This window comes from Quercus robur, chromosome 9 (genome assembly GCF_932294415.1).
Source record: "Quercus robur chromosome 9, dhQueRobu3.1, whole genome shotgun sequence".
Lineage (NCBI taxonomy): Eukaryota > Viridiplantae > Streptophyta > Magnoliopsida > Fagales > Fagaceae > Quercus > Quercus robur.
This window is the reverse complement of record NC_065542.1, coordinates 29,978,279-30,050,071: the sequence shown is the minus strand read 5'-3', so window position 1 is coordinate 30,050,071 and position 71,793 is coordinate 29,978,279. Positions and strand designations below refer to the sequence as shown.

Sequence of the window (71,793 nt, the reverse complement as noted above, 5' to 3'; positions counted from 1 at the left end):
CTGTCCAAAAAAAAAAGTCTGTTATAAACAAATATGTTTGGTAATTGTTTTTTTCTCTCTATTTTTTTGGTTTCAAAAATAGTTTTTTGAAAAACTTGTTTGGCAACCGAAAATAAAAAACAAAAACTGTTTTTAAATATCAATTTATAAAGGAAATTGAAAAGTGAAAACAATGAAAAGCTTGTTTTTGGTTTCTAGTTTTTAGAAGTAAATGGAAACACGTAGAAAACAAATTTGAAAACAATGATTAAATGAACAAATTTGTTACTCTGTCGCTAGTGAAAGTTAGAGACTCTAACTTCTCCTAGGCTATAGAATTGTCGTCCCTCTTAGGAGGTGTCTTTGTCCTTTAGGGTAACAAGTTTACACTAAGGTTTGTTGGGTTTTTCTTCTTGGGGTTTAGGGAAACATGTTACTCTACCTCCATGGACGAACTCACAAAACAATGGAAAGGGCTCTCTCTTTCACAAAGGGAAGGACCCAAGTTCAGTATGGTTCCAAAATTGGCTACGATGGAGTATATCATCACAGCCAAATTCCTGACGAAATGAGCTTTGAACATGGACGCCATCGCAACGACCTTCAAACCATTATGGCACTCCAAAAACGGTTTCAGGTTGAAAAATCTCGGAAACCACATAATTCTATTTATTTTTGATAGTAAGGCGGATGTAGAAAATATCCTTTCAAGCGAACCTTGGAGTTTTGATAAAAATCTTATGGTGCTGCAATGGTATGAAACGGATTCTAAAATGGAAGATATGTTTTTTAACCTCACTCATTTTTGTTCAAGTGCATGGTATACCGGTGAGGTTCATGAACAAGAAGGTGGCTAAAGGCCTATACGAGACAGTGGGTCAAGTATGCCACCTACCAAACGCTCCAACAGCGGATGGGGGCTGTTTTATGAGAGTTCGTGTTCTCGTAGATATTTCCCAACCTCTTTGTAGGGGGCGTGTGATTGCTCTCGACGATGATAAGGACTAGTGGGTCTCCTTTAAATACGAACGGCTTCCTAACCTATGTTTCTGGTGTGGTTGCCTGACGGAAAAGCAATACGGGCCTTGGATTAAAGCACCACCTTCCAAAATACGAACGACTTCCTAACCTGTCTCATTCACACTCGGATTTTGTACATCAATTTACTCACGTGGATACGTTTCAGAGAGATATTGACAATATTGACCGAGATTTAAGTAGATTTGACCTACCCTTGGCTGAGAACAAATCTCATGAAATCCTACCACGCCACCAACACCCCCCACTCTTCTCTTTGATATCTCAAATTTGAAGGTGTCCCCACAAAACAAAGTCAACCCCACAACTTGGAAACTTATTCCTAGAACTGGAGGGGATGCAACTCTAGATACGACTGAAATTCTGGAAAAGAAAAGGCCAACTAGCAACCTTACAAACCATGCTCTGTTACCAAATAAGAAAATTGTGGTTACTTAGATTGGTAAGGAAAATGTTCAGATATTGGTGAACCTACTGACAGAAGATCAGCTTGCAGATTTAGTGTGGGCAAAAGATCTCTTTATTGTGTTTATAGCCGAAACATGGACAAACAAAGCTAGGCTAGAACAGGTAAAAAGAAGAATACAATTCAAAAATATGTTTGAGGTTCTGAGAAGAAATAAAGTGGGTGGATTGGCACTTTTTTGGAAGGAAGACTTTAACTTAGACATTGAAACTTTCTCCCCAAATCATATAGACACCATAATTAACAAAAACATACCTGATGAATAAAGATTCACCAGTTTTTACGGTGAACTAGACATGCAAAAAAGACACGAATCTTGGGCCAAGTTGAGGAATCTAAAAAGTAGGGGAACTTCACCATGGTTATGTGCCGGAGACTTTAATGAGATCACTTGCCAATCTGAAAAAATAGGGGGGAGAACTAGGCCACATTCACAGATGCAACTTTTTCAGGATGCCTTGGATGATTGTAGTTTCATGGATTTGGGGTATGTTGGCTTTCCCTACACTTGGCATAAGCATTTTACTGATTATACAATCTTTGAGAGGCTGGACAAAGTGGTAGCCACGAATGATTGGTTCATACTGTTTCCAAGAACCAAATTCCACCACTTAGACGTAACAACCTCTAACCATAAACCCTTGTGGATAACCCCAGAAGGTATGGACTCCAGTTTTCACAAATAGTTTAGATTTGAGCAGATGTGGTTAACAGATAAAATGTGCAATGACATAGTCGAAGTTGTTTGGAAGGAGAGAGTTATGGACTCGTGGGACACTAGAGATAAATAAAATAGACAAGTGTGGGAGGGAGTTGTCATGGTGGAGTAAAAAATATTTTGGTAGTGTCAGACGTGAACTAGAAAAAAAAAAAAAAAAAAAAAAAAAAAAAAAAAAAAAAAAACACAAACAAACAAACAAACAACGACAACATATAGAGAAGGAGGCAGCACAAACTAGAAACTCTACTCATATGAAGTTTTTGGAAAGAGAGGTAAACTAGTTGCTTGATAAGGAGTCCAAGATGTGGGGTCAACGCTTAAGAATCTTGTGGCTTAGAGGCTGCAACCATAATACAACTTTTTTTTCACAGTAAAGCCTCTCAACGGCGTCGATGAAACTATATCACCAAGCTCCATGATGCCACGGGTAACTGGTGTGTTGGGCAAGATCAAGTGAATGACACCATAATCAACTTCTATCAAACTTTATTCACATCTGGAGATTCGAGTGGCCTGGCCAAAGTGATTGATGTTATCCCACATGTGATCACATCTGATATGAACGAGAGGCTTGCTATGGAGTTTACAATTGAAGAGGTGGAAGTGGCACTAAAGCAGATGGCTCCCTTAAAATCCCCAGGCTCTAATGGTATGCCCCCTTTGTTTTACCAAAATTATTGGTCTTTGATTGGGTCTGATGTTACTCTATCCATATTACATTATCTTAACAGTGGAGTGCTGTCACAGTCTTTTTGCCACTCTTTTATCACCCTAATACCCAAGGTTAAGAACCCAGAATATATGACTAAATTTAGGTCAATAAGCTTGAGTAATGTGCTTTACAAAATTTTCTTAATGTTCTGGCCAATGGATTGAAAACTATTATGCCACAACTCATTTTGGAACACCAAAGTGTTTTTATGTCTGACCGTTTGATTTCAGATAATATTTTGGTGGCTTTCGAAACCTTGCACTACATGAGAATTCACAATAAGGGTAAGATAGGTTTTATGGCTTTGAAGTTAGATATGAGTAAGACATACGACAGGGTGGAATGGTCTTTTATGGAGAAAGTCTTGGTGAAGATGGGTTTTCAAGATAGATGGGTGAAACTGATGATGGTATGCATTACCACGGCTTCATATTCAGTATTGATAAATGAAGAACGACAGGGTGGAATGGTCTTTTATGGAGAAAGTCTTGGTGAAGATGGGTTTTCAAGATAGATGGGTGAAACTGATGATGGTATGCATTACCACGGCTTCATATTTAGTATTGATAAATGAAGAACCTCATGGTCAAATCACCCCATCTAGTGGACTTCGACAAGGAGACCCATTCTCCCCATACATTTTCCTCATGTGCACTGAGGTGCTGCACAGACTAATAAATAAAGCAGCAAACAATGGAGAAATCCGAGGCATGTCAATTTTTCACAATGGACCTAAACTAACTCATTTACTTTTTGCAGATGGTAGTTTAATCTTTCGCAAGGCAAAGGAAAGTGAATGCCAAACCTTGTTGAATATCCTTGCTAAATATGAGCATGCCTCCAATCAACAAATCAATAGAGCTAAAACCACACTTTTTTTTTGAAAATCTACCAATGCCGATATGCAAAATAGGATCAAAGATATGCTTGGAGTAACGGTGGTACAGCAATATGAAAAATACTTGGGTCTCCCCTCCCTAGTTGGTAGAAACAAGAAAGAGAGCTTTACTCACATCAAGCAGTAGGTTTGGAAGAAACTACAAGGTTGGGAATCCAAACTTTTGTCCCGAGCAGGTAGGGAAATTCTTATTAAAGCTGTTGCCAAACACCTCCCCACTTACACTATGACCTGTTTTAAGCTTCCACTTACTTTGTGTAATGAGATCGAGTCTTTAATCGGTAAATTTTTTTGGGGACAACAAGGTGATAATCGAAAGATTCATTGGGTGAAATGGTCGGATTTATGTAAGCCCAAATTGCAAGGAGGTATGGGATTTAAAGACTTGGCTATGTTCAATGATGCACTCTTGGCTAAGCAAACTTGGAAACTTCTACATGATACTCAATCACTACTCTACAAGGTTTTCAAAGCCAAGTTCTTTCCAACTACTATTGTGATGGAAGCAAGAACTCTGAGTAATGCTTCTTACACTTGGAAGAGCATAATTAAGGCTTCGCTTGGGAGGAGAGAATGGAATGGAATGGAAAGGAATAAAAGAATAATTTTAGAATATTCTTCCCTTCTCTTGTTTGGGAATTTTAATGGAGGGAATGGAAAGCTCATTCCCTTATTTGGGAGTTTAAGTGGGAGGGAATGAAATGGGTAGAAAGGAACACTCATTCCTCTCTATTCCCTTAAAGCCTCAAATTTTCATTCCCCCCGAAATTGGGAGGAATGGGAGGGAATGAAATTAGATTTAATGATTTTTTTATTAAAACTCCCAAAATACCCCTATGCATTCAACCTTTTATTTTAAAATAGAGGTCTAATAGTAATATTGTCATAAAATGATTCCATTCCATTCCCTCCATATTGCTCCCAAACAAGATTACTTACATTTCATTCATTTTCATTCCTTTATTTTAAAACATCCAATCAAGGTTACTTAATTCCATTCCATTCCATTCTTTTCCATTCCTTTCCCTTACTTAAATACATTCCATTCCCTTCCATTCCTTTCCATTCCCTTATGATTATCTCATTCCATTCCATTCCATTCCCTTATGAACTCTCAAGCCGAGCCTAAAGGAAGGGAAGTCATAAAGTGTGGAGCGGTGTGGAGAATTGGCCTGGGAAATTCAATTTAGGTGTGGGGAGATAATTGGCTCCCTGTGTAGAACAATCCTAGAGTGTTATCACCAAAGTTGGATGAGGGTGCTATGGTTTGGGTGAGTGATTTAATTAACCCAGTGTATAGAACATGGAGAGAAGACATCATTGACCAGGTTTTCTATGATTTGAGGCAGCTATTATAAAGAATATACCTCTTTGTCGCTCTATACAAGAGGACGTTCTGATTTGGCCTTTTAATCCTAATGGAGAATACTCAATCAAGTCAGGTTACCGATTCTTACAAGAAGCAAACACACTCCAATAGCCAGGACCTTTAAACTCTAAGCCCATGAAACCATTGTGGAAAAAAAATATGGGGCTTGGAAGTGCCTAACAAGGTTAAGAACCTGGTTTATTGAGCTTGCACAAATTCCATACCTATAAAAGTAAACCTGGTCTGCCATAAAATCATCTCTGATGGCTTGTGCGATATCTGCAAAATGCATCAGGAATACACAAATCATTCCCTGTACTACTGCCCTGTGCTGGAACTTCCTATGGAGCCAAACTCCAATGTGGAATTATGATGCACTTAAGGGCAACAAGATGTTCACTAACATTATTAAATCTATTTTTGCAAGTAATAAGGACCCGGAGCTATTCTCTCTTGTCATCTAGAACTTGTGGAACCGTTGAAACAATCTTTGACTAGGAAAAACGGCTTTACCACTCAACAAAATAATAGAGCACTCTCGGGAACGTCAGCTTGAAGCTCTTGCCCCTTCAACGACCCCCTCATTGCACCGAAGCCAACACCAGGTGGCCTAGTCTCCTCCGGAAGCCCCACAATACAAGATCAACTACGATGTGGCAACTTTTGTTGAAGACAATAATGCTGGCCTAAGGGTTGTAATCTGAAACAGTGAAGGTCTCATAATGGCCTCGTTGACACAACAAATCCCCCTGCCAGCCACTGTGATCGAGATTGAGGCACTGGCAGCATAAAGAGTGATGGAGTTTGCATTGGAAATTGGTCTTGACAATATCGTACTCGAAGGCGACAACGAATCTCTTTTCAAAGCTTTGAAGAGATAGAAGCTTGGCACAATACTGACACCTTACAAAGGACATTCTATTTCTCAGCTCACACTTTTCTGCTTTTAATGTTTCCTTTGTACGCCAACAATGTGTCGGGGGTGAAAAAGTCTTCCTTCCAACAAATAAGATTTATATTGGGTTAGAGGTCTAAACTGAAACTCGATGATGGGCTTGATGCACAACCCAAAGGCTATTGGTGAAAATCCAAGAAATCCACTATATTTTATGCCTTGGGCTTAGATTGAGTCTGACAAGAGTGGCCCATGAACAATCCCTACAGCGGACACGTCAGCACGGTTAAAAAACATACTATAAGAAATAACCCAATAGTAAAGTGTTTCTGCAGAAAATAGCCCAGCGGTAAGGTGTTTTTACAGAAAATAGCCCAGCGGTAAAGTGTTTCTGCAGAAAATAACCTAGCGGTAAAGTAAGATAAAACATGATAAATCTCCAGCTGTTAGTTATTTCACAAACTAAGGGAAATATCTACATTTCAGACTCATCATCCGTTAGTTCTGGAGAAGAGTCTTCTAAAACAACAATATGGGGGAAAATTTTTATAATAACAGCCACATCATAACCATTAATAGTAAAAGAATAAGTAAATATTATGGGTTCCATTATAACAAACAATGAGGAAGACTTAGTGTGAGATGAAGGGAGAAAGTGTGATGCCCCAATTTGATTGATTGTGTGATGTGTGTGGGTGTGTGATGAGTCCCACATCGGGTATTTACTGGGTTGAACTGTGTTTTATTAACAATTACAAGGAGCCTCAATTGTGACTAGTCATTTTGAGGTATAGCACAGATGTGGTTAGCGCTTTTCCTTGGGTCGTTACATATGGTATCAGAGTAGGCCTGATAACCCTGTGTGGGCTCAGAGACACTACCTCACAAAGTAGGCCCTAACGAGGACGTTAGGGATTTAAGTGAGGGAGATTGTGATGCCCCAATTTGATTGATTGTGTGATGTGTGTGGGTGTGTGATGAGTCCCACATCGGGTATTTACTGGGTTGAACTGGGTTTTATTAACAACTACAAGGAGTCTCAATTGTGACTAGTCCTTTTGAGGTATAGCGCAAATGTGGCTAGCGCTTTTCCTTGGGTCGTTACAAAGAGAGAGAGAGATCCTAACTAGCGCCGCAAGATCATTATGGTGCCATGGCATGCTCATGAATATAGTGAGTAATGAGGGATATTTCAGGTAGTATGAGTAGTAAGAGAGAACATGTATAGTAAAACTGTTGGGGCTTTCTGCTAGGGGTAGATAAGTGTTTTTGAGTAGAGTTATGAGGAGTGCTTGTGAGCTAGGAGCTAGGGGACTTAATTTCTAGGCTTGAAACTAAGAACTCAGTAACTTTTTCAGAACTTAAACAGAGAGGTTAAGGAAAAGTCTTTCCTGGTGTATGTCTTAGTGTATCTTTATGTCTTTTTTGTGTGTCGGTTAAGCATTAATGGAGAATTCCATTTATATCTGGGTTTTTAGGGGGCAATTAGCAAATAATCTCTGCTAAATCTTTCCCAATCCTTAGAAAATCCTTAGAAAATCGTTTCTAGGATTTTAGTTAATAGTGGTAAGCTCAACTTTTAGAAGGTTCTTGCTGTTTTGGGTAATAACAGCTGAGATTCTGACTTAGCATTGAATGCTGATTAGCCTTGGCTAATGGGATTAGAACATACTTTAGGCTGATGGGATTAGAACATGCTTTAGACTATGATCTTGGTCATGCTGCAACTAGAATCAGAGCTCCCTAAGGCAGATTGGATCACCTCAAGCCAGGTGTCAACCTTGAAGCCCTTACTGGGAACTCTACTCGGATCCCTTTGGTGCCCTCCAAACCACATTTCCCTAAGTTTCCCCATTTGAGGTTCATGTGATTGGTCCATGAACCAGAGAATACACATTTTTAGTATGAAAATGAGCTGATTTCATGTTGTTTCAGGAGCTTTAATGGCCTGGTCATGGCTGCTCTTGGTTTTTGACCGGTTGGGTTGGAGAAGAAAGAAGGGACAACTAGCTGAAACTTCCCAGCTTTCTGTCACATCTCTCTCAGCTTTATGTCACATGAGAAATTATAAGATTTCAGCTTGTGAAGGAAGGGTTCAACCCTTGATGGACACGTGTCCTCTTCTGGTCTGATTGGACAAGTTGGGACTTGACGGGAATGGGCTCCAGCTGTTCAATTGTTACTGAAATTTGGTTGGTCAGCTCACGTGACCTCCAGCTACTGGGATTTGTGTGTGGGCTGGGCCGGCTCAGTTGGGCTTTGTAGTTGAGCTCCTTTGGGCTTGGTTATCACTACAAAATGAAGAGTTTTGCCATGGGTGATATTCATGAGCTTTTGTAGTTAGTTGATTATGGAAAAATAGGCATAGTTCCCATAAATTTTGTGAAAGAAATATTTTTTAAGAGATGAGTAATTTATATTTCCCATGAGTTAGGGACTTAGTATATGTAAAGCAAGTGTTGAAATAATACTTGATTTTGTAATATGTGCCAAAATAGCATTTGGGTTTTATGAAATAGTTGCCAAATTAATACTTAGGCTTTGTAGAATAGTACCAAATTAATATTTGGGCATTGTAAAATAGGTGCCAAATATTAATGCTTGGGCTTTGTAAAATAAGTGTCAAATTAACATTTGGGTTTTATGAAAATAGATGCCAAATTAGCATTTGGACTTTGTGAAATTTCGTAAAACATTGCCATATCATAACAGGTTTTAGAGATACCGCGTCGTAGCAGGTTTTAGAGATGCCGCATCATAGCGGGCTTAAGAGATGCCACATCATAGCGGACTTTGTAAGAAGGTTTTGTTGGGCTTTAAGGCTTTGCCCACAAGTCAAATGGGTTCGGGCTTTTTATAGAGATGGTATAATTTTGCGACCCAATTTTGATAGTAACATGGTGAGTATTTTTTGTGGGAAACCCAAGTTGGATAATATGTGGGATATAATGAGTAATATTTGTGAGAGGGCCAAGGTAATTTGTGGGGTTTTATATAGGAAATATTTGTGGGAGCCCAATAATATGGAGAATATTTGAGTAGTATGTGGGAGATATTTATGTGGGCTCAAAATAATTTATGGGCTTGTGTGGGTATTTTTATGAGTGGGCTAATGAAATTAAGGCCCTAAAATTTGTATCTAAACACAATGTAATAAGTTGACCCATTCTTTAACTAAAACAAAATTTCTGTCTTATATGACTATCTGGATGGAAGATGTACCACCAAACCTTGTATCAATTTTTTAGGTTGACCTCAATAGCCAGCCTTAATAAAATGTATTGTCTTGTTTCTCAAAAACATAAAAAATATATATATATATATATATATATTTTTTTTTTCAAAAAAAATCATTTTTTATTAGTCTATTATGTGTCAGCTTCAGCAAGAACAATGAGGCTAAGAAAGTTATGTTTTAGGTGTAAGAAAATTTAGTATTAGTACAGAAGTGTCAATATCGATGGCACACGGGAGTTAGAACCTATAGTTTTATTTAATAAAATAACATCCTAAAAATTAGGATTTTGGTTTTGAGAAATAATCTAGAAGATCTCTTTCTAGTCAACATCATCTTTCATTGTTAAAGTAGAAAATTCATATTTATAAATTATGTTACGTTCCATTCAACCCACGTTCCATTAAATAAATATACTTAATTCCTTGTTTCACCATTCAAATTCTAGTTTATTTAGGCCAATATGCTTTAATCATCATTCTAGTACGCACCCTTAATTTTCTTTTTCATCTATATTTGTATTTTTCACCTTTACGAATTTTTTTATAATATCTTCACTTCTATTATATTCTCTTTCTCATGGAAAAATTAATCGGAAATATATGCCTTAATTGTTATTTATTTTTAAATAAAAACTCATCTCTTGCTCTTTCACCTATAAGCCACATCTCCTGGACTTGGATCTAGAAAATCCAAACTCCAAAAAAAAAAAATCATTTATTCTCAAATAAATCTTGCATGCATTGTACATTGGAAAGAAAAACCTATTCAAGTGACAAGAGATTGTCATTGGGCAGGTCAAGTATGGCATCGTATACAACCACCTGGTCCCGCACAATTTTTTCCAAGTGCGATCCATTTTTCATTGGTGTCAACACAATGTGACATTTATTGAGTCTTCTAAAGTTCTTCCATGGCTTTCACTTTTTTCGTTTTCACAACTTGGAATCTATGGTTAATTAGCATGCAATCGGCTTATTTTCCAACATATTACTACCCATCGACATCAAATTAAACTCAAAAGTAGTTCACACTGGCATACACCAAGCTATTGAATTCTATTTATTGTGCATGTCACACTACTAAATCACAACAAAATCGAACCCATAACTGCTATTTTTCACCATTTTGGTCCCCACCTCCATTTGGCTTTATGAAACTAAATAGCGATGGTAGTTGGAGGGGTAATCTTGGTATTTTAGATGTGGGAAGTCTTTTTTTTCTTTTTCTTTTTTAAATCTTGTTTTTCCTTTTCAATAGTTGGGGGTGGAAATTTAAACTTTAAATGTTTTTGTCAGAAACACCAAGAAATGTAAATAAATTGAGTTAAAAAGGTTCTTGGCCTGGGATGTCTCTTTAGAGACTTTACTCTTACTAAAAAATGAATAATTGGTTACTCTCTTAGATCGTCGGTTACTCTCTTAGTTTGTGTGTAGAAATTGTTGAATTTTTTTTTTGCTTTTTGCTTATTGTCTTAGCTTTTTTGCAAATAATTTAGTTTTTAGCTTTTTTTGAAATAAACTAGCTTTTAGCTTTTTGTAACACATTTACATTAAAGTTACCAAAAATTATATCTTATAAATAAACACTATACAAATAAGTTATCAGAAATAAGCAAATTCCCAAACAACACTAAGTGTTATGGCTGAATTTTGGGAAGTTGGGAAGGCTTATATTTAACTCAACATATGAGATTTACACACTACTTGGAATTGATTCTCTCATGGTTTATAAATTTCTCAATACTCACTCTCCAATTTCACCTAACTATAATATTTTGGTTTTTAATTGTACCACCACCCACGTTAGGTGAGTTGGTACTTCCCCAAGCCTTAAAGGCTTGAGGGGTTCATGGACCCAAGTTCAAGTGGGGAGGGGTGGGGTTATACTGTCAATTAAAAAAAAAAAAAAAAAAAATTGCAAGAGCTTTCTCACTAGGAAATGGTAGGTTAATGTCAAACGTATATATCAAGAAGCACGTAGACGTCTTGATCGACTTACTAATATAGGTGCTCAAACTTTTTCATCTTTTACAATAGTATTGTCTTGAATCTATGATTTTTGGCAATCACTAGTATACCCAACAGATAGCTACATCAAGTTTGGTATAAATTTGATTCTCCAAAAAAAAAAGTATGTTATAAACAAGTATGCTTGGTTTTTTTTTTTTTTTTTTTTTTTTTTTTTTTCTCTATTTTTTTGGTTTTCTGAAAAACTTGTTTGGCAACCGAAAAAAAAAAAAAATAAAAATAAAAATAAAATAAAATAAAATAAAAAAAAAAATTGTTTCTAATTCTCAATTTATAAAGGAAACTGAAAAGTAAAAACAATGAAAATGTTGTTTTTGGTTTCTAGTTTTTAGAAGTAAATGGAAACACGTAGAAAACAAATTTGAAAACAATGATTAAATGAACTTGCACTTTGGTTCAAACCCCATGTAAGACAAAGCACACTATTTTTTCTCATTCTCTACAAACGACTATCACTTTCTTTTTCTTCATTCTAGTATTACTTTTTCTTTTCTCTCATTCTGTGCACTCCACATAAAGAGAAAAGAGAGCCCTAGAGATGAACTTGTGTGTGATTGAGTATATCTATGTGGGTAGTCTTCTTCTTCTCCCTTTTCCAAATTTCACCATTTGTGAGTGATTTAGCATATATATACAAAACCATCTTGGTTTATGACAGTTTAGCTCCAGATCTTTATTGACTTGACTCCTAGCTACAATTCTTTTTGTTTATTTGTGTTTTCTATCTTTGTTTCACTATGTATATTCATGAAATTTGTTAGAATTATGATTAAATTCATCATTTTTTAATAGCTTAAACTTTTGAAACATTCAGTAATTCATCATGGTATCAAAGTAAGAGATCCCGAGTATGATCCCTATTTCTACTCTACCTCCCATTAAAATGTTAAAAATCTCATGTATTAGGCCCCCACTTATTAAGGGGGAGTTTAAACCCACACGTGAGGAGTGTTAGAGTCATGATTAATGATTAAATTCACCATTTCATAATAGTTTAAGATTTTGGAACAATTGGTAATTCATCCAAATTAATCGACTTTAGACAATCCGATATGTTTTCGACATAATTATTGACTAGAAAGACGAAATCCAAAAAGGAAAAAAAAAAAAAAAAAAAAAATTCCTCCATGGTGTTTAGGAGCATTTTTTTTTGGCCATTTGAATTTTTTTTCCCCTTATTAATGGGTACAATGTATTTCAATGAACATCACTGAATTTGGAAATGTTCTTTGTGTTTTTGTTCTACTCGATGTAATGTGTGAGAGATTGTTGCATGTTGCAATCTGTAACTTACTTGTGTATTTGACTACTTATTTCCTGGCTATCTAGTAATCAAGAAGCAAAGAATTCAAGCAAATAAAAATAGAAAAAAGAAGATGAATTGAAGTTAAAAATTAAAAACTAGACAATAAAATAATGAATAGAAATAAATTTAACAATATATCTACAAAACTTATTAGTCAAACATTCATTTGTAGATAAATTTGTAGAAGTTATTATGCTCAAACACACCTGTAACTGCATCATGAAGATATTATACATCTTATCATACTGCACATTGTAGAAGTCCCCAAAATTAAGGGCCACAATCTGCAAAATCCAAAATAAACAGTGACGGATCATCACTTCTTGAAAAAAAATTATAATTACTTGAGTAGAATCAAAGAACAACATACCTTGGTTAAGCAATGAAGGGTAAGGTTTCAATACGATGATGGCACAAGGAAGAGATTTTAGGAGTGTCTCAATCTAAGACACATAGACACAACATGAGAGGTAAGTTCCAGTATAATTTCTTACATAGGGAAAAGGTCAACTAGGCAAGAAGATGGTACATACCACTGATAACAATGGTGACTCAAAAATTTAACCCGAGGGAATCCATGAAAGGAAAGCATGCAATGTGGACAATGTAGCACGTATAAGCTCAGTTCTTTGAGATGCGGATAGAACATATAAGCAAAACTCATGAATGAGTTGAAACTCACTGTAAACAACCAAAATCATATTTGTCAAAAAGAGATGGACAGACATATAAAGCGAGCTGCAGATTTGAGGGTAATATATCAAAAAACAAAATAGATAGGCTTAACAAAATCAATAACTTGACATGTAATGGGTTTTTTGATCATATAACACATTGTTAAATGGATACTATCTTTTGATGAGATATTGACAGTTCTTTGAAAGCTCAACCTGAAGCAATAGGCAATTCAAGAACAGGCTGATATAAGAATAGCTTATTTCTGACAAAATTCAATTAAAAAATATTCTAAGAACATACCCAAATATGCAAAACTTGTCATGTACAAGAGACATTGGTTCTTCTCACAACTTATAAAGTGGTAGATGCAGCATGGATAGAAACCCAGAGAAACAATAACCTAGAGTACCACTTCCCAACATAGCCATCCAGCAATTACTTGTTCAATGATTGTTTAAGATCTTTGATCTTCTGTTGAGTCATCTCACCCTTCAAGAAATCAAAAACCACTTCACTTAGAAGCTGAAAGACAATAGACAATGTTACTAACATATTCCACAACCAAATTAAATGAATAAGAATAGAACAAAAAACTTACTGACTATGTTACCAAGGGCTAATTCTTATGACTCTTACCATATTATATCTATTGTTGAAAGCAAAGATTAAAAGGTTGTCACTTAGCTCCTTGCATTTTGTGTCTCTTTTAGGGTTCCACAGATTCCATAGAGGTGTTTTCATGGATTTCCTATTAAACCTCTTATCGGTAAAAAGCTTTGCTAGCAGACTAAAATGACCCTTCTCTTTTAGTTCTTTGGGTTTTGTCTCCTCCGCTAGTATAGCTGCTCGGCCCACTTCCACCTCTGATACTCTAAAAGTTCTCCACATATCCACTACGTTGCCTTCCAACTCCTTATCACCCCCTACCACTGTCACACTCCACTGGCCTTTATCAGAGAAAGGACTAAAAAACACTTGGCCAATCCAAGAGACTTACCACTTTCCACTGATGGTTAGGGTTTCAACGCCCTAGCAGACATCAATAGAGACCCATTATTTTAACAGCTAAATACAATTCAAGCATCATAAAAAATTAAAAGTAAATTCCCCCAACCCTCCAAAAAAAAAAAAAAAAAACCTAGAAAAATCCACCAAAGAGAACCAAAGAGGATTAGCAAGTGTACTAAATCCCTAGGAACTTCACACGTGCTAAGATTTGTAAGAACAAAAATTGTAAAGTACCAAGTAATCAGCCATCTAAACAATGAGATATCTATAAAAGTTATAACATAAAAAGTCAAAAAGCAACAAAAAGAACGCAGTTGATTAATTTTGAGCACAAATTTTCATCTTGACTTACATGAAATCACTATTTTTAAGTTTGTTATTGCTAAACTGCATTAAGACAACTAGTTGGAAATTCCATCTAAAAATGCCATAAGTATTTATTGTTTAAATTGAAGTAGAAACTCTGCCAAAAGTTTCATAGTCAAATTGAAGCTACCAATAGTTTAGGAAAGTAGTTACTTGCAAAACTTTGCCAAGGTAAGTCTATAGTTACACCAAAGAATTTTTAATAGGCAGAGCATTAGGTGCTGCTTTCTCCAGTAATAGCAGCATCTAGCAACCAAACATTGATAGATTTGCAAAAAATTTCTACTCAAAATCTACCAGCATAATTTATTGCCCTTTTAGAAACTCGAATTTGAAAGAGGGAGCTAATTCTAAAAGAAAATTTTGACTTTGTAACCCAAATGGCCTAAAGAAGAAAAATAGCAAATAGTCGATTGACAAGAAGCTAGTAGCATCCTACTAACTGGTTAAGCATATATCAGAATCATGTTTAAAAGAATACTAGACGGTGTTGATCAAGTCAATAGAAAATCAGAGAGTGAAACTGGCAAGAGGTGCATTCTACCCAATTGCTTACTAACCAGAAGAAAATTACGGATTCAATTTTCAATATAAAAAATTAAGCTTCCTGTGGAAAAGGCCATCTCTAAGTAACTTGCATGTTCTTGAATTCTAGTGACAAAATCTCAATTCTCCCTTTTTTTCTGACTTCATATCCAAATGTAGAAAGTACCAAGATTTAACAGTTTTAATGCTACATAGTGATCTGGAATTCGATACCTTGATTGAGGCATGGAGAGAATTTGCAAATATTCCTGTTCTGGAAAAATATATCTAACCGTTTTCTTATTCCATGCATATGCTCTGTTATCAAAGCACAGCAACAAGGTCTGGGACAAAGATAATCATATGGAACTTAATAGGTTCTGTTTGATATCCAACCAATTCCAAGTGTTAATATTTATCCCAATTTCAACCAGACATTGGATTCTGTAAAGCACAACCTTAAATCAATGGAAGATACTCCAATTACATATATTACAAGAGAGGTTGTAAAAGGGTTTTAACATTTGCAAACAAATGTAAGGAGGAGGTTGGTTGTAAAAAGCGTGGTGCAGCTTAATCATTTAAATACTATCCTTATGTTTCAAGGAGATAAAAATTACCAATAATAGAACTGCAACATCCGTTGGAAAAAATCAGATGCAAATGACTTTTATCTCCATCTGAAAATTGCAAGTAGGGCTTAGAAACCAGAACGCAGGAATATAGATCTTTTCAATCTGCATTTATGGTGATTACTACCTCTCTGTGTCCTTAGGACTCAAAATGCAGGAATATAACTCCTTTCAATCTTCATTTATGGTGATAACTTCCTTTCCCTAACCATGATTTGAAATTTTAGTTCCATTGAAGGATTCAATTCATTAAGTCGTTCAGCAGTCCACTCTCCCAACCTCAAGCATCCATATTTTCTACAAGTATCGAAGACTTATGTCAACATTGGAATAGTGGGTTCAAAAGGCATCATCTTAATGAATTTCTCCAGCTCATTTATGTGCCCATACCGACTATAGAGTTTAATCACACACTCATAGTGCTCCAACTAAGGCATGACATAGTACTCATTGCTCATTGAATTAAAATACTGTGTTCCCAACTCAACTAGTACTTCATATATACAAGCAAGCAAAATACCTTGAAATGTGACATGATCTGCTTTTACTCCTTCCTCCTCCATTAACCCAAACAATTCAAGTATCACGCTACCTCTTCGATTGTGAGAACATCCAAAAATTATGGAGTTCCAAAGAATCACATCCCATAACACTACCTCTTTAAAAGCTGTGAAAGCATACTCAAGACAACGACATTTTGAGCACATAGCTACTAAAGCTCCTCTGATCACAATATCCTTCTCATAACTATTTCTAATCATAAATCCATGAATTTGTTTGCCATGCTTAAGTGAAAAAGTATTTGCATAAGCAGCCAAAAGGGTTCCAATTGTAAACTTTCTTGGTCTTGTCTCCCATTGCATCTCTGAGAAAATTGTCATTGCTTGTTCACTAAGGCCATGACAAGCATAGCTAGTCAATAAAGCATTCCAAGAAACACTATACGTCCATTGACTTTTTATTAGGTAAAACCAAACTCTAGCACTTCTTAAGTTCCCACATTTACCATACATGTCAAGAGGGTCATTGCCAACAACAAGATTGGAAGGGAAACCATTTCAGCAGATAAAACCATGGACCTGTTTCCCCATTTTAACATCTAAAAGACTAGTACACACATTTAGAATTAAACCAATTGTGACATAGTCAATGTCCTTAGTTGTATTGCGCATAAAAAATATGCAGTCTAGAGCCTCTTCCCATTGGAGGGAATGGGTATACCCTGCCAACATTGCATTCCAAGAGATCACATTGCGTCAGGCATCTGATCAAAAAGCTTCTTTGCCTCCCTAGTTTTCCCACTAGTTGCATACCCTGACACAATTGAAGTCCAAGAAATTAAATCTTTTGAACCTAGCTGTTCAAACACCCTATGAGCATTCTCTAATTTCCCACACTTGATATACATATTCGTGAGAGGACTTGAAACAACTTCATCATCTTCAAGACCTATTTTAATTGCAACTCCATGAATTTGCTTCCCCTCCTTTAGTGCAAATATACTTAAGTAAACATTAAGTGCATTATAGAATGTAAAGTTGAAGGGCCTAACAACAATTTGGAAAATTTGGAAAAACATAAAGACCGCATTTTTTCCATCATCGATCTCAAGATACCGCCGCACAATCAGATTCCAAGAAACAATAATTGGATGTTTAATCTCATCAAACATTCTTCGCCCATCTTTAATAACTTGGCATTTCTCATATACATCAACAATTGAACTCTCCAAAATTACATTCGCAACAAACCCATATTCCACAATAAGCCCATGAACCAATCTCGAAAGACAAAGTGCCAACACTGCACCACAAGACCCAAGAACATTGGTGAACGTGACCTCACTCGCATAAACTCTTGATCTATTCATGTCTGAAAACAATGACAAGGCCTTCTCAAGACACCCACCTTGCATATAAGCCGTAATCATCGAATTCCAAGACTCCCAATCTCTTTGAGGCATTTCCTCAAATAGCTCCCTTGCATCAACTAAACATCCACATTTACCATAAGTCTATCGCTCAATTCAGGAGAAAGACGGGTGATGTAGGGGAGAAGGTGAGCAGATAGGACTCAACCTTCCGAGCTTCAACAATGGTGTGATTGGAAGAACAACTTTGGAAGAGATAGGCGTAGAGGGAATAACGGAAAAGTATTAGGGCAGCAAAGAGAATTGAGACAGCTTTTTGGAGACAACCAACTTTGAGGTGAGTGACGATGGTGTTGGTTAAGGCTTTGGCACTAATGGCTTGAGTTTGGGGCTTAGGGTTCAGCTGTAGAGAATGTGGTTGAGTATAGAAGCGGCACTCACACTCATGTAATAGTTGAAGAAGAAGAAAGAAGAATTGGCTGGAAATTCAAATATTCAAATATTTAATTCATTATATATTGGGACTATGATCCAGTTAATGGGAACCGTTAAGGGTTTGCTCTGCTTTGCTCTTTGTAATGTTTAGTTAGTTATTTAATTATTTTAAAAGAGTGGGCATCATCAAATGATGAGCCATGGATAAAAATCTATAACGCGCTAAAACGCCATTGTTAATGGAACTCACCATGAATTTAATAAGTAGACTATCATAAATGTGAAAGGAATAAGCATCATTCTTTATGCTCTGAAAATACCTAAAAATTACACATTGTTAATGATCTTCTACTCTAATAGCATTTAGGGTTCCTCAAACAATATGATATCTCACACCAAGTAAATTCCTAACCCTTTCCCCTTTTACAAAGATTACATAATGTTCTTGGCACAATTTAGACTCTAAATTTATTGCACTTTAAATTATGGCTTTCAAATGGTCACTTTCCATTTCACTTGAAATAAAGACAATATAATATATTCATTTTATAATATATATATGAAAATTTTAGAGCATTTGCATTTAGGGATGCAAAATGCATTTATACTTTATAAAAAAAAATTAAAAAAAAAACAAAACAAAAATACATCCACATTCAATTATGCATTAATAATCACTATAAAAAAATGTAAATATTTATATATATATATATATATATATATTTTTTTTTTTTTTATTTTATTCCACCCATATAGAGAATGGGATATGGGAAGTATAGTTAAAGTGGTTATATAAAATAGGTAAAATGATTTTTTTTTTCTTTTTTATTTGGAGAAAAAATAAAATGTCTTATTGGTGGTTTAAAATGGAATTTTCATGCATAATCAAATGCGAATGCTCTTAAAATAGAAAATTATTAGATACTTCCGAAATATGGTGATGTGGTGTTCTATTCTCTCAAATCCATGGTAGACCCCTACCATAAATTCAATTAACAAGACCCATTATGAATATGAGAAAAAGAAACATTACGTCACCATGATTCAAGAGTACCTCTCTTAAAACTATACTTATATATAAATACTATTTTTTTTTTCCTTTGGGGTGTGGAGCCTCTGGTTACATCATAATAGAGTGGTGTTTAGAGATGAAAATCCAAAGAGAAATCTAATGCCTAAAGTTATGTCTAAAGCTGCAGAATTTACATTCCTTGGCTTTGAAGGAAAGCAGGGGGCTACAAAGCACATCATCCAAGTGAAATGGAATCGGCCCTTAGCAAGCTAGTACAAACTGAACTCTGATGGATCCTCTTTAGGAAATCTTGGGCGTGGTAGGGGGGCAGAATTATTAGAAATGTAGATAGGTGAGCAGATATGCTAGAGCGATAGGGAACACAACTAGTGTGGTGGCTGAATTGTGGGCGTTAAGAGATAGTATAAATTTGTATTTGTCTTTGAATCTTTGTGCTATGGAGATAGAGTTGGATGCTAAACTGGTTGTAGACTTACTAAAGAAGGAAGGTGGAAATCCAAATGGGAATGATGTTATTGTAGTTGATTGTAGGGAAGGTTTAAAGAAAATTCCGCTGGCTAAAATCCAGCATTGCTACAGGAAGGCAAACAAGTATACTGATGCACTTGCTAGAAGGGGAGCTCTTCTTTCACAAGATTTTGTAGTCTTTCCTGAACCCCCTGCTAATGTTGCTTAGTTAATTAGTCTAGACTCGGTTGGAACTTTGTATAACTATTCCACTTCTTGTATGCTCGTGTTTTGCTTTCATTTAATGAATATCCCTTCCCCCCCGCCCCCCCCCCCCCACACACACACACACACACACACAAAAACTTATATATAAAACTGAAGATGTTTGACCAATAGTTGACTTTTTTATATTGTGCCACATAAACTTTGAAACTTCCACAATTTTACATATTTGCTAAATTGCAAACTATACCCCTAAAGTTTGGGGTATTTAAATTTTACATCCTAAAATTTCATAATTTAGATTTTACATTGAAGTTTTATTCCCGCTTTGTTTGTTTCAGCATTAACGTTTTCTGGAAAATTACTCATTTTCCAAAGAGAATTTTCTAGAAAACTGTCTCATTTTCCAGTGTTTGGTAACAACTTTGAAAATGAGTTTGAGAATGTTTTCTAGTGTTTGGTATGCAATTTTTAAAAAAAATATTTATTTTATAATTTAAAACATGTATATTATGTAAACTAACTAATGTAATTATTATAAATAAAAAACCAAGAATGAATTTGGTTTTCATACTAAAATTTTGACAATAGATACAATCAAAATTAATTAGTTGTCAAATTTTCATGATCTCTACCACTCATCTTGTTTATATATATATAGACAGTAACGTACGTACATACACACACACACACACACATATCAACCATTTGTCTATATACATATAAATTTGACAGGGGAATACATTTTCAATAAGTATAAATAACAATAACTTTTAATTGTCTACTCTTTTTGTTGGTATACTAATTGTCTACTACCATAAGTCTCCAATATTATTCTAAATTATGTATTTACATAATGTATTGTATAATATGTCATCACTGCATAGTATTTGCCAACAAAAAAAGTATTTGCCAACAAATGCAATTCTCCTAAACAATTATCATTCATTATATAACAATATTATTAGTCTACGGTAAAGATTGTCCCATGTAAAAGCAATTTAGAGCAATATAGCTACTATGTTTAAAATTTTCATCTTTTACTTCATTCTTTCTTTCTTCTTCTTCTTCTTTTTATTTTAATTTTTATTTTTTTGCACTTTATGTACGAAAATGAAGTAACTTTTGCTTGGAATCCATCAAACTGAAAATTTCTTAGAGAAAAAAGAAAATCAAGCTTGAAATTCAAAGTAAAGAATTGGGATTTGGTAGAGAGGAATGAAATAATTACCACTGCAAATTTGTTCTCCTTTGCAAGTCGGAGCTATTGACCGATTAGTGAAGGAAAAAAAAAATCTAATTAGAGAATTGCGTTACAAAGGGGAAGAGAAACATGGAGAAAAGAAAGAAGAGAGATAGAGAGAGAGATCTATGTGAAGAAGAGAGACCAGAGTTAGTGACAGTGAGGGTGTGAGGAGAGAAAAAGCAAAGGAAAGAGAGAAAAAGTGAGAAAACTTACCATGAGAGAGAGAGAAGGCGCCAAAAAATTATGTTTCCCATGGCTTTAGACGAAGATAGTATTTATAGGAGATGCAACGCGTGAGAGAGAGATTGTTTTCCAAAATTTTTTTTTGGAAAACAATCTATAGAAAATAAGCCTTATTTTTATTAGAGCTTTCTGTTGACCAAAGATAGTTTTCCATTGACTAGGTTTTTTTTGTACTACCAAACACTGGAAAATAGTTTTCCATATTTTCCTTTAAGTGTCACATAAATTTGTTACATGTATTTAGTTTATCCAATAAAATAATGCTACATCATTCTTGTAATCTAAAAAAAATCAAATAATTAAACAATTAAAAATAACATGACATAATAAAAAAAACATTTATTATTTTGTTTAATGAATTAAATACGCTTGACAAATTCACTTAACAAAAAATATGAATGAAGAAAATATTATTATTGATGCAAACATAAAACGAATTCAAAAAATAAAATTCAAATTCGAAACTTTAGCCATATTTATTTATTTGTATTTAATTGTTTTATTTAAACCTAAGGCCATACGTGACACGCTAAACCCTTCGCCAAAAGGGCCAAAACCAAAACACAGAAAATAGAACTTCGTCCTCTCTCTCTCTCCTACACATGACCAGGCCACACTATTAGCGGCTCTGCAGCTCCGCTCCAGTCATCGAACTTCATTCGCAGCTCACACAGGTGTGGTGCTCTGATCATGTTTTTCCCATCTTTTCCTCGCTTTTTTTTTTTTTTCCTTAATGCGAAATTGTGGATTTGGAAGGTTTTGAGGTTGTTGGTGTTCATGGGTGTAGAGTGTGGCATTGGGAAAATTGAAAAGTCTGGAGCTTTGAGTGTTTCATTAGTTATGGGGTTTTGGCATCTGTTACTTTTATCCATATTTTGAACTTTAACATGTGCAATTAGGACTTTTATTGTGTGTTCATTTTGTGGAGAACTTTGATCAAAATTACTGATTTTTATAGAGTACAACAAGATTGTGTAAATTCAGAAAACATTACAATACTTGGTTTAAGTTTTCAGCTTCTTTCTTAGTATAATTCAGTTTGCAATTGTGGATTACTTTGTAGGTTTTGGTAGATAATTGCTTTTAGAGAGAGATTTAACAAAGCAATGAATAGCTTTGCTGTTATTTTTTCTCTGAACTTAAAAGAATAATGAAATTTTAATTAATGGGGTGTGTCTCTCTTTTGTATTTCTTTATTATGATACTATAATCTCCCTCATTGTTGTGCCATTAGCTAAGAAGATTATTTATATTCACTTTTTCTTTTCCCTTTACCTTTTTTAAACTTACAATTTTCTATCTTAAATGAGGTACAGGTCTTCTTCTCTGGAATCAAAATAACAGTGTTGTGTAGTAAATAAAGGTTTTGAGAACCGGTTCCAATAGATGCAAGTACCTAAAATAAGGTTTGCTTTAAAATTTCTTATGCAATTTTCAACTTCAATATGGCCTTCTATTTGAAAATCTGAGACCTGAAACTTTCAACCTATAAATTAGTTTTCCGAGTGCCACCACATTCATTTTCCATTCACCAATTATCTTACTCTTAGTATGCTTAGGAAAAATTCATATTGTTTGGAAGACAGGTAGTTGGTCTCAATGACATGTGGTTAGAATTGTATTAATTAAATGATTAAATTTACCATATTCCAATAGCTTAAGCTTTTGGGACAATCTGTAATCTAACACATCCATGGGGCACCCAATCTACTTATTATAATAATAATTATCATTAATTTATTATCGTTATTACCTATCAAAAAATTAGTTTATTATCATTATTATTAATTTTACAAGAGATCCTCATTGTTCCCTTCGTTAGGAGAGCACATCAATCTTGCATACATTACTAGAAGAATAAAGTAGCTAGAACAAGCCTTTGAAAGAGGAGATTAAGAATGGGAGTTTTTCTGTCTTCTAAAATTATTAGTACTTATCAAAATAAATGTAAAAGCAGTTTTATAGTAATGGATTTAACTAAATATGAATTGCATTCATGTAACCTAAACTTTTGAGATACAATTACCATAATAAATTGGTTCATAATATAGGAAGAAATATTCAAACTACAATTTTCAATTTCTAAACAGTTGAAAACTTTTAACATAAACATGTTAACATTTGACTAAAAGTTTTACGTGCATAGCATGGGATAGCGACTAGTAAGTTATAATTTCTTAGATATTGGCAGAATCATCAAAACCATAGTGTAAAGCACCAGTGGTCTAGTGGTAGAATAGTACCCTGCCACGGTACAGACCCGGGTTCGATTCCCGGCTGGTGCAATCTTTTTTGATCCCTCTCTGCTCCACAATTCCATCTCAGTTTTTACACTCTTCTTCCACTCTCAGCTCCCAACATATTGCGTGGCGCAACAGCATTGAGTTATGTTCAACAACTGCTCTCCACAAAGTTCTTTGCCGCCGATTGGAAGGTAGAACCTTTTTTTTTTGCCTTTCTGTTTACAATAAATTCGTTCCATTTTCTTATTAAAAAAATGTAATTTTGTACTGGGTTTTGGTTTGATTCATTGAAATTAGATTCTTTTAGTTTTGGTTTAAATTAATTCTGTTTGTATTTTGGTATAGTGTTGATTGGGACTATCCAGATTTCTGAGTGTTTTTTCTTGTACTAACGTTTATTCTGCTTGACTCTGGTTAATGTGTCTAATTGGTGTTTTGGGAATTAGCAACTTTTTCCTTTTTGTTCTTGTGATGTTAATTTTTGCTCCTTTTGGTGCTTGCAATAATTGGAATTTTGAGCTTTTTGCTGTAATAATGTATGCTAAGCTTATTTTTGAGAATTTGGCTTAATGTTTTGTGCCTTTTGTTGTGAAAATGTTAATTCTGATGGACTTTGGCATTGGATTTTTTGAATGGTGATGCTAATTTTGCTTGATTTTGGTATTGGGTTAGTTGGGGCCTTGGGGGGTTATGAAAATTTATATCTTGGATGAATTATATAATAAGAATCTGGAGCCAGTTTGTTATGGTGATATCAGTTTTGCTTGAATTGGGTCTAAGGTAAGTGCTATAGCATTGACGATGTGCACATAGTGAAATTACACGAAAATGAGTTGGATTTTGATTTGTTGTTCTTTGGACATAGTTTTGATATATGAATGTTCATGAAAGTCCAATAGCAAGCTAGTAGCTTCCATTTTGAAGTGCTATTTTCGTGATAAGATGTCCACTTCCCCTCCTCTCCTTTGTGAAATGGCAGGTTTTATGAGATTTAAGTGCTAATGCAATCTATAATCATTTTATAGTCAACTTTTGGGACTCTTATATTGAAGTTAGAAAGGCGGTGGAACCTCATTGTAACTATAGGGCAATCATTGATCCAAGATTATATAACCATGTCTTACTCTTGAGTGTCTGCTTGTTTGTGTTGATGTATGCATGCATACATGTGATATATATGACTCATAATTTTCCTTATGTTTGACTTTCCCCATATAAATTCTATTTATTCAGTTGCTTATGAGGACCCTGTGCTTTCTATTTCAAAGGTTGCAACTATCAGACTGCTCTGCTACTATAGTTGGTAAAATGCTCTGATTGATATGATGCATTATCTTATCTAATGAGGTTCTTACTTTGTTTTGGAAGAGCATTATAATTTTCATACAAACTAATTTGAGTTATAAGTACATGCGCAAGTGCCAAAAAAAAGAAAAATAAAACTTTTCCATTGGTTTATATACTATAACGAACTTGTATAAAGTGGATTACTTGTTTGTATATGTGCTCCTTGATTATGAGCATTGTGGTATCTTGAAGTTCTAATGAATTTGGAATAACAGTTTGCCTACTCTTTCTCACAGTGGGTGTTATGAGCATGAAGAATAACTTGAGTGGGTCAAGTCCTCTTGAACTAATATTTCAGTACTTAATTTGAAAATTAATTAAAGAAATGAAAGTATGTATAATAAGCTCATAATATGTTTCTTCTTCCTGTTGCTGAACTTTTTAAGCATCTGCATTTGATGAATAATTGTAATATCGCATTAAGGTTATTTGGGAGCTTTAAGTGCTTTGCACAAATTGTACAATATAAGTCCATTGGAAAATGACTGCTTCAGATATATGACCATCGGGAAAAGAGAATTTTGAAAATATGAAGGTTGGGTCAGAAACTCTCTTAATTCTTTAAACCCTTAAAAATTGGGGGAAAAAAAGGAATTGGGTGGTATATATAAGTGATGGATTAAAAGATCATGGAATGATGATCAAAGGAGAAGTTCTATGTTTGGATTGGGGTGATTTTCTGAAAGAATCGTTGATTGCTCTATTTGATTTGATGGTGGCCTGAGTGGAGTGTTTGGATTTGCAAAGCTTACTTGGTTGCCTTGTTGATTTTTAATTTCCCATGTTGCAGATGTGGAAATGGATATCCCGGGGTGAATGTGATGTGAGCCTGTTCCGGATACTGTCCATTGTATGTGAACCAGTCTTCATTACAAAATGGATCTTGATTTGCATTCCCTGGCCAGCCTACTCCATTCCTGTAACACCCACCGTTGGATTCATCAGGGAAGACAGGTCCACCTCCTCTTTCTCAAAAAGGGTCTCATAAACTCTGCTCTCACATTCGGAAACCGCCTTTTACAGATGTATGTGCGCTGCGGCAGCTTGAGCGACGCATGGAAAGTGTTCAAGGATATGCCTGAGAGAAATTGTTTCTCTTGGAATACTATAATAGAGGGGTACATGAAATCAGGGAACAAGGAGAGGTCACTGCAGTTGTTTGATTCCATGCCCCACAAGAATGAATACTCATGGAATGTTGTGGTTTCAGGGTTTGCAAAAGCTGGTGAGCTACAGATTGCTCGGAGTTTGTTTAATGATATGCCAAAGAGGAATGCAGTTGCATGGAATTCGATGATTCATTGTTATGCTCAAAATGGGTATGCAAAAGAAGCCATGAAGCTCTTTAAGGATTTGAGTTCAGATCCTTCTGAAGTATTGTATCGCGATACATTTGTTTTGGCGACGGTTATTGGCGCTTGTAGTGATTTGGAAGCTCTTGATTGCGGCAAGCAAATACATGCTCGCATTTTGATTGATGAGGTGGAATGTGATTCGGTCTTGAGTAGTTCTCTAATTCATATGTATGGGAAGTGTGGTGATCCAGATAGTGCAAATCATGCTCTGAATATGTTGAAGGAACCAGATGACTTCTCTCTATCAGCATTGATTTCAGGGTATGCAAATTGTGGTAGAATGAATGATGCAAGAAGAATATTTGATAGCAAAAGTGATCCGTGTGTTGTGTTATGGAATTCAATAATTTCTGGATATGTTTATAATAATGAGGAAATTGAAGCATTGATTTTCTTCAATCAGATGCGGAGAAATGGAGTCCAGGAAGACTCCTCCACACTTGCAAGTGTTTTGAGTGCCAGCAGTAACTTAGGTACCCCCGGACATGGTAAACAAATGCATACTTATGGCTATAAAGTTGGGTTAATGGATGATGTCATAGTTGCTAGTGCTCTAGTTGATGCATACTCCAAGTGTGGAAGCCCTTATGATGCATGCAAATTATTTAGTGAGCTCAAATACTGGGACACAATCTTGCTTAATTCTATGATAACAGTGTATTCTAATTGTGGAAAAATTGAAGATGCAAAATGCATTTTCAAAATGATGCCAAACAAAAGCCTGATATCATGGAATTCAATGATAGTAGCTCTTAGTCAAAATGGGTGTGCAATTGAAGCATTAGATCTACTGTGTGAGATGAGTAGGTTGAAATTGAGAATGGACAAGTTTAGCTTGGCCAGTGCAATCAGTGCGTGTGCCAGCATCTCTTCACTTGAACTTGGCGAACAGCTTTTTGCTAGAGCTACTGTCATCGGGCTTGAGTCTGATCAGATCATTTGTACCTCTCTTGTTGATCTTTACTGCAAGTGTGGTTTTATTGACGATGGGCGAAAACTTTTTGATGGAATGATAAAATTTGATGAAATTTCTTGGAATGCAATGTTGATGGGTTATGCTACAAATGGTTTCGGAATTGAAGCATTGAATCTGTTTGCTGAAATGAGGCAAGTTGGTGTTAGACCCACTGATATTACATTTACAGCAGTTCTATCTGCTTGTGATCATTGTGGACTAGTTGAGGAGGGACATAAATGGTTTTATGCAATGAAATCATACTATCATATTGATCCAGGGATTGAACATTACTCTTGCATGGTTGATCTTTTTGCTCGTGCTGGTTGCCTTGAGGAAGCAATGAATCTTATAGAACATATGCCTTTTGAGGCTGATGCAAGCATGTGGTCATCAGTGTTGAGAGGCTGTGTGGCTCATGGGGATAAGACTCTTGGGAAGAAGGTGGCAGAGAGAATTATAAAGCTTGATCCTGAGAACTCAGGTGCTTATGTTCAGTTATCAAGCGTATTTGCCAACTCTGGAGACTGGGAAAGATCAGCACAAATTAGAAATTTGATGAGAGACAAGCAAATACAAAAGAATCCTGGTTGCAGTTGGGCTGATTGTTGAACAAGAAACTTTAATGGCAGCATAACCCTCGAATCAAGGGGCACATGGTTTCATAGGGGAGAAAATGTGCTACTCTTGGAGTGTGTCTTGCTTTAAGCAACTTGGTCACCAGTAGGCTCGAAGAGGTGATTTCCTTCTAATATAGGCATAAGTTGATTGTGACATCTATACAATATATTATGGAGGATTAGCAATTGATTTGCTAAGCTCTTGTGGTGCCACGTCACTACTAATAATATTTGTTTTTGATGATGTGGAACCTCACCAAGGCAGGGCCCTTTGGCCCATCCTTGGGGAGTAAACCATAGATGCACAACTCCACCTACTAGCACTGTGTATCACTCTAGGGGAACTCCTAGTGGGGGTCAAACTCAGGATGTCTTGGTCTACAGTTCATCCCAAGCCTCAAACCACTAGCAAATAAAATTTTGCCTTCCTCAATTTGTTGTTATTCCATTCCCCAGCTTAACATTGCAACCTTTCCTCTCCCTTTTTTGACTCTTCCCCTTCCTCATCATTGCTCACCCTACCATTACTCTCGCTCTAACCCCTCCTCTTCCATCTTCTTTTTCATAAGGCTATTATTCCCTCTGCACCTCTCCTTCCCGTTCAAAAAGGTGATTACTCTCTCTATTTCAAAATTTTCTTCTTGCTCTTGGATTTTTTAATTCTTTTTGCAATGTCTACGGTGGATTTCTGATTCTTTCTTGCAAGTTGGAACTCTGTTTTAGGCTGATGCATTTTGCTGTTTTTGACTTATCCATTCTGGCTTATGTGTTTTGGTGTTTTAATTCCCATAACAGGTCCTCTCTCTCTTTGATGACTTCAGCTTGATTTAGTTTGGGTTAATATTTAGTTGTTTTGGAAGTGGGAATTTGAGCTTATATCAAAACACTAGATACTTGGCTATGTATTTTAGTGTGTACAATGGTTTGAGCAATTGTCTTTTACAAACTATATCTCTTACGTATGATAAATTGGTAATATTCTTTTTGAGGTGGAGTTTGATAAAATGTTATAAGTTTCATCCAATTATCCTTTTTTTTCCTTTATAAAAAAGGCATGTCAATTAGGAAAGTAATAGAGAACATGGCTCTAGATAGAATGGAGGAAATAATACATGCAGCCGACCCCAAAACATTTGAGACTAAAACTCTGTTGTTGTTGTTGTAGTTGTTATTGTTATATATATATATATATATATATATATATATAAAACAAGTTTGTTCAAAGTCTCAATAAAATAATTAACTACCATGTGGTTTTACTAATTTTAGCTGCCACATAATAGATGAATATTGTCATTGCCATTGTCTGTACATTACTTGTGTTCACAGCAACCATTGTAGAAATATATATAAATCCTTATTACACTGGTTTTTGTTTGGTATATGCAGTGGATGCATTGAACCTGTTACAAAGAGGATGTGTGCATGGCTTATTTTAGTTCTTAAATTACCCAAGCAGCTTTCCTCTATGTCCAGTGACCATGATTGTATAATCATGTAGAATATCCCTGCAGTGTAAGCAATTGGATTAGAGAACATCACATGTTTCTTGGATGTGGTTAGGAAGTGCCCTTCTAATATTTGTATACTGTTATTATAGATGGTGATAAACTCGCATCTTAAAGAAATGGAGGAAAGTGACTGCTGTTTGAAGGTTAAAAGGTGTAATTGATAATTTTCTGTTTATGTACATTTATTGTTCATAGCTCCCTTTGCTAACATGTACATTTTAGAAGATTTTATGCCTTTTAATATACTTTTGTGAAGGAAGTTTTTCTATAATTCTGATATAGTAGAACTTGAATGTCTGAAGGCATTTTATGTTTGCGTTGTCCAGGTTAGAATCCAAGGATTTGGTGCAGAATTCATGTGTCTTATCCTATGAAGGCAGAGATATATTAAGTGGAGGCAATTAGAAAGGCGAGGAAACTGTTAAGACACAATATAGATGGCGACACTGACTAACCAAATTCAAGGAAAGAACAAAAACTTTGTTAGAAACTTGACTTTCATAGAAATCATTCTGACCAGACCCACAAACTTTATGAAAAATCATGTCTTGAGAAGAACAAGACCCAAAAATGTAATTATTGTGTTGAATAAACTTGTTAACTTAAACTTTTACAGAGTGCTCTTCCATATATTTTAGGCACTTCATTATATGCATTACTCAGTTAGATGCATTATTAAGCGGAGAGTCAGGTTCCATCCTTGCTCTCAAACCAATTAGCCATTTCATAGGGAAAAAAGGAAGAAGAAATAAAGATTAAATTTCACGGGAATGCCTACGTTCCAAAAGCTTTTGTCAAACATAATTCGCCAATAACTCCACTTTGTTCTTACAAACAGAGTGGGTGCTAATAGGCCACATCAAATTTTTAGATCATAATCAAGGAGAATAATTTTTGTTGTTGACCATGGAAGGTAATTCATCACAAAGATAAGCATTTGTTCTGCTTTAAGAGAAGAGTGTTAGGGAGATAACAGATATCGGAGAGACTCAAATTGAGGCCGCAATATAATATATAGAAAACACTACTTTATCCAAAAGTTTAAGAATTTGGGTTTAGACCCAATTTTGTCATATTAATTCCTCAATTTCTTTTTCGATGTTCCATCCATACATGTACACAAAAAGACCATGCCACTTTCCAAAGGTTTCATGCTCATACATTGGAGATTGGACAATGGTATAAATTGAAATGTTGGAAGTATAGTCCAACCTTGTCCTTAGAATGTAAATAACACTTTCAAGGGGTACAATCAAATAGCATTTTAGGTAGGCACTGGAGCGGATTGGAGTTTCATCTTCACTTCAACAAGGCAAGCCTTAAAGAGACATTTTCACTTCATCAACGCAAGCCTAAAGATCTCTTAATTCTTCTGTTTGAGAAGTTCATCGCTTGAGATTTTATAAATGAATCTTATAAATCACTAAAAAGATTTGACAAATAAAATGATAACCTGACATAATTTTTGTCATGCAAAAATGGTATAATGTGAGCGTTTGCGCTCGGCGTCTGCGTCCACGTTTTGGTGAGTTCGCGTTTTCTCTTCTTTTTTTTTTTTTTTTGGCCCGCTTTTGTTGACTTTGGGGGGACAAATTTCACTATTATGAACAGTAAATGCACTGTTTATGTACTGTGCTGACACTGTTCACATATTAAAAAATATTAAAAATGGGTCCCACGGTACTATTTACACATTTAAAAATTATTTTACTACAGTGTTTTCAGTTTTCAGTTTTCAGTTTTCAGTTTCAGCAACAATAAGCTGTATCCAAACGGACCCAATAACATATCGGCTATTTCTATTAAAAATATATATATTTCAATTTTTTTATTTTAATTATGATGAATGTTTTAAAAGTATTTGGAAATATAGTTTTTTATTTTTTATTTTTATTTTTAGCATGAGACTCATCTTTTGAGACATGAAACTCGTCTCTTCAAAAGATGAGTTACAAAAGAGATTTAAAAAAGGTGATTTCTCAAAATAATTTTCAAAACATTACTATTTTTCCAAACGTTTTTTTAAAGTATTATTTAACAAAAATGACCATAATATATTAGCTAACTCTTACAATACATAGGAAAATTGGAAACCAAATAATCTATTGTCATTAAAGTTTTCCATCTTAACCAAAATTTCCAAATTGTATTCCATAACATTTTCAAGAAAATGATCAAACATCTAAAACAAGCATTTTAAGACAAAAAAGTGAAAATTTGAAAAAAAAATATTCTATTTCAATTATATAGGGAAGAGATTGACATGGATGGTTTGGGGAAGAAAAAAGAAAAAGAAAAGATATACATATACATATATATATATATATATATAGGGTTCAAATTACATATGGTGTAACTCTAAGTAATATTACATCACCCAATAACTTATTAGAATTTATATTTTGAAAATCTCACTGTTGAATTATATGTTCCATATGTTCCTAACAATTTTGCTAATTTCCATGTCAATTGGATGTTATTTACCATTCAATCTAGAAACTCATTTTTTATGCATTATTTTAAACTACAAAAACATGAATTTATACAATTGATAGATGACATGACTTTTGATCTTTGATCACTTGAAATTTTGCAAGAATGAAGAATATACAAAAAATGCATAAAAAATGACTTTATAGATTGAATGGTAAATAACATCCAATTGGAATGAAACATCCAACGGTCGATTTGTCAGAATTTACATCCAATTAAAAAATATCGATTGATATAATATTACTTAGAGTTACACCAGATCTAACTTGTACTCAACCCTATATATATATATATATATATAAATAAAAGAAAAAAATTAAAAGCAAAAGGGCAAAAAGAAAAGAAAAGAAAAGAAAAACCATGTTTGTGCTGACGTGGTGACTATGTAGTGGTCACCTGACCATACTGATAATATGCAACTGGAGGTAACAATCCATTTGCTTGCGGTGGGGGGAATTACCGTTGAAGAAGGAGTTCACATAAAACCACTGTTTATATATATTGACAGTTATAATTTGTTTCTGTGCCATATGGAACTAGAAGAAGAAGAAGAAGAACCAAAGCCAAAATCTTATATTATGTGTACGTTTATACTTTTAGTTCATGGGTATGGTTTACTCTTTTCATTCATTGGTTTTTAGTACCAACAAACAGCATTTGCATGTACCCATTTCTAAAGCAAGTTCAAGGTCCTCACAGAACTTCGCTCTCCTATTACTCTAACCTCATAGACCACTGCTTGTCCCTAAAGTCTTTAACTTTTGCCAAAACCATTCATGCCCAGTTGATAAAAGTCGGGTTTGATAGCCATACTTTTCTGGGTAATCGCTGTCTTGACTTATACTCTCAGTATGGCACAGTCAATGATGCCTTGAAAGTGTTTGATGGTATTGCTGACAAGAATTGTATATCTTGGAATATTTGTCTGAAGGGTTTGTTTAGATATGGCCACGTTGAAAGGGCAGGTTGTTTGTTTGATGAAATGCCTGTGAGAGACGTTGTTAGCTGGAACACCATGATTTCGGGTTATGTTTCGCGCGGGTTTGTTGATTATGCGTTGGGAATTTTTATGGAGATGCAAAATGCTGGTGTAAGGCCAAGTGGGTTCACGTTGTCGATTTTAATGTTGCTTGTGTCGTGTGCTCATCATGGTAAGCAGATCCATGGTTGCATAGTTCGTAGTGGTCTGAATTTATCGAATGTGGTGCTTGGGAATTCATTAATTGATATGTATGGGAAGCTTGGACTTCTTGATTATGCTTTTGGTGTGTTTTTTACCATGGAGGAGTTGGATTTAATCTCTTGGAACACTTTGATTTTGAGTTGTCATAGGTCTGGGTACAGAGAATTGGCACTAGACCAGTTCTGTTTGATGAGAACCACAGGGCATTCGCCTGATCAGTTTACTATGTCGACAGTCATTAGTGTCTGTTCGAAGTTGCAAAATTTGGAAAAGGGTAAGCAAATTTTCGCTCTCTGCGTCAAGATGGGATTTATTTCTAATAGCGTTGTATTAAGTGCTGTTATTGATCTGTTTTCTAAATGCAACAGATTGGAGGATTTAATCCAGCCCTTTAAAGAGCTAGATCAATGGGATTCAGCCCTTAGCAATTCCATAATTTCAAGTTATGCAGCACATGGTTTTGTGGAGGATGCCATGCAACTCTTTGTGCTGACAATGAGGGAGAACCTCAGGCCAACTGAGTTCACACTAAGCAGTGTTCTAAGTACTGTTTCCACTTTGTTCCCAACAGAGCAGGGGTGTCAAATTCATGCTTTGGTTGTTAAATTGGGTTTCGAGCCAGATGCAGTTGTTGCTAATTCACTTGTGGAAAACTATTCTAAGGTTGGCTTGATTGATTATGCTATGAAAATTTTTACCAATATGGGCGTACGAGACCTGATATCTTGGAACACTATGATTTTGGGTTTGACTAACAATGGTAGAGTGTATGAGGCACTAGACATTTTCAAGGAACTAGTTCAGGGAGGTCCTAAACCAGATCGAACAACTCTGGCTGGAGTGCTTATGGCTTGCAATTATGGGAGTTTTATTGATGAAGGAATGATTATTTTTTCTTCAATGGAGAAGGAATATGGAGTTGTACCTGGGGATGAGCATTATGCTTGCATAGTGGAGTTATTGAGTCGAGCTGGTAAAATTAAAGAAGCAATAGATGTTATAGATGCAATGCCTTATGAACCTAGTTTTGTCATATGGAGATCAATTCTTCACACTAGCGTGATTCATGGAGACTTGAAACTCACTGAAAGAGTTGCAGAGAGGATGATGGAGTTGGAACCACAGTCATCTCTACCTTACTTGGTATTGTCTCTGGCATATGAGATGAGGGGCAGATGGGAGAGTATAGTTCGAGTAAGAAATTCCATGGAACATAAACTTGTCAAGAAGGTCACTGGCTGCAGTTGGATTGGGATAAAAAACCACATATATATGTTTAAGGCAGACCAAGTAGTGCATCATGGAGGTGAAGACATTTATTTGGTGTTGAGATTATTGATTGGGGAGATGGAGGATAAAGATTATTCTGATCTTCATGCATACATTAACTGATATAGTTATTGATATAATCCTGTTTGAGTTCATTTTACCTTAATGTTGCCGTAAATGTTGAATGCTAAGTTTAGAAGATTAATGTGTACAGCTATCATTGTGGAATTGTTTTTCTGGCATCACATAAACTAACCAAAGGTTCAGTTTTTAAAATTGTCTTTGCAGTTGAAATTGCTTCTGTTTCTGTATATCCTAATACATTAACATCTTATTTTTTCATCCAAATGACTTTGGTTGATAGAGATAAAATATAAGAAAAACAATTTTTTTTAGTCATTTTTGGCATCATGCCTTGATCTTCTGATAATTGATTTCTAAAATGCTTGAAATCAAGCTATAGTTTGAAAGTACCCACCTGAAATGAAAAAATTCTAAAGGAGGCATGACTCTGGTCTAGACCTATCTTAAATTCTTATATTTCTCAGGATACAAAGAAGTTGCGAGCGAGTCTATGCCTTGAATGAATAGTAACAACAGTAGTCAGAAAAGGAATGAAGAGACGGATGGATTTATTGTTGAAACTTGAAAGAGTCAATTCACTTCAAGGTGGGGCACTAAATTTTCGGACCGATGCCTAGGTCAATCTTCTAAACATCATTGAAATCCCTTCTTGTGGATTATTAACCGAAGATCCATAAAATGTTCCAAGTTCTGGGCTCCTTGTCTTTAAATGATTTGATACTTTTTGTATGGATCCAGCTGATTCTGGCCTTCATAGTAGGCCATAAATCATTCTTAAATACAAGAAATCTCACAACAAATGAGGTACTTACATTTGAATTTACTGCATATGGTATCTTCCATTTAATTTTCTTGTTCTATCAGATGACAGCTTTAGGTTGATGGATACTTTCTACTGAAGCCCCTAATTCATTTATGCTATGCATGATAAGAGTATTCTCAAGGAAAATATCAAGTGTTCTACTTCAAACAATAAACATGTAAAACCAATTTACCACAGATTTTGTTATTAGTCTGGTGGGTATGAACCATTCTAGTAATTGCTATTGATGTGAAGATTCGGTATCTTATAAATCTGTTAAACTCCGGTCATGATAAGTTGTCTATGGAATTTGTAGCTTTGTCTTTCATGTTGCAGTTTGTCTTACCCCCAAAAAAAAGGAACAAACAATATGGGTTAGTGCTTCATTAGCTATCGCCTAATTTTCCTGTATTATACTTGTCATTTGTTGTTATAGATTTTTAAGCTTTCATTTTTTTCATAATCTCTCCCATTTGGGTCTTGCCATAAAAGTTTTTGTCACCATTACCAATAAGATTATCTGATATTCTGAATTTTAGCAAATGACATAATATGATATTCAATCTCACAAATATTCTTTGTACAAATGATCTAGTATCATAAATTAGAGTTTTTGTCCCTCATTGTTTGATGTGGTGCATTTGGCAGGAGTGGAATAACTGGCATTTTGAGGACTTGGAGAAAACAGTTTCAGATTTCAAACTTTTCTTCTTCAAGACTATTCTAGATTGGGCTGCAATGTTAGGATGTCATTCTTTCATTTCTGTTCATGATTTATTTTATGTTCATGGGTTTTTGGACTTTTGTTCTTTATGCTCTTGATTTGTACTTTGTCCCTGATGTATACTTCCTGTAAATGCCAGTGACTCTTTTCTTCTTTTAATAATATATTTTTATTACTTATCAAAAAAAAAAAGAAAAAAAGAAAAAAAAGAAGGAGAGTTTTTTATATGAGAATATCTAGAATGTGAGTAAGGCCATGTATATCGTGTAGAGAAGGCAATTTTAATGTAAGAATTAAGTTAGATAATTGGATTATTTGATCCATCTAAGTTTAACTTGCTCTATCAAATAATGCTTCAAGTAGTACTTGCATGATCAAAGTTTTAAATTTGATTATCCTAAAACACTCAATACAACTGTGATGATTTTTGGCATTATGAAACCCTAATCGGGACGAGTGTTGGTGGATTTATTGTTACAATTTCATTTTGTCTGCATTTCAATCTTTGAAGTAGTTTACTTCTGGATTTTGAAATCTTATCATATATGCATTAAGTTTTTTGAACAAAGGAAATATTAAAATTTTAAACTTGAAACGTTTTAGTATTCTCTTAGGTTAAGAGGATAGGGGTTCTAAATGGCTTGACTTTTTCATAGTGGACATAAATAACTATTTATATTATTTAACGGTTAAACCAAATATACTAATTTAGTTCTATGCTTTTCTCAAAAAATAAAAAAATAAAAGCCTAAGCCCAAAAAGGCTTAGACCTTTTGGATGACCCAATACCCAAAAGGCCCAAGCTCAATTAATATGTGTTCAATTATGCTATATAAACTACTAATTCTTTTCATTATTATTCAATGTGGGACTTCTTTCTCATATGTGAAGAAATCAAGTGTAGCATTGTTCTATTGGGTTACTTAAGTGTTTGCTTCCTTCTCCGAGTTCCTTCCCATAATCTTTGACAATTTTATTTATTCCCTCTCGAACTGGGTGCACAAAAACCTTGACCCTGGTCCCCATTTTTCAAAATTGGTATTGTTATGGCAATGGAAAAAAGATTTCCAAAAGATGATTGTGGTTGTGGAGGGTCGGTTCTTGGGCCCAGATTCACTGTGTATAGCTTCTCTGGTCCTGATTCATCCTTAGTTACAGCAACAAAGCGTGTCCATATGAAGTTTGATAAGGTTTCAACGCTTGAAGGTTGTTTCTGATTCTCAAGGCCTTCATTGTCAGCATATTTTGCGCTAAGAGTTTCTATCATGGAAGCATCAAACACATAACCTCTTTGTTATTATATTCTCCGTTGTGATACCGAAACCAGGAACATATCCGGATAAGTCCTTTGGTGGGATGAGTGTAGCCGCTTCAAACTGCGGAGACTCAATGTTATCATCTCCAAAGGTTGAAGCTGCCCAAATCTTGAGGAACAGAAGAATGATAACGCGTCTGCAATCTTATGCGACATGCAAGCTCCAATACCAATTGCACCGCACTCAAACACGTTGAGTTACATCAGTGAGAGGATCGAGTTGAAAAGGGATTAACTTGTTGAGTTCACCAGGAATTGGACTGTTGATAACATCAGAAAGTTTGCACTTAACTTGTGTTTTCACGTAAGGAATCCCTTCATCGTTGCAATGTATGAAACGGTTCTCTTTCAAGCGCCCAGCTAGTGGGTAGTACTATTTGGTTTAGACCTCCGAGAGAGAGCTCTTAAGGCGGTTGGATATGTCATCGATGTTGAATTCGATGTCAGAATGATCTGGAGCATAGAAGAGGACCATAGGATTATAGACTGGAGGAGATAGTTGATCATTAAAGGAGAGTTTGTAATGGTTAAGGTCAGTGGCAGCACCACGTACAGGTCAGGGTGTTCCCAGGAACACCCTGACCTGAAAAAAATTATATTTAAGCTAAATTAGGAACACCCTCAGATTTAAAAAAAAAAAAAAAACAAATTATTTGTTCAACTTTCAAGCAAAAAAAAAAAAAAAAAATTGTAACAGAGCCAAGCCAAAATTTATCTGTTCAACTTTCAAGCAAAAAAAAAAGCCCAAAAAAAATTGTACTAAAATCCAAAAAAAAAAAAAAAATTGAAACAGAACCAAGCCCATGGCAAGCCAAGCCCACGGTGAGCCCAACAGAGCAAACCCACCCACAGATTCTCAAAAAAAAAAAAACCAACACAGAATCAGAAATCAAACTTACCCACCGTACCCACGGTCAGTGGCGACTCTAGGAAATTTTGTCAGGGTATTCCTCAACAAACATAAATTACACAATTTAATAGAAAAAAATTTTATATATTGATAACAATAACAATAAAAAAATACACAAATACATAAAATTTACAATTGTCTTCTACGAGTTTTCATATCTTGAAATCTTTGCATGATAGTTTCATTATCAATGCTACAAGTTACATCTTTTTCAATATACACAATCAAACAATCATTCATCCACTGATCTTCCATTCGATTGCGCAGTTCATTCTTTATATATTTCATTGCTGAAAAACTTCTTTCTACTGTTGCAGTAGCAACTGGAAGAGTCAAAACTAACTTCACAGGCAAATAGACTAAAGAATAAGTTTCATGCTTCCTTGTGCTCACTAATTTTTCAGCAAGTTCACTAATTCCTTAAAGCTCTAAAAAGAAGTCGTTATTGCGCATATCAAAAATGTAATTTTGTAGTTGAGAGTCAAGTGCCAAAATATCTGTCCCAAGAAAATCAGAGGGATAGAACTTAGCTAGACGAATCAACTTTTCCTTATCGAAAGCCACAAATGAATTACTTGGATTTAAGCAAGCCATACAAAGTAGCAAATCGGTATTTGCCTCAGAAAAACGGTTGTTAAGCTCTTGAAGTTGCATATCTATGACTGTGTAGAATAACTCAACACAATAATGATGTAAATTTGTCTTTTGTTGAGTGTTGCGTCGTGACCTCCCACTAACTACAAATGTTTCATCCATATTCAAAATAGAAATATCATGCGTGGTACAAAAAGAAGATACTTCAATCAATAAAGATTCTCATTCATCTTCTCTCATTACTTGCAATTTTTGCTTAGACACTTTAACAAGATCCATAGCATTTACTATATCCTGATTTTTTTTTTTTTTTGCAATGCTATTGACAACTCATTTGTGATCCCTAAAATATTTTTCATCAAATGTAGGGCAAAGACAAATTCAAAAGATAGAATTGACCTCATAATAGATCGAGCTTCAACTTTTTGGTCGGACAGGCCATCTTCTTCAATAATCTCAAGTACATCAACAACAGCAGAGAACATTAAAATCAAGTTCAAAATAGTCTCATAATATGATCCCCAACGTGTATCACCAGGACGTTTAAGATTTGTCTCTTGATTCAAACCTTGCCCACTTCTACGTACACCATTCTCTAAATTTTCTTTAATTTTGGCAAATTGTGCATCTCGAAGAGCATCTCGTCTCTTACAAGAGTCTCCAACAACAGTTACTAAATTACTAACTACATAAAAAAATTCAGCAATGCTAATGTGATTTTTAGCAACAGCAACAAGTGTTAATTGAAGTTGATAAGCAAAACAATGGACATAAAATGCTGACTTATTCTCTTTCAAAATTAAAGTTTTGAGACCATTGATATCACCTTGCATATTACGAGCCCCGTCATAACCTTGCCCACATAGGTTCGACAAACTCAAATTATGTTCACAAAGTAACATTCAATAGCACATTTGAGTGATAAAACGGTGGTACTTGCAACATGTACAATACCAAGGAACCGCTCTATAATAATTCCTTTTTTGTTCACATAATAAAGAACGAGGGACATTTGTTCTTTCACTGAGATATCATGTGACTCATCAACTAATATTGAAAAGAATCCATTGTCAAGATCCTTGATGATGGCTTTGGATGTTTCACGTGCAATTGCATTCACAATGTCTTTTTGAATATCCGGGTGGGTAAGCTTGCAATTTTTCGGAGTTGTTTGCAACACTTCATTGATAGATTCATTGTGATCCCCTAAAAATTGTACAAGCTCAAGAAAATTTCCTTTATCACTTGAACCTTGAGATTCATCGTGACCACGAAAGCTAATCCCTGGCATAAAGGAATCTTATGCAATCAACTATTGCATTTAATTGAACCCGATAATCATGTTTATTTTTATTTGATTGTTTAACCAAAACACTTTGAATGTGTTGCTTTTCCTTCAGTAGATCTTCACCCTTCTTGACAGCTTGGCTATGAGCACTATTAACTCCTCCAACATGGGAATTTAACTTCGCAACCTGATTCCAAAGTTTGAATCCCTTCGTTACAAAAGTATCACCTCCTCCTTGCTTACCAACATCTTGCCGCCCAAATAGGTAGCAATGAAAACAAAATGCCGCATCCTTGTCTATACTATATTCCAACCACTTTCTATCTCTATACTAGTCGGATCTAAATCGACGGGGCTTTTCAGAAAAATATGATACAGGGAAATCATGAAGAACAGGTTGACAAGGGCCTTTTGTTAAATAATGTCTTCTTATTTCATCATGATTATTAGGATGATAAGATGATATCTTTTGTCGTAGCCCAGGATCTAAAGGAAGATTTTCTAAATTAAAGTCAATACGAATTCGCTTAGAAGATGAAGATGAATCTTGCACAGGAGATGAATCTTGGGTACGTGGTTTTCTTATCAAATATTTGTCCATAATTCTAGCAAAAGAATAAACAATAAACTATAAGTTCATTTGAAATATTAATAAAATTATTAATTATTGTTGTTTAGTTGTTTCATTAATTTGTTTGTCTTTTATAAACTATAATTTGTTATATTGTTATTTCATTAATTATAAAATTATTAATTATTATTTAGCCTAACATAATTTAATTTATTTGCCTTTTATAATGTATTGGTTAATTATACAACTTTAATTATTGTTGTTTAGCATAACAATAAACTGTATTGCTTTAATTTGTTTGTCATTAATTATACTGCTTTAATTTGTTATATTATTTAGCCCCTTGTACACATTACACTAAAAGAGCCTAACATTACACATCCCATGTGCAGCACAATAATTAAAGTAGTGTAATGTGCAGCACATTACATTGCTTTAATTATTGTGCTCCCGGCCCCAGGTGTGATGTGCCCATCAGCCCATCTACCTCACCCCACTCAATGGACAAGCACAAGCCTTATGCTAGATGCCCAATCACAATAGCCTGCCAATCAGAAAATTTCACAAGATTCACAAATCACAATATACACTAAAAGACAATTAATATCACACCAACATAGTGAACACACACTGACCAACACAACACCAACGGATAAAATAAACACTAAAGCCAAATTCAAAAAGACAAAAAAAAAGGAAAAAGTAAAATATAAATAAAGCCAAACAATGATTCATTCGGCCAACCAATCAAAGAGAGGAGTGATTCATTCGGCCAGCCAAATAGCCAATCAGAGAGAGAGAGAGTTACTGAGTTAATTTAAATAAAGACCAAAGAGAGAGAGACGTTCATTATTTTAGAAAATCACACTTTCAGTGAGATAAAGAGAGAGAGAGAGAGAGAGAGACTGAGAAACTGAGAGAGAAAAAGAGAGAGAAATTAGAAATACCTTGAGGGAGCTGAAGCTCAGGGAGGGTCCGAAGGGATCTGCGATCTGCTAGCACCGAGCATCGGAGCTAAGCTTTGCGACTGCGATCTACGGTATACGATTTGCGATCTGCGATGAGGGGCGAGCAACAACAATGAGGGGTGAGCGAGCTACGACGACGATGATGACTGGCGAGCTACGGCGACGACGACGAGGAGCAAGTTACGGCGACCGAGGATCGAGTATTGGGGTTTTTTGGTTTGGTTTTGCCGTTTTGGTATAGAGGCTCTGTACCACGCATGATATTTCTATTTTGAACATGGATGAAACATTTGTAGTTAGTGGGAGGTCACGACGCAACACTCAACAAAAGACAAATTTACATCATTATCGTGTTGAGCTATTCTACACAATCATAGATATGCAACTTCAAGAGCTTAACAACCGTTTTTCTGAGGCAAATACCGATTTGCTACTTTGTATGGCTTGCTTAAATCCAAGTAATTCATTTGTGGCTTTCGATAAGGAAAAGTTTATTCGTCTAACTAAGTTCTATCCCTCTAATTTTCTTGGGACAGATATTTTGGCACTTGACTCTCAACTGCAGAATTACATTTTTGATATGCACAGTAACGACTTCTTTTTAGAGCTTTAAGGAGTTAGTAAACTTGCTGAAAAGTTAGTGAGCACAAGTAAGCATGAGACTTATCTTTTAGTCTATTTGCTTGTGAAGTTAGTTTTGACCCTTCCAGTTGCTACTGCAACAGTAGAAAGAAGTTTTTCAGCAATGAAGTATATAAAGAATGAACTGCGCAATCGAATGGGAGATCAGTGGATGAATGATTGTTTGATTGTGTATATTGAAAAAGATGTAGCTTGTAGCATTGATAATGAAACTATCATGCAAAGATTTCAAAATATGAAAACTCGTAGAAGACAATTGTAAATTTTATGTATTTTTGTATTTTTTGATTGTTGTTGTTATCAATATATAAAATTTTCTTTTTATTAAATTGTGTAATTTATGCTTGTTGAGGAATACCCTGACAAAATTTCCTGGAGTTGCCACTGGTTAAGGTGGTCAGGTGTTGGAGAAGAAGGCTTAATTATCTCTTTAGAGATTACTTCAATGCTTAATGTTGCCATAATGGGCTGCTTATTCTAATTGTTTGATTGTGTGTATGTGTGCATTTTTTTTGTTCTGTAACAATGGACTTAAATAGAGCTTGTCGGCGTGGTAATGGGATTGAAATGAAAACAAAAATCAAATTAAACAAAGCATCACCTCACACTTCCAGCTCATAGAGTATTAATTGAAGTTATCAATTTTTTTTTTTTTTTTTGCTAAACTGCAAATTACTCTCCTAATTAAAGTTTGGAGATTTTTGAATTTTAAATCTTGAAATTTCAATTTTTAAATTTTATCCTCTGAAGTTCCGTTTGCATCAATAGCTCCTCCATTCATATTTTCCATTCAGTGCCATATAAGCTTGCTGCATGTGTTTAATTAATCCAATAAAATGATGGCTCCTGCATTCATATTTTCCGTTCAGTGCCATATAAGCTTGCCGCATGTGTATAATTAATCCAATAAAATGATGGCATGTCATTTTTATTATGCGATGTCATTTTAATTATTTCTATTTTTTTAGGCTACAAAAATGATGTGATATCATTTTATTGAACAAACTATTCAGGCGTGACAAACTTATGTGACACTTAACTGAAAATATGGATAAAATGGTTGCTAATGCAAAAATATTAAAATTTCATAGTAGGCCCTAAATCATTCTTGAATACAAGAAATCTCACAACATATGAGGTGCTCATTTATCACCAGCTTGAAGAAACAATCATAATTAGAGGCACCAATTTGCCATGCTTGACATATAATACTCGTACTATATACGTATACTAGTAGATGCACCAGGAAGCTCTCGTAGGACAGATTCCATAACCTTATCAAAAAAAGGATCAGAACTATGAAAGTGACCCAGTACTAATTCATTAAAATGTATTTCATATAAAATTAATAAATAAAAACTGCCCTAATTTTTAGTACAATGGATACAAAGTTGAACATGCTCCAAAATCCCATGTTGCTGCCGCCTACTTTACGCCTTATTTACACGAATTCGTTGCCCTTCTTACAACTGCAATGAAAAATATGTATTAGGGTAATGAAATGTCCAAACAACGGCTAAAATAGAAAAAAAGAAAACCAAGTTCTCAACAAGGTTTTAATTATTATTAATAAATGAATAACTATCTACATGAGAAACATGGGCCATCCCCGTGTATGTGATAAGGAAAGAATACAACATAGTAGATGAGAAAGCGGCTCCAAGAAAGATACAATCGGGATATTAGAATTTAATGTGTAAAAAAAAGAAGAAGAAGGAAGTTTTAGATAATTAAGCCCAAAAAAAAGGCTCAGGCCTTTTGTAGATGCACATTTTAACCCAAAAAACCTAAACTCAATGAGTATTTGCTCAATTATGTTATATAAACTATTAATTTTTCTCATATTTATTCAATGTGGAACTCCGCTCACATAAAGCAATGCTACACATATATTAAAGAATTATTTAAAAAGTCTATCAAGACCCATGGCAGTGCAGAATGGGGGTGGTGCCATGTGTTATGTGTATACTTTTGCAGAGCGTTTGTTTTATATTTCTTAATATTCATGTAAATCTTAGTATTTAGATTTGTGTTATGTGTATACTTTTGCAGAGCATTTGTTTAATATTTCCTAATATTCGTGTAAATCTTAGTATTTCGATTTTGGAATGCAGTAGAGATCATAAGTCCTTCAGGGTGATAGGTTGCTATCACCAATTATGACAACTTAATCTTACTATTTCAATTTTGGAATGTAGTAGAGATCGTAAGTCCTTCAGGGTGATAGGTTGCTATCACCAATTATGATAACCTAAGGCTTTTCCGATCGCAATTTTTTCATATATATATATATATATATATATATATTTTTTTTTTTTCACTTTCATTTTTGTGTAGCATTCATGATTGTTCAATTATATAATCCGACGACCATGCTAATATAATTAGCCTTAGCCCAAATCAATCAATCTATAATCAATAACATATACTATATAATCCGACGACCATGGAACTTTTTTTTTTTTTTTACATAACAACTTCTTCAAAACGTCCTTCTTAAAACAAAACAAAATAAAACTCTTTCTTGAGAAAGTCTCCTTTTTTATTTTACATACACCTCATGGACCTCTTTTTTTTTTATTTTTTTTTATATCAACTTACTGAAAACGTCCTTCTTAAAAAAAAAAAAAAAAAAAAAAAAAAAAAAAAAAAAAAAAAAAAAAAAAAACCTTCTTGAGAACGTCTCCTTTTTTACTTTATATACATCTCATGGATTTTTTTTTTCATATCTTCTCCAAGAAGTTTAGGGTATTTGATTTGGAAGTGGACTCTTTTTAGGTGGAGTATATATATACTCACACACAGTAATTAATTTGGTGTATTTTTTTCTTTTTCCTACCAATTGTACAGTTTTTATTTATTTATTTATTTAGTCTTTCCTTCTCCTATCTACTGCACCTACAACCTTACAAGTAAATATTTGTTTACTCTAATTTTTATTATCATAATCAAATTGAATAGGTTTGAGATATTGTTGCTTTTGTTTTTGCTAATTAACTTAATTTTGATATATCTTTTATGCTCATGGTTTGAGAATCAATTATTAAATATTGTTAGACATGCTTTCATGGTGGTGTATTTTCCAAGAGAATTGATATATTAATTTTTATGAATCTCTTATTCTTTTTGGAAGATCTATTATTTTGTATATCATATATGATTACACGTTTATGACAATGGTTCCAATGATGATATGTTGTTTCCATCCTCTTAATTTTGATTTTAGAGACAATCTTCTTTTTGGCTTATTATTAAGCAAATATTTGTTATAATTTATTAATTATTATCATTAAAGTTCTTTTACATACACATTATATATATATATATATATATATATTTAATCTTGACATTAATTTGGTGTTAGATTATTGTTAACAAAAAGAAAAAGGATTAGTACAATTTTAGAACTCCTTATTTGATAGTTCAACTTATATTTTTTTTTTTTGATACACAATTTATATTTTTTAAATTAGTATTTTGTGAACTAAAATAGTTCAGCAATAAGCATACAAATATAAATTTCCAAAAATTAGGCTATAACTCTATATATTTACTATTGGTTAACTTTGAATGTGTATTTAAATATTAATTGATATAACTGGAAAAAATAATATTTCACATACATGTTGGACATGCAAGTTAGAGACACAACAAAACTTGCAAATATGCAAGTCTAAATAAGCATACAAATATGCTAAAGAATCAAATGTAAGACATAAAAATGGAGGGAGACAGAGAGAGAAAAAGAAAGGTGCTTGCTACACAACTATCCAATATAGAAGAAAAGGTAAAAATGATAGAAATATGGTATTTATTTAATTAAATTAATTCTATTATGTTACACTTAAAAAACAAGGTCTAAGAGGATTTTTGTATTAAGTTTAGGCTTGCGGTAGTGGAATGATATCATACCAACTGATCAAAAAGTCGTGTAATCAAGATAGCACCGTTTATCCTTGGGAAATTTTTGTTCAAGGCTCCAACTCCCACATCAATGTGTGATCTTTCCTTATAATTTTCTAGAATTAATTTTTTATTTTTGGTATTTTTTTGATAGAGTTTTAACCTGTTGAGTCTATTTCTAATGATTGTACTCTTTATTATCAAACCAAGACATTAATGGGTTTTTGGTGTAGGCGGAGATTATATCCTAGATGTGGTACATTTTTTGTGATAATGGATTTTATTGTTATGTTACAGTTTTTGTGCTAATGGATTATGGATGTGGTACGTTCTTCTCCACTGTTAGTACAATCTTTATCAATTTCAGTCTCAGGCTCTTAGCCAAAATATCCATCTAGTAATACCCTTTCTCTTAGCTATATATATATTTTGTGTGTTTTTTTTCTTAGAATAAATTGCTTACTAAAAAAATACATTGTTTGCAGCTTTGTTCCCCCCCCCCCCCCTAATTATTATTAATTCTCAAATATGATAAAGAGACTGTAATGAAAGCTACAAGTTCTCCTTTTGTCCTATTTTATTATGTTGTATTTCAATACAGTTTTGAAGAACTTGAATTCAACCTTGATGAGAAAGAGAAAAAGATTGAGTCATTGCATTTTGTTAATTTTGACCTTTATAAAGATTGAAAAAAAATAGTTTAGAAAAAGAATTATTTTTTATTAATATTGAGATTTATGTTAGAATGATAACATTGCTATTGGTTAACTTTGAGACTACAACAAAAGTGGACTATAGTGATGAAACCTTTCGTCACAATATGTCCTTATTTCGTCACCAAATACATATGGTGACGAAACAGCATTCGTCACCTAAGCTCTATCACAAAATGTATTGGTGACGAAAATGTTTCGTCACCAATAAAAAAAATGATAGGTGATGAAAGTTTTTTGTCACCTAATATTTTCGTCACTAAACCTTATTTTCAGTGACGGAATATTTCGTCACCAAATGTTTTTTTTTTTTTTTTTTTCCAATTTCAATAGATTAGGTGACGAAGTTTTGCGTCACTGATTTTTTTTTTTTTAATTTCAATAGATCAGGTGACAAATTATTTCGTCACCAATTTCTACTTATAGTCAGATATGACAATGAAAATTATCATCACCAATTTTATTTTTTTATTAATATTCTTTACATTTACTTGCCATTACATTAACCTATTCATTTCTAACAAAATCCATTAAAAAAAAAAAATCCATACAATCTAAAAATGCAATAAAGATGTTCATAAAGTAATTACAACCATTTATATAAAAATAATGTCTTAGCTTCCAAACTTTACAGAAAATTATTTGACTTCAAGTAGTCCCACAAAAGCTATCTTTTTGCCACCAATCCCATATATGCACAAGTATAAAGGAAAATACATCAATAACAAATTGTATTGCAAACCTATATCCTTAATAAAATGTACTACAACCAAAAAAGAAGAAGAAGATTTTTATTAGTAAGACAATGCAGAAAATGTCCACAGAATACCCAATAACAAACTAGATAAAATAATCATAATGCAACATCATATGAAGCCAAACTATCAAAGAAAGAAGGCCCACAACATTCTTATCAAATAAAAACCAAACCCACATTACAAACCATGGAGAAATTATAAAGAATGTAGAAAAATCCCAATTTAAAACAAAACAAATAAAGTGAAATCCAAAACAAAAACCCAGCCATCATCATAAACACAAACCCAACCACCACAACGAATAAAAAATCTAAACAACACTATTAAAAAAAAAAAAAAAAAAAAAAAAAAAAAAAAAAAAAAACTAGCCACCACCATTAAACAAAAACCACAGCCACCACCATAAACAAAAAACCCACCACCACCATTAAACAAAAAACACAACCACCACTATTAACACAAAAACCCAGCCACTACCATAAACAAAAAACCTAGACATTACAATAAACAAAAAACCCACCACCACTATTAAACAAAAAACACAGCTAGCCAGCAATCAATAGCTGGCTACAATGTGAAGTTTCACCTAAAAATGGGAGAAGTGCACATTGATCAGTGGGAAAACCATAGGTAATGTGGTTGCAATTATGTGGGTTTATGGATTCGTTTAAAAATTGATAAATACTTTATGTATTCAATTCTAGATATACTTCAAAACTTAAAAGATATACACAAAGAAATCAACACTCCCAATATCAACTTAATCACCATATAACAACATGCAAACCATTCGCTTGCTTCAAATCAACAACCCACAGATATATCAAGTATCACCAATTTCATTAAATAAGATTTCCAATCCAGATCAACGTGTACACTTCAATTTAAGTTTTAGAAGACAAAACCCTAGAGCAAAAAAAAATTTAATACTAGTCTTAAAAGACCCAAAATCCATACCTCAGCTTATACTCGCAGAAAGCCAAGCAAACTTAACCCTGCACAAATGAAAAAAAAAAAAAAAAAAAAAAAAAACAACAACAACAACAATAATAGTCATTAAACTATAAATCTATATTTTAGTTAATATCTAATAATTTATTAATGTCAAGCCCATATACATAATAATAATAATAATAACCATTTTAAAAATATATATGAAAAGCATCAATATGCATAAATGAAAAAAAAAAAAAAATGATATGATGATACAAATTAAGAAAAGCAATAAGATTGTACTAGGCTCATGTGCCTAGCTAGCTCACAAACTCTAAAGACTATAGCTAGATTAGAAGGTGGGGCTAATAATTTATTAATGTCAAGCCCATATACATAATAATAATAATAATAACCATTTTAAAAATATATATGAAAAGCATCAATATGCATAAATGAAAAAAAAAAAAATGATATGATGATACAAATTAAGAAAAGCAATAAGATTGTACTAGGCTCATGTGCCTAGCTAGCTCACAAACTCTAAAGACTATAGCTAGATTAGAAGGTGGGGCTCAAGACTTTTGTAAGAAATTCTCAAACTTATATTCACAAGGCACACATGCCTAGCTGTTGATCACAAACCTAAAAAGCAACCCAAAGAAAGGAAAGCAAATGAAACTAAAGGGATAGAGAGAGAAGAAGTCAGAAATGTACTGTTGTAGTTTTATTTATTTATTATTTTAATAAATTGATAATTATGGGAAGGAGAATTTGAATTTTAGATGTCTATGTTAGAAACACTTATAGGTGTCAACTAATTGAGTTAAAAAACTCTTGGCTCATAAAGTGGAGAAATTATTTAGTCCTTATAAAGGATCACATTAGCAATATCCAGTGGTCCTCCACTTTATTATTGGAGTGGAAGACCACTAGTATTGCTGATGTGATCCTCCACAAGTACTGAACAATTTCTCCATAAAATAATTCAACAAAGCTGAGCATGCATATTATTTGTTATCTAAATAGATAATTAACCCTTTCAAAAAATTTTGTTGGTCCAGTAGCTCTACATTTCGTACCCTACCCAAATTACTTTATGTTAACATGGAGGGCACATAGCTCACATAAATTGTCATATTGTTTATAAAAAAAGCAAATCAAATTTATTCAATGTCTTGTTGGATTTATAAATAAATCCTATATGAGAGAGTATGACTGTATGAGATAGGCCGATGTAAGGAGTCTATACGAAACAGACCAATGTAGGAGGATCTAGTTTTAGTTGCATCTCCAACAACCTTGCATGCATCAGTCACTTTAGGAAATGTCTCAACATTATAGGACTACACATGTGGCTCTGCCAAAACCTAAAAACCACGACTTCAAGATATAGGATAGATGCAAACTAAGCGTATTCCTCCTAAAATCGAACACCAAAGTATTTCAGTTTCAGGTCTCATCTGGTGAGATGGATTTTGATTCCCATGCTCTAATGCCAACAAAGCCACCTTTGATAGCCATATGGTCAGCCATCTGTCTTCCCTTGCTTACCTTTTGTATTTATGGCATTCCATTATATTCACATTTCAGTATTTCTACATAATAACATTGGTTTTAACACATCTTTGACATCAAGTTTAGAAATTTATTTGGGTTGAACTTAAAAGGCATTTTCTTAAGGATGGTGACAATATCAAAAGACGAACATGTGGTGGCCATTTTACTCGTCTCCAAAATATCTATCAAAACAATAAAGACCACAAATTTCACCATTTGTTCCTGTAAAAGTTATTTGACAAGTTAGCTTCATTTATTCTTCCAATATATTGCTTTTACAGTGAAAAATTAATGAAAGCATGATTCATAGGAACAAAAATATTTTTTGTAATTACACACATTATGATAAAGAGACATTGAAAACAGATTAAATTATGTTTGCAACATCAACCAAGAGAGAAACATGCACTGTACATGATGAAAGAATTACAGACACCAATTTCTTTTTTTCTTTTCTTCCCCAATTTAAAGGCCTAAATAAAGTTATAGGGAGATTAAGATGATTGGGCAAGATTGGTGTTCCAACTTCTCAGGGTGATGTCAGAGTGTACTAGAGGAATCTATAATCAGATCAATAAAGAATATTGGACCCTTTAATGTGTTTTGAGAGGTCATTCAACCAAAAAAATAACTTTCAACATAAACTTTTCAATCTACACCAGTTGGTGCTATATCACATCCGGAAAAATTAGGACATGTTAATCTCTAAAACCAGTGTTACTGACAAGTAAAGTAAGCACACAAAAACATAGAAACCCAGAAAACAAGCATTTCAAATACACAGAAATCAGCCTTAAAACAATAAATAACTTTTAAGGTCCCAGAAAAAACTCAGATTTAGCACCAAACAAAAACTAACAAAACCCACAAAAATTAAACTTAAAAATCTAACATATCAAGTCACAAAATTGCATTTATTTAATAGACACATTTATGCACACACATGAAGGGAAAAAAAATTATAAAAGCAACGTCCAAAATCTATAATGATATACATAGAATTGCTGTTGAGTTTAAATATTATAAAATCAATAGGGATTGTTGTTCCATGTCTCAAAAAATCAATAGGGAAAGACTGGATTACCTTCTCCAATCCCAAAAGCTATGTCCTAAAATCAACACCTTCTCTAATCCCAAAATCAACACCTTCTCTAATCCCAAAATCAATATCCTGCTAATCCTGAAAGAAGAAAAAATAATCCATAAAGTCACCAAGTAACATGAGAGAGAGATAAAGAGAAGAGTGATGAGAGAGAGAGAGGATCGATGGGAGAGAGAGCTTACCAGTCTTTTTGGGAGAGGTTGACAGGCGTGGGTCTGTCTATGGGAGGAGAAAGAGAGAATAACAATGTTTTATATACACAAATAAAAAAGAGTAAAATTTAACTACAATACTTAGATACTATACTGTTACTTAAGTTTCTCTCTTAAGATTTTATAATGTGGCTTTTTTTTCATTATAGAAATGTATTTTTAAAATTAAGTAGTCACATGAAAGAATCTTAAGAGAGGAGCTTAAGCAATAACACCTAAAATATTATGTATGAATTTTACCCAATACAAAATAATAAAAAATAAAAAATAAAACCTAAACAATTTAGAACCCGCCTAAAACTTGGTCTCGGCGAAAATGGGTAATTACCCATAAAAAACAAACTATTTAGTTAGTAGGATCCGTTTACAAACTATATATAATTTTAGCAACTCGAGTTTTAAAGACTCGATTTTGGGCCCCTAAATCGAGCGTCTAAGGCTCGATTTTCATGGGTTGTTCCTGTCTGATGCGGCACTTTTTCCACGTGGCGTCTACATGAAAATCGAGTTTCAAAGACTCGATTTACATTTAAAACAAAAACAAAAAAAAACCACAAGGGCAGCAGGAAAACCACAACAATGCGTTCATCAGAGAAGAAAGGAAAAAAAAAAAAAAAAAAACCAGAGAAGAATGTGTTCATTAGAGAAGAAAGGAAAAAGAAAAAAAAAAACCCAGATCGCACCGCGAAGAGAAGAAAGAAAAAAAAAAAAAACCTAGATCGCACTGCGACCTGGGTCGCGCGGCGACCTGGGTCGCGCGGTGCGACCTGGGTCGCGCGGTGCGACCTGGATCGCGTGGCGACGTGGGTCGCCGGCCTGGATCTGTTGCGTGCGGCCTGTGTCACCATTCTTTCTTCTTCTTCTTCTCTTTCTTTTTTTTTTTTCCTTTCTTTCTGCCTTTTTTTTTTTCAGCTGTTTCTGCATTTTGGGTTGCAATTTGGGTCATTAATATTTTATTTTTGGGTTGGAAATCGAGTCTCTAAGACTCGATTTCCATGTAGACGCCATCTGGACAAACTGCCACATCAGACAGGAACAACCCATGAAAATCGAGGCTTAGAGGGTCGATTTAGGGGCCCAAAATCGAGTCTTTGAAACTCGATTTGCTAAAAATATATATAGTTTGTAAACGGACCCTATTAACTAGATAGTTTGTTTTTTATGGGTAATTACCCATTTTCGCCCTTGGTCTCCGTGCAAAGAGAAATAAAAAAAAATTCACTACATGTTGTTCAGTTCTCAAAAGACACAACTGAGCCTCAACTTTTAGTTTACAAACTGTGTGCAGTGTAGTCTATTAGTGCTATTTGTATACACAACAAATCAATGAGAGCCACACCTTTGTTTTTTAGTTTTTAATATAGAATGAATGAGAGCCACATAATTTTAATATTCTTTTAAGCCTTTCGTTTTTGTTTTACTTGCAACTCGGTACATTATATTTTTTTTTCTTTTTTTGGGTTAAGTGTACATTATACTACGTATTACTTCTCACAAACATTATAATATATATATATATATATATATGTATATTACCACTACTACTTGATAATTAATTATGATTTACTTTGATATTCACGGAATTTAGTTTTTTTCTTCTTCTTATGATAGTTATGATTAGAAAAAAAAAATAGTAGTTTTAATTAATTAAGTGAATAAATTTAAAAAGTACTCAATTTTTCTCTAACATTAATTCATTAATATATATACACACACACACACACACATATATATATGCCAATTTTCATGCCAATTGGATGTAATTTACCATTTAGTCTTTAAACTCATCTTTTAGGGGATATTTTGGTAATTTTTAGTGGTTTTTGAGCATATTTGGTGATTTCGAGGGTTTTTTGGTCATTTTTTAGGTTATTTCATGGGTGTTTTGCTCATTTTAGAGATTTTGGGATATTTTGGTCATTTTAGTGGATTTTTAGCATAATTGGTGATTTTAGAGATTGTATGAGTATTTTGGTCATTTTAAAGGTTTCATGGGTATTTTGCTTATTTTAGAGATTTTGAGGATATATTGGTCATTTTAGTGGGGTTTGAGCATATTTGGTGATTTTATAAAATTCAGCTTTGGGTAAGGTATGGATATCTATGGATAAACAGATCGGGTAACAATTGGGTATGGATGCTAATTGAGTAAGGTAATCAGATATCCATGGGTAAATTAATTAGGTCAGGTATATATGGGTATACCCTGCCCATGACCATCCTTAATTATTTGTAAACAATAGGTGACACACACTTATTTCGTCACCAAAAACACCTCCATCTTAATATTGGATGATGAATTTAGAATTTCGTCACCTCCGGTTAGTCTTTGGTTAAACAATAGGTGACAAAAATTTATTTCGTCACCAAAAACACCTACGTCCTAATATTGGGTGACGAATTTAGAATTTCATCAACTTTGGTAAGTCTTTGGTGACGCGAATATTTCGTCACCCTATGTTTGCCTTTTTTTCATGACCTATAATGACGAAATAAATATTTCATCACCAATTTGTACATCTTTAGTTACAAAATATTGATTTTGTCACCAATTTGTACATCTTTGGTGACGAAATTGTTTATCCTCACTAGATTTCGTCACCATAGCCCACTTTTGTTGTAGTATATATTTACTATTGGTTAAATTTGAATATATATATATATATATATATACACTAATGGATATAAATGGAAAAAATAATATTTTAGATACTTGTTGGACATGCAAGTTGGAGACACAACAGAACTTGCAAATATGCAAGTCTAAATAAGAACACAAATATGCCAAAGAATCAAATGCAGGGCATGAAAATAGAGGGAGACAAAGAGAGAGAAAAGTACTTGCTACACAACTTTCTAATATGGAAGAAGAGGTAAGAATGATAGAAATAAGTTATTTATTTAATTAAATTAATTCTATCAAACTTTGATAAGTTTCTCACTATTGTTTTGAATATATAATTTTTATGTATGTATATAAAAGTAATCATAATGACATGCAACAAATATAAAGTTCACTCTCACATATGTCAAAACCATCCAAATGCAAAGAAAACACACTTTTAAAATTAGCTCACCTCAACACATGTAACAACAAAACTCATATGGTTGTTTTAGGAAACCAACCCTCAAATACCCATTAGTAAAATAGACAACCAAAACACCCCATCAAAGCAAACACCTCCAAAAAGATTGAAATTTTCGGATTTAATAAATCCCTTGCTACCCAAATCTGCTCTAATCTTCCAATATTCACCAAACTCATCAAGTATATACCAAAAACATCATAAAATAACAAAACCCAATGTATTTCATAGAAGAAATTGATAGAATACTCATATTTTTACCTTGGGTTTGATCCACTTTGAAATCTCATGGAGTTTGGCTACTAGCTAGGAGGATTAATAGAGAGAAATCCTCACTTCCTTGGAGGTCTTAACTTAAGAAATAAAAAATGAGGAAGGAGACATGGGCTTAAGGATTCGGTCATGGCGGGGAAAGTGAATGAGAGAGTAGAGAAGAGAGAAGAGAGGGAAGGGGCGGTTGAAAATGATGAGTGGGGGCAAACCAACGTGTAGTGGAAATAAGGTTGGTGTTGGTATGGAAAAAATTACGAAAATACCCTTACATAAAATCATATTGCCAATTTTTTTATTCAATGTTACAAAATAACTTATAAATAACAAAATAAAAATAAAGAAGAAACAAAACTCCATTTTTGGACCTATTGTTACATTAACACAAACATCAACTTCACACATTTAAAAAAAAAAAAAAAAATTGAAATAAACCAAAAGGCCAAAGAATAATAGTGACAAAAACCTTATTTCGTCACCGATGAAACCTAATTTTTTTACCAATAGTGACGAAAACTTATTTTGTCACCAATGAAATCTAAATCTTATATATTGGGTGATGAGATTAGTATTTCATCACCTATTATTTGTATTTGGTGATGCAAACCTTTCGTCACCATAGATCTCACTTTTGGTGACGAAATTGTTCGTCACCATAGACCACAGTACCACTTGTGCCAAAAATATTTCATGAGCTATAGTGACGAAAAACCTATATCGTCACCAATATTAGTATCTTTAGTGACGAAATATTGATTTTGTCACTATAGTAAAACATTTTATCAAAATCAGTGATGAATTTTTTTTTTTCCTCACCAAATGTTATCATTTAGTGATGAATTTAGTTTTCCTCACTAGATTTCATCATTATAACCCATTTTTGTTGTAGTCTCTACTTTACTCCTCCGCTCCCCCTCCATCCAAACTAGCCACTAGTCTTTGGATTCCAAATTTAATATTTGCATCTCTTCCTAGTCTAATTCATTGTAGCTTCATCTAACTTTAGTCTTTAGATTCCAAATTTAGTTTTCTCCTATTTCTCATCGTGGAAAAATTGAATACCACAACTAGTTATAATCAAATACACAAATGCCACAAATGGATCCTTTCTATCTATCTTTGAACTGAGAGAATTTATTTAATAATTAATATTTAGCTTTTAGGAATTTAAGGGTTTATATAGTACTACATTGTTTAAAATCAATTAGCTTTTAGGAATCTTAAGGGTTTATATAGTACTACATTGTTTAAAATCAATTATCTCTATTAGGAGTAGGTGGAATAAAATTTTAAATAATGTAACACCTTAGAGAATTAGCATTAGGGGGTGTAAAACCCTCCAAATTGCTAATTTAGCTCCTCAAATGTCCAAAACCACCAACATATGGGTTGGTATATTCAAAAATTTTTCCCACATAGCTGCAGTAAGGTTGTAAATTTACGACCTTCTGTAGTTGAGATGTAAACATAAATATACTTATTTAATTCCCTTTCTCTCTAGTTGGCAGTGTAGATTTGATTGAGAGAGAAAGGAAGAGAGGAAAAAAGGGAAGAAAAAAAATGAGAAAGAAGAGAGAGAAATAAGTTGTTTATATTATTGGACGTGGTAGTTTATATTATTTTAATGAGTTGTATATAAAAATAAAAATTAGGATGTTGTGTGAAGTCATAAAATGGGTGTTGAGGGCCATTTGTGAAAGCCCAGGTAGACAGAAAGAAAGCCCAATAATAAGGCAACAAAGAATTGACAAAATAGATAGCAAAAAACCATTAGGCTCAAGCAGTAGGAGTAATGAATCAAAGGCCCAACAAATAAACAAATGGGTCTTAAAGAGGTAAGCAGGCTCAAAGAAGTCAAGAAAGAAAGAAATAGCATCCCATGGGCAATGTATGAAATAGAAAAGTGAGAAAGAGCCGCCGCAGGCCCAAGGCAATCCAAACTAAGAGAGTAAGGGGTTTATGGCAGGCTCATGAACCCCAAGGATGAGAATAAAGTTATTGGGCCAGGAAAGCCCAATGAAGTTAGTAAAAAGCCCATGGGAGTGTGGAATTAAGCAAACGGGCCGAGGAAGCCCAAAGAAAAAGATCAGGCCATGGATGCTCAAAGGAAAGCCCAAAGGGACATAGGAGCCCATAAGTAAAAGCAAAACAGTGCCCATAACAGGCCACCAAGAAAAGGAATAAATGGCTGGCCCAAAAGAGATCCAGCAGGATTAAGTTATTACGGTAGGAATAATAGTTCAAAGTTGCAAGAAATAAAAAAAATCAAGAGTGGACCAAAGAAATGTAAGACCCATCACCAGACAAAGCCCAGCTCTTGAAAGGAGCGGGAAACTAAAGAAAAACCCACATAAAAGGTCAGAAAACGTAGACGGAGAGTCTCCAGATCACGGCAGACGCATGAGCAGTAAGCAGACTCTTGGACATATCTGAAAGGAAAGCATGCGCAAAGCCCAGGCACCACTAGCCTGTACCCAGTCAATATAGGACGTGGTGGGGGCCATGGGTAAGTGGTAAAAGGTAAAGGGGGTATGGTTTGGTGGTGGGGAGAGGGGAAAAGATCTATTTTACGGCCCCTGCCCAAGCCCTTTTCGGAGGTACGTCCTGCTGGGATGACAGACCACCCAAAAGAGGCAAGTTTGAAAGGGGAACCGTTGGGTGCATGCCTTGAGGGAAAGAGAGAGAAAGCATTTATACCATGGCAGGAAAGAAGTGCTACGGTAGACTGAAGAACGAAACAAACTTGCCTTTGTCTGGCAAGGGTGAATGTTGCACAAACTTGTGGTCGGCAAGTACGCCCAGACCAGACAAAGGCGGTTAAGGGGTGTGAGAGTGCCTTTTTCGGGATACTCAGGCCCAAGGATCCCGGGTCTGAATGAAAAAGGAAGGATTTGGTGGACCGGGCCTTGACTCACCGCAGCTAACGAGCTGTTTAAGAATCAAGTGAATGCAGAGAATACTTCTAACAATATACAGAAAAATGACAAACAAGGATATCGAAAAGTGCCAAAAATTAACAACGTAAGTTCAGAAGGAAAGAAAAACAGGATTAGCAAGACGATAAAAAAAAAAGTGCTGTAGGGATCCTGGGAATTATGAAACAGTATTTCATTAGTATATTATCTGTTTGATTACAGAAAGCTCACTAGGACGTGATACAAGGTCCAATCAAGCTCAAAAATTGCAGTCTTGAATGGCTATTTCAGCCTTCAAAACTTGCAAAGTTTGATTCTCGTTGAATCCGAGTATGTGCAATAGTGGCCTTTACAAGATATCGGGAAGCAGTATTTGTTTTTCCCTTAGTATTTTCTTTCTGCACAGATTTTTCTGATAGTTTTTCCTAGAGAATTTCTTCTTTCTTGCGTTTCTTTCTTTTTTTCTCGCTGCCTTCTTCACAACCCATCCCCTCCTTTTATAATGGAGTTTTCTGGGCGTCCCGGGGAACCGTTGGTTCCCCTGTTTTGTTCTTTTGCAAACAGAGCATGTTGTATCCCCGTCATCTCGGTAAGTCCCTTTTCCTTTTTCTCTCATTCTTTCCTTCTCTTGGTTCTGATTCCTTCGAAAGCTTCTGGTTGGCCATCCTCTTTGGGACGTGCTGAGGTATGCCCTTCTTGGCATCCCCACTTCTGGCGCCTTCTACTTTTCCGTTTCTTTCCTATTTAGGCGGAATCCTGTTCTTCCTTTTTAAAATCGTTTTGTTATCATTCTTCTTCCCTGTCTTGGTTCCCCGAGGCCTCTTCTGTCTGTGCCATGAAAGGTCGCTTGCGTTCTTTTGTTTTCTTGTTTTCTTTTTTCTGTCTTCTTTCTATCGATCTGTCCCCGTCTTCTTTTTTATTTGTGCTTGAAGGGATCTGCCCTTATTGAGGATCCTTGCTTCTCTATACTTTGTCGTGGTCTCTTTTTTGGATGCTTCTTTCTTTTCTGGGCTTCAGGATCCTCTGGGCCTTCCTTTTATTCCCCCATGGGTCATCCGTATCTATTGCTTTGGGCTTAGCCTGAATTTTTCCTTTTGGGCTTGACTTGTTCTTCTGTTTTGGGCTTATTTTATTATGACCTTTTTTTAGACCTCAACATTTAGCCCCCCGAGCTCGTGGGTTGCCTGAAACACACGCGTGAGTGATTTAGGTTTTCTAAGATTTTCGTGGTATCCCTCTTTTTTTCAACTTCTACTGGGTTCCCTTCCTTTTTTACTTGGGATCCTGGCCCTTTTTTGCTGCTTTTAGTCACCTCCTTTTTGCGTGTTGCATTCCCTTATAATTATTACTTTTGGCAGCTTCCTCTTTATACGGGACGTGGCAGTTGGGTATTTGAGGTAAAACTCCTCTACCCACTTTTCTCGTTTCCCGTTATTTCTCATTAATAACTGCTGATTAATCCCTACTTCAAATTAAATTTCTTGGCAACTGGCACGTCTTTCCATAAACTGTTTTCCCCAACTGCTATTTGTGCCTTTATTGTAGTCGTTTCATCTTATCACTTTGCTTCTTTGAGTTTTTTCACTCTTTGTGTTTCTCTTTCTTTTTCTCTTCTTCTCTGTTACTCTGGTCTTCCTCCCTTTCGCACTTTCAATCTCTTTTCTTCTCATAGTGCGTGTTGTTTCGATGGCTTCTTCTTCTTCTCGAAAGAGGAGAGAGCGTACTCCCAGCCCTTCTGAGGGTGAAGGTTCTTCTGGTTCTGCTCCGAGTGATTCTCACGAGGTTACTGAACGTCCAGCCTTCCCTTTATGGGATCCTTGGTATTCTCTCAGTTTATTTTTCCCTCATATATCTCATGGTGAGGCTCCTCCATCCCCTCACGTTTGGATGTTTTCTGGCCTAGCGGGTTTCGCTGGTTCCGCCCAGGTTCCTGATCCTAGAGAGATTTTCGATCTCCAGATCAGACAAGGAATCCGAGAGGCGGTTCCTATTTTCTTTGATTTTGTTCCGGGAAAGATTCAGGGTTGGCCTATATGGGTAGACAAGGAACTGTCTGATGCTGAGTTTGTGGGTCGTTTGGAGCGCGCCGGTATCCTAAAGGCAGTGGCTATTTCCAGAAACCTTGAGGGTTTCAGAGACGCCAAAGGGCTCAGGCATCTGGTACGTCGTTGGTGTCCTTCCCTTCATACTTTTTTCTTTTCTACTGGTGAATTGACGATCACCTTGGAGGATGTGGTTAATAACTTCCTCCTCCCGGTGTTTGGTGAAGAGAATCCCTTTGATATTAACCTTTCTGTTGAGGATCTCGTGGTAGAAGAAAAATTATTTGGTCATTTTGGTGGTCGCTCCGCCTCTTCTGGTGGTAAGCCGGCTAGGATGGGGAGATGGGTGATGACCCTCTCTCGTGAAAAAGATAAGGAAGTGAGGTGGGCCGGTTTCCTGGCTTTTTGGCTTAGTAAGTTTTTGTTTAGTGAGTTCCCTGGGTACGGAGTTAAGTCTTCGTTTTTTCCGTTGGCAATCAAGTTGGCTTGAGGTACCTAGTATCCTTTGGCCCCTCTGTTTTTGGGTCATGTTTATTCTCAACTGGACCAGCTTCATGGAGATGAGGCTGAGGGTGATTCTTGTTATGTGATCACTTCATCTCTTCACTGTGCTATTCTTCAGATTTTCATGTGGGACCGTTCTGCAACTACTTTGGCTAAGTGCAGGAATTTGAAATTTGTGAAGGACAAGTTCCAAGGATCCCCCGACATAGTGAAGGGTCTTTGTGGCAATTCTACCGATGCCTTTCCCATTATTTTTCGTTGGATTAGCTTGAAAGGTGGTGGCCTCAATCTTGTGGAGTTGTTTGACCAAGCAGGGAGCTTATATTGGAGATCCCCTCGTGAGTTTGATCCTGGCTTTGCGTGTGATTCTGTGTTGTCTTCTTTTTTATCTTCTACAGGTAATACCTTTGACTTGCGCCGTGGTGATGAGGGCAGTCTGGCTTATCTTGCCTGCATTAGCCCCTCCTGGCTTCCTGTGCCTTCTTCAAGTGGCCCAAAATATACTCATTATTCAGCACACCGGGTGCTCCGACAATTTGGTTTTGATCAGGACATTCCGCCAGTTTTTAAGGATGTGGTGCCATCCCTTCCTTCCTTGGATCATTTCTTGAGGCTGCAGGCCTTTTCTTATTGGTCACGGAGGAGCCCCCAATTTGCAGTGCCTAACTCCCAAAGAGGAGTCTTTGCTTCTAGTGGCTATACCAGTTATTGGACAAGAGTACAAAAATCTTTTGTTGATTATGTTGGCACTGGTACATTTCGGGAAGCCCCGAATCCTAGCATTGTTTCTGCTCCGACATCCAATAGACGTTTATCCCTTCCTACTGTTGGGATTGTTTCTGCTGCTGCAAGCAGCAAGACTGGGTTTGCAGAGTGGCATGCCTCCAGGGGAGGTTGGGTGGCTTATGGACAGGATTTTCCTGAGACCTGGCTGGGTGATAGTCTCATCATTGGTGCTTCCTCTAGGGTGCCCATCAAAAAGGGTGCAACAGAGACAATAAGTGTTGCCACTGCTCCGAGTAAAGATAAGGATGTCAAGTCGAAGAAAATGAAAGCTGCTGATGTTGGCGAAAGTACAGGGGGTGTGGAGATAGGATCTGAGGCAAAAAGAAGGAAAACGGGGAAATCTCAAGCACACTTGGCATCTCAGGAAGGCAAGGATGTCAAGGAACCTTTGGTTTCAAGGACTCGGAAGAAGACCAAGGTAGAGTCTTCTTTTCCCTAGGTTCCTGTGACTGCTTCAGTCCATGGTTCTTTAGGACCCTCTGGTTTGGTATCCCAGCCTCCTTTAGGATCTTCTGGGCGTACTCGTAGTAAGCAAAAGACTTCTAGAGAATCTGTAGAGAGAGAGAGAAGGGCAAGACTTCTTTCCTTCTTCTCTCTTTTTTTTTTTTTTTACCTATTCACCTTGTTGCACTTATTTCTATTTTGCTGACGAGTGGTGATTTCCTTTGCAGTCCAAGTGCAAGTCTGATCACAAGAAGGGTAAGAGCCAATCTTCTGGAGACGACGTGGTACGTGTGTTCCCCCCCCCCCCCCCTTCTTTTGTTCTTTCCCTTTTGTTCTGACATTGTGTTGTTAGCATTTCCTGCTGTTGTGTTTTTCTTTTTCTTTTTTTTTACTTGGCATTGCCGTCTCCGCTTCTTCTTCCTTTAGGTGGAGGTATCCCCTCCTATGACTGACAAGGCTCTGGGGGAGGAAACTATCACAGGATTCTCAGGATTCTCAGGATCCCAAAGCTTCTAGGATCCCGTCATCTCAAAGTCCCCCTCTTGAACGCACTCCTAGTCCTATCAGGACTGTGTTTCCTCAATCCTTGTCAGATAAAGGTGCTTTGGGAGACACTCCTCTATCCAAACAAACAGGTAAACCTTGTTTCCTTGAAATAGCGTTATATTTTTACTTTCTTTTCCAGTTTTTCTTGAGTTCCTCCTTTTCCTTTTCCTTTTAGGTCAAACCAGTGAGAAATCCGCTCTCAGTGTTGCCTCTTCTTTAGAATCAGAAAGCTCAGAAGGTGAGTGCAAGCTGCTCCCATCGTGTTTCCTTTTCTTCCCCCCCCCCCCCCCCCCCTTTTTTTTTCTTTTATATGGCGAAGCCCCCTGCATCCATCCCTTCTTTTAGCCACTTTGCCATTGGTCCTTCACCTTTTCTTCAACTTGCCTTATGTTCCTTCCCAGAATCTTCGGGGAAGTCAGGAGATCAGGAAGAAGAGGCTCTGCCCCAAGAAGCTGGAACCGGTTTGTTCTTCTTTTTCTCCTTTTTTTTTTAAAAAAAAAGACTAAATCTGTTCTTCCTTTTCTTTTCTTCTTTTTTTTTTTGAATATTGATACAGGCTTTGTAGGTTCTGAGCCTGTTATCCCTGAAGGAATTGTGAGACCTGTTCAAGTTGCTGACCTTCATCCAGAGCAAAAGGCTGCAAGTCCTCCTGTCTCTGCAAGTGATGACACGGCGATGGGGGATGCCTCGAAGATGGCTGCCTCAGATCTTGATTCAAGGCTTTCCTCTTTCCTGGCTCGCTTTGATCTCTTGGAATTCAACAGTCTTCCTGCCAGCCACTTCCATGTTTTTGGGTCTTCTTATGGCAGCTTCCTGCGCTTCTCTGTTCCTGTGGAAGGCCTGCCGCTGCTAGAGAGCCTGCTCAAGAGTCACGGGGATTTTACCAGCGGCTTCAGGGGAGGCGTTTTTCTAGGCAATATTTTGATGGAGTTGCTGTGTGCTGTGTTGATTTCCCTAAGGAATTCCTCTGTAGATTCCTTGTTTGAAGAAAAGCTTCTGGAGTGAAGAGGGGTGGTGCAAGACCTTCTAGAGGCCAAGTTCAATTTGTCTTTTCTGTTGGATCACTTGCGTCTGCTGGGTCATATGCTGTTTCAGAGGCAATCATTCAAGAGTATAGACACTGAGATAGCTGCTGCTGAGGAAGCTTTGGCTCATGCTCACAAGGTTTTACAAGACTTGAAGGTCAAGCGGCAGAGGATCCTTTCTACTTTAGCTGTACCTGTTATTTCTCCGGATGCCTCCCTGTTGGCCGGCCTCATTCCTTAGCTTATTTTTTTTTTTTTTTTTTTTTTCAGATTTACATGAACAATTTGGGGTTGTATAAGTTTTTTTTTTTTGAACATTGCTCTGCTCTTTGCTTTCTCTTTTGTGTTTCAAAACTGCTTCTTATTTCTTAGTATGTGAATCTGCCTTTTTCTTTGGTATATTGCCTTTTCTTTCCTATGGCTCTTTTCTTTCCTGAGTCCTGGACCATGGTTTCCACAGGCTTCACTGTAAATTCTGGTCTAGGTACCCGGTAATTTATTATGCAAGTACTGAACTGGGTACACTGGTATCCTTCCCTATATTTTTTTTTTTGAGATACGGTCCCAGTTCATGAACTTTGACAGGTTCCCCTTTTGCCAAGTGCTAGGCTAGGTATCCTAGATATTTTACTTTTATTCTGTGATCCTAGACCTATGCACTTGGGACTGTTTGTGGGATATCTGAAATTATTTGTGAGGTGGATCCTGGGCCATATGTAAAAGGGTATTACATACTCTCCCCTTTTTTTTTGACTCAGGTATCCTTCCTTAAATTTATCCAAATTTTGTCTTTGCAGTATTTAAAGAAAAACTTAAATGTTGAAGAAACAGAAATTTCATTAAAACATGGTCATTTTTAAGGAACAAAGAAAAAGTCTTTTGGTGCAGTATTGACCACAAAGTGTCAATCTATCACATGTTCCTGAACAAAATTATCTTAGACCAGAATTCATGATAAAGGCTGAAAAATAAAAAGACAAAAATAAAAAGAACTTAGCAGATAGTGAAGCTGGTGAAAGGACCCTGAGGTACTGGGATCCCCTTGTCCTTATGCATAGTATTGCTTCAGCCATTTCCCGTTTATGGGCTCTGTCAGGACTGTTCCATCTTCTTTGGCAAGGTAATAATACCCACTTTCATGAGCTGCATTGATGATGTAGGGTCCTTCCCATTTTGGGGTGAACTTGGAAGGCCCTGGCAGGTTCCTCCTCACGTGCTCCGCCATCCTTAGCACTAATTGCCCTTTAGTGAACACTTTTGGGCGTACTGCTTGTGCATATGCTCTGGTCATTCTTTGCTGGTATCTCTGGCTCCTTTTCTTGGCCAGCTCTCTTTCTTCTTCTACTCCTTCCAGATCTACTAGCCTCTTTTCATTGTTTGCTTCCTCACTTTCTCCCTGATTTTCCTCCAGAACTACCCTTGGTGTAGGAATGACTAACTCCACAGGGCTGATGGCTTCTGTTCCATAAACCAGGGAGAATTGGGAGAATCCTGTGGCTGTCTTTACAGAGCTTCTACATGCCCAAAGCACATCTGCCAGATGGTCACTCCATTTTCCTCCATACTCATGCTTCATTTTCTTAAGGATTGTTAATATTACCCTATTAGTAGCTTCAGCTTGGCCGTTTCCTTGTGGGTAGTATGGGGTAGATCTTCCATGTTTGATGTGGTATGCTTCAGTTAATCCCTTCATATCTTTGTTTATGAATGGGGTTCCATTGTCGCTGATCAATCTTCTGGGGATCCCGAACCTTGTAATGATGTGGTCTCGAATGAAATTTGCTACAGCTGCTCCAGTAGCTTTTTTCAAAGGGATGGCCTCTACCCATTTTGTAAAGTACTCCGTGGCTGCCAGGATCCATATGTAACCATTGGATGGAGGATTTATGGGCCCTATGAGATCGAGCCCCCAAATATGAAAAGGCCATGGCGTCGTCATATCCTGTAGGACATTTGGGTGAGTGTGAATTGCATCTCCTAGGACTTGGCAAGCATGACATGTTTTGACCAGCTCCTCAAAGTCTCTTTTCATCGTTGGCCAATAATATCCCAACAACAGTAACTGCTTGTACAGCCTTCTCTTCCCTGGGTGACTTCCGCAATCTCCAGAGTGCACTTCTCTGACTACTTCTCTAGCTTCCTTTGGTCCCAGGCACCTGAGGGGATCCCTATGGTATCTCTTTTTGAATAAAATGTCGTTTTGCAAGAAATACCTGCACGCTAGTTTTTTGAGCTTATGGGCCAGTTCCCTATCGGTTGGCAGGATCCCCCGAGCCAAGTATCCTATGAAAGGAACCCGCCAATCTTCTGCAATAAACACCGCGTAGCTTTCTTCTTTATCGATTGCCAAACGACATTCCTGGCATTTCCCCTGTATGATTGCTGCTTCCTTGTACATATCTGGCCAATAATACCCCATGCGTTGCATCCTTCTGTATAAGCTGACTTTTTCTGCAACTCCACAAGATTGGGCGTGTAATTCTTCTAGTTTCGACTTTCCTTCCTTCTCGGTGATACATCTGGACAGTATTCCTCCTGGCAGTCTTCTATACAATTCTCCTTCTATCTGAGTGTAATCCATTAGTTCTTTGATGTTCCCTCTAGGGCTCGCCTCTTTCATCCTTTCTTTGACTTTGTCCCTCCAATCCCACTGTTTGGATTCCCCGGGGTACATCCCTTGGAGGATCCTTACAATAGAATGTTCCTGCCTTCCTATTTTTATCAGCGTATCCCTCCCATTAAATGGTATTTGGGATCTCATGGTGGCGAGAGCATCTGCAAACCTGTTTTCACTTCTTTGAGTGTATTCTATACTGAAGGTTTGAAATTCCATCTCCAGCCTTTGTGCCCAAGTCCTGTAGGCTGCTAAGCTTTGTTCCCGTAATGCAAAGTCACCTTTCACTTGGGAGACTACAAGATTAGAATCTCCCAGCACTCTCATATGTTTCACTCCTATGCTGAGTGCTATAGTTAACCCAGTTAAGTATGCCTCATACTCAGCTGCATTATTAGAGCATGAGAAACCAAGCTTGAAAGACAGGGGCATGATATCCCCATTTTCACAGCTTAGTACAATTCCTACCCCATTTGAAGTTGCTGTAGCTGACCCGTCAAACCTCATGGTCCATCTCTTCCCTGGGATCTCCATCACTGCTACCTCACCAGGGATTTCTTCACTCAGCGGGCCTTCTTCCTTCCCTGGGAATTGAGCTAGCAAATCTGCTATGGCCTGGCTCTTGACAGCCTTGGGAGTTCTCATACCTATATCATATTGTGAGAGCAACACTAGCCATTGTGCTATCCTTCCCGTGAGAAGGGGCTGGTGCAGGAGTGCTTTTATGGGGTGGGACTTGGTTACCAAGAGGATTTGGTGAGCTGAGAAGTACCTCTTCAACCTTTGGGATGCATAAACGATCACTAGGCAGGCTTTCTCTATTCTGGGGTACTTGGTTTCGGTATCCTTGAGTGTTCTGCTTACATAATATATGGGCTGCTCATTTCCTTGGTCATCTTCTTGTGCCAGCAAAGCTCCTATTGCCTGAGAGTTTGATGCTAAGTATAGCAACAGAGGTCGCCCATGTACTGGTGCCTGGAGGGTGGGCAGATGATTCATAATGCCCTGAATTCTTTGAAAAGCTTCCTGCTGCTCTGTTCCCCAAGTAAATTCATTTCCTTTTTTCAATAGTTTGGATAGGCCTGCTGTAGCTGAGGCTAAACCAGGCACAAACCTCCTGATATAGGAGACCCTCCCCAGGAAGCTTTTGAGTTCCCTAACAGTAGTTGGTCTTCTCATCGTGGCAATAGCTGTGGTCTTGGCTGGGTCCACGCTTATGCCTTTGTGATGTACCAGGAACCCAAGGAACTTTCCAGCAGACACTCCAAAGGCGCACTTCATGGGGTTCATACGTAACTTGTATTTCCTGCATCTTTTAAAGACTTGCTCAAGTACTTGGAAATGTCCTGTTCTGGTTTTTGACTTGACCACAATATCGTCTACATAATCTTCCATCTCCTCATGCATCATGTCATGGAAAATGGCTGTCATGGTCCGTTGATACGTAGCCCCCGCATTTTTGAGGCCAAAGGGCATTACAGTGTAGTAAAAGTTCACAATCGGAGTTCTGAATGCCGTCTTCTTTGCATCTTTAGCTGCCATGCGGATTTGGTTGTATCCACTGTACCCATCCATAAACGAGAACATTGAGTTTCCTGCAGCTGAATCTACAAGGAGGTCGATATTGGGCAAGGGGAACTCATCTTTAGGACATGCCTTGTTCAAGTTGCGAAAGTCTACACAGCAACGGATTTGACCATTTTTCTTCTTCACAGGTACAATGTTGGAAAGCCATTTTGGGTGTTGGATGGGTTTGATAAAACCAGCTGTTAGTAATTTCTTGACCTCTTGGACTATTTGAGCTTCTACCTCAGTGTGGAAGACCCTAGCTGGTTGGACTACTGGCCTCATCCCTGGGTCCACATTAAGAGAATGGACTACCAACTCCGGGTCTAGACCAGGCATCTCATCATAGGTCCATGCAAACACATCTCTGTATTTTTGAAGCAAGGTTACCAGTTGTTTTCTTTCTTGAGCCACCAATTGACTGCTAATGAAAACAGGTTTTCGGGATCCTGGTTCTGTTCCCAAGTCTACTTCCTTTAGTTCTTCCTCAGGCTGAATCTGGGCCTCCTTAACTGGTTCTTCTAGGATTTCTTCTTGGGCCATCATGCAGCTTGGTGGTCCGGGACCTTCCTGCACAATGCATTCGGGTCCCACGCACCTTCACAAACGATAAATTAGCCTTCCCCCAGGTTCCCGCACCACCACACATTCTCGGGATCCTGAAGAGCTGGACTCCCTCTTTTGTCTTTTTCTTTCTAGAAGGTTCCTCAAGTCACGGGTGCCCCTCCCTCCTTCTTCTTCTTCTAGGATAGGTGCCCTTAGGGTTCCTGGGGCAGGGTTCTCATCATCTGGCTCCAACTCATCATAAAACATTATTTCTGCAAAGTTTACTTCTCCCTGGCTGAAAGGATTATGGTTGGCAGGGATCCTTATGGGCCTTCCATTCAGCCTCCCTTTAATGCATTGATGGAACGTGGATGGAATAAGGCGATGTTTATGAAGCCACGGGCGTCCCAGCAACACGTGATAAGAAACTTCTGCATTAATCACATGAAACCTTGTCAAAGCTACTATTGGTCCTACCCTTAAGGCTAGCTGCACGTATCCTTCTGTTGATTCCACCGATCCTCCAAATCCTGTTATTTCCATAGGAGCCCCCAGGATCCTTTTGTCAACTAAGCCAACAGCTTCCAGGGTGCTTAAGGCTATGAGGTTGAGTGATGCCCCCGTATCCACCAGTGCTCTTCTGACTTGAACACCGTTTATGGTGGCCATGAGATAAAGGGGTCTACGGTGGTCTGGGTGCTCAATCTCCATGTCTTCATCAATGAAGGTTATTGCATTGGTTGTTTCCAGGAAAGCTCGACTAGCATGCGACTCAGCTGTAAAGCATTCCATCCCTGAATCTGCTGCTATGCTCATGAGAGACTCTGTGGCCACCCTTCTTGCTTCTGGTCCGAATCCTAATTGATTGAATAGTGACCTGAACTTAGGATTCTTCTGGAGGGTTCTGACTGTGCTCGGGTGGAAGGATCCTTCAGATTCTCCTGCTTCTGCCGGGTTCCCGTGTATTACTACTGCTACCACCCCTTTTCCTTTGTGGTTAGGCAAGGGGTTCCTCTGCACTTCTGGCTCCTTCTGAGTGAGTTCGAAGGTTCCTTCTCTCAACTTTTTGTGGAAGAGTCTGCGAAGGGTCCAGCAGTCCTTAGTGGAGTGCTTCACATAATTATGGATTCTGCAAAATAAAGGATTCTTCCTTTCTTCTTCGGTTGGTGGCCTGGACACAGTGAATGGCCTGACAACCTCATCTCCAATCCATTTGTCTAGGACATGGCTTAACTACTCAGCTGTGCATGGGATCACCGGTGGTTCCTCAAACACCTTCCCATCTGGTCTCTTCCTTTTCTCTCCTGCTGATGCTGTCATAGCTTGGGACGCGGGCAGCCTTTTTGTTCTCATGGTTTGCGCCGTCCTTCTGGTTCTCTGTAGCAGGTCAGCAAACTGTGTGATACATAAATTTTCAAGGTTGAGCCTGTAATCAAAAAGCATGTTGGCTATACAAGTTTCCACAAGCTCCTTTTCTTCATGGTCTCCATAGCAGTCTAGGGACACATCTTCGAATCTTTTAATGAATTGAACAGGATCTTCTCCAGGTCTCTGCCTCACCATTTGCAGGTCCTGGAAAGTGATTTTGTCTTCACCAGGGTAATATTTGGCGCAAAATTTTTCCATCATCTCATCCCAGGTCTTGATGGACCCGGGTCTCAGCGTGATGTACCAAGTGTATGCCCTATCCACTAAGGATTTGGCAAATTCCCTTAGACATAATTCTTTGTCTCCTGCATAGGGGCCCATAGTGTGGACAAACCTGCTCACATGTTCCACGGCACTTCCATTCCTCCCATCGAAAGGATGGAACTTTGAGGGTTCGTATCCCTTAGGATATGGTTTGCCAAGAAGTTTTGGAGGGAACGGGGGATCCCGAGAGAATTGCTTGGGGATCCCTGAGAGTTTTTCCCTTTCTTGCTCCAGGAGGGCATTGACGTCTGCCAGTGTCAAGTACTGAGGGTTGGCTCTTCCTCCCACTACTGACCCTCCTTCTGGCTGTGTCCCATCTTGGTGGCCAGTAGGGGGAATATTGTCTCTAATTTCCTGTGTCCTGCCTTCTTTGAGAAGACGAACTTCTTGCTCTAGATCCTTTAACATTGTTGTCATCCTGGCCATTAGGTCTGGTTCCTGTCTTGCGTGTCTTTGTTCTGACACAATCTCCTGTTCTACCAAGGGTATCCCACCTCCTTGCCTGGAGACTTCCTCGTTTTCTCTTACAGGCTCAGAGGCCGTAGGTGGCACATTAGTTCCTTTGCTGTTTCTTTGTCTTGGAGGCATTCTCTGTGAAGGGGTTGTTTCTTCCTTCTTCTTTGCCCAGTCCCCAGTGGAGTCGCCAAAATGTGAGAGTGCCTTTTTCGGGATACTCAGGCCCAAGGATCCCGGGTCTGAATGAAAAAGGAAGGATTTGGTGGACCGGGCCTTGACTCACCGCAGCTAACGAGTTGTTTAAGAATCAAGTGAATGCAGAGAATACTTCTGACAATATACAGAAAAATGACAAACAAGGATATCGAAAAGTGCCAAAAATTAACAACGTAAGTTCAGAAGTAAAGAAAAACAGGATTAGCAAGACGATAAAAAAAAAAAGTGCTGTGGGGATCCTGGGAATTATGAAACAGTATTTCATTAATATATTATCTGTTTGATTACAGAAAGCTCACTAGGACGTGATACAAGGTCCAATCAAGCTCAAAAATTGCAGTCTTGAATGGCTATTTCAGCCTTCAAAACTTGCAAAGTTTGATTCTCGTTGAATCCGAGTATGTGCAATAGTGGCCTTTACAGGATATCGGGAAGCAGTATTTGTTTTTCCCTTAGTATTTTCTTTCTGCACAGATTTTTCTGATAGTTTTTCCTAGAGAATTTCTTCTTTCTTACGTTTCTTTCTTTTTTTCTCGCTGCCTTCTTCACAACCCATCCCCTCCTTTTATAATGGAGTTTTCTGGGCGTCCCGGGGAACCGTTGGTTCCCCTGTTTTGTTCTTTTGCAAACAGAGCATGTTCTGTCCCCGTCGTCTCGGTAAGTCCCTTTTCCTTTTTCTCTCATTCTTTCCTTCTCTTGGTATCGATTCCTTTGAAAGCTTCTGGTTGGCCATCCTTTTTGGGACGTGCTGAGGTATGCCCTTCTCGGCATCCCCACTTCTGGCGCCTTCTACTTTTCCGTTTCTTTCCTATTTGGGCGGAATCCTGTTCTGCCTTTTTAAAAGTGTTTTGTTATCATTCTTCTTCCCTGTCTTGGTTCCCCGAGGCCTCTTCTGTCTGTGCCATGAAAGGTCGCTTGCGTTCTTTTGTTTTCTTGTTTTCTGTCTTCTTTCTATCGATCTATCCCGATCTTCTTTTTTATTTGTGCTTGAAGGGATCTGTGCTTATTGAGGATCCTTGCTTCTCTATACTTTGCCGTGGTCTCTTTTTTGGATGCTTCTTTCTTTTCTGGGCTTCAGGATCCTCTGGGCCTTCCTTTTATTCCCCCATGGGTCATCCGTATCTATTGCTTTGGGCTTAGCCTGAATTTTTTCTTTTGGGCTTGACTTGTTCTTCTGTTTTGGGCTTATTTTATTATGACCTTTTTTTAGACCTCAACAAGGGGCAAAGTGGTAAAACGTTGGTCACAGCAGGCACTATAAAAGGAGCCTTGCCGTGCCCTGGAAAAAGGACGGAAAAACAGAGGATTCACGGAGTAAGAAGAAAACAGAGTAAAAAAAAAAGATAATAAAGAAAGCAAAGAAGGAAAGAGAGAAAATTAAGGAAAAATGAGAGGTAATACAGTGGGCATGCACCAGTAGGTCGGTTTCTCTCTCTCCCCCTTCAAATCCTGCTCTCTTCCAAAACGTAACAAGAACTCTTTTTGGGCAATAACCATTCAGGTCCGACTCCCTCAAAGCCATTAATCCCCATGGCAAGATCTTTTCCTGGGACATTATTTGCATTGAGAAGAGGCATTCTCCCCTCTTTGGCTTTGCTTCAACAGACTAAATTTAAAACTTGATTTATGCCCATTCTTCGTTAGTTCATATTATTTTCTTTCTCCTTTACTTT

At 36.3% G+C, this 71,793-nt stretch overlaps 3 protein-coding genes, 1 long non-coding RNA gene, 1 other non-coding gene and 1 pseudogene across 18 annotated transcripts; 3 read left to right on the top strand and 3 right to left on the bottom strand.

The window, feature by feature from the left end:
- Positions 1-12,810: 12,810 nt before the first annotated feature.
- On the bottom strand, positions 12,811-18,244 carry LOC126700483 (pentatricopeptide repeat-containing protein At3g26540-like; annotated as a pseudogene).
- Positions 18,245-21,882: 3,638 nt separating this feature from the next.
- LOC126700481 (putative pentatricopeptide repeat-containing protein At1g77010, mitochondrial) lies at positions 21,883-29,995 on the top strand. 10 transcript variants are annotated; one of them, XM_050398645.1, is made up of 7 exons: positions 21,883-22,031; positions 22,674-22,763; positions 23,709-23,791; positions 25,738-27,994; positions 29,267-29,392; positions 29,478-29,539; positions 29,715-29,995. In XM_050398645.1, exon 4 carries the CDS (start codon positions 25,824-25,826, stop codon positions 27,867-27,869), a length of 2,046 nt encoding a protein of 681 aa, XP_050254602.1. In that variant the 5' UTR covers positions 21,883-22,031; positions 22,674-22,763; positions 23,709-23,791; positions 25,738-25,823; the 3' UTR covers positions 27,870-27,994; positions 29,267-29,392; positions 29,478-29,539; positions 29,715-29,995. The 10 variants fall into 10 exon arrangements, with proteins under 10 accessions (XP_050254602.1, XP_050254597.1, XP_050254599.1 ...); XM_050398640.1 differs by having other exon boundaries at positions 25,738-28,486; XM_050398642.1 differs by adding an exon at positions 24,834-24,903 and having other exon boundaries at positions 25,738-29,392.
- TRNAG-GCC (transfer RNA glycine (anticodon GCC)) lies at positions 23,572-23,642 on the top strand. Its single transcript has one exon. It is a non-coding gene; the product is annotated as a tRNA-Gly (tRNA).
- Positions 29,996-32,247: 2,252 nt separating the features above from the next.
- Positions 32,248-36,076, top strand: LOC126700428 (pentatricopeptide repeat-containing protein At1g43980, mitochondrial). 3 transcript variants are annotated; one of them, XR_007647138.1, is made up of 3 exons: positions 32,248-34,370; positions 34,882-35,002; positions 35,868-36,076. XR_007647138.1 is itself a non-coding variant. In XM_050398585.1 (2 exons), the coding sequence occupies exons 1-2, from the start codon at positions 32,543-32,545 to the stop codon at positions 34,914-34,916; spliced, it is 1,863 nt and encodes a 620-aa protein (XP_050254542.1). In that variant the 5' UTR covers positions 32,248-32,542; the 3' UTR covers positions 34,917-36,076. The 3 variants fall into 3 exon arrangements, 1 of the variants encoding a protein (XP_050254542.1); XR_007647137.1 differs by having other exon boundaries at positions 34,882-35,221; XM_050398585.1 differs by having other exon boundaries at positions 34,882-36,076.
- A 2,512-nt stretch (positions 36,077-38,588) lies between these two features.
- Positions 38,589-40,341, bottom strand: LOC126700944 (uncharacterized). The gene is made up of 5 exons (XM_050399107.1): positions 40,294-40,341; positions 40,138-40,237; positions 39,699-40,046; positions 39,331-39,447; positions 38,589-38,830 (listed from the first exon to the last, which is right to left on the bottom strand). Exons 1-5 carry the CDS (start codon positions 40,339-40,341, stop codon positions 38,589-38,591), a joined length of 855 nt encoding a protein of 284 aa, XP_050255064.1.
- Positions 40,342-43,291: 2,950 nt separating this feature from the next.
- LOC126700427 (uncharacterized) lies at positions 43,292-54,943 on the bottom strand. Of its 3 annotated transcripts, XR_007647136.1 has the most exons (5): positions 54,760-54,943; positions 51,383-51,419; positions 51,183-51,278; positions 48,563-48,600; positions 43,292-43,700 (listed from the first exon to the last, which is right to left on the bottom strand). It is a non-coding gene; the product is annotated as an uncharacterized LOC126700427 (long non-coding RNA). The 3 variants fall into 3 exon arrangements; XR_007647135.1 differs by lacking the exon at positions 54,760-54,943 and having other exon boundaries at positions 51,383-51,723; XR_007647134.1 differs by lacking the exons at positions 43,292-43,700; positions 54,760-54,943 and adding an exon at positions 47,383-47,518 and having other exon boundaries at positions 51,383-51,723.
- Between the last annotated feature and the right edge of the window lie 16,850 nt (positions 54,944-71,793).

Bases quoted from the DNA above. Each gene is read 5' to 3' on its own strand.
- LOC126700481 (XM_050398647.1), top strand. From the start codon at position 25,824: ATGGATCTTGATTTGCATTCCCTGGCCAGCCTACTCCATTCCTGTAAC.
- LOC126700428 (XM_050398585.1), top strand. From the start codon at position 32,543: ATGTACCCATTTCTAAAGCAAGTTCAAGGTCCTCACAGAACTTCGCTC. The intron at 34,371-34,881 runs GTGAAGACATTT...TATATTTCTCAG, and splicing joins CCAAGTAGTGCATCATGGAG to GATACAAAGAAGTTGCGAGC.
- LOC126700944 (XM_050399107.1), bottom strand. From the start codon at position 40,341: ATGCGGCATTTTGTTTTCATTGCTACCTATTTGGGCGGCAAGATGTTG. The intron at 40,238-40,293 runs GTAAGCAAGGAG...CTTTGGAATCAG, and splicing joins ATTTGGGCGGCAAGATGTTG to GTTGCGAAGTTAAATTCCCA. The intron at 39,448-39,698 runs GTACCACCGTTT...TTTTTTATGTAG, and splicing joins TGGTATTGTACATGTTGCAA to TTAGTAATTTAGTAACTGTT.